This window comes from Cygnus olor, chromosome 1, assembly GCF_009769625.2.
Source record: "Cygnus olor isolate bCygOlo1 chromosome 1, bCygOlo1.pri.v2, whole genome shotgun sequence".
In the NCBI taxonomy this organism is placed as follows: domain Eukaryota; kingdom Metazoa; phylum Chordata; class Aves; order Anseriformes; family Anatidae; genus Cygnus; species Cygnus olor.
The window spans coordinates 59,417,999-59,490,087 of record NC_049169.1 but is presented as its reverse complement, the minus strand read 5'-3'; the positions used below and the strand labels follow the sequence as shown (position 1 = coordinate 59,490,087).

Below are 72,089 nucleotides of genomic sequence, written 5' to 3'. Positions count from 1 at the left end.
GGTTCTGTACCAAAAAAGAAAATGGTATCGTTTCAAGATTTAAGACTTAAAAAGGACCACTGAAAGACACACGAATGGATTAGAGGTGCATTAAACTCAGAAACTGTAAAAGAGGTACTCTGGGGCACACCCATCCATGAGGATTTTGGAAAGAGGAAAGATAAAACAAGGGTTAGATGGCTGAATATTCTGAATGTGCCTCCCAGTTTTTATAGAATGATATAACTGAACTGTGTTTAACTCAATTTAAATTTTTACTTTGTGGTTGACCTTTTCCAGATTAATGACACAGTTTCAGTGGTAGGACACAGAAAATTTGCCAGTTGCAATGATTAAGTAAAAACATTAAGAGAAACTATATATATTGTTGCCTAGCAGAGAACCAAAACATTTTTTTCATGAAAGCCACATGAACTTATTTTCCAGGTCTTAAAAATGGCTGTGCATGGGACATCAATAGAAAGGAACTGGCAGAGAGAAGTGATTTGTAGTAGTTGCGCTTTGGATGGTGATGATAATAATTACAATATCCCCAAATACTTCTCATATGAAAAAAATATATATATGTATTTGAAAAATAGTGCCAGAGTATTAGGGTCACACTCCAGCTAGATACTTTAAAACATGCTTCGCTACTGACTTTAATTACTGCCTCTTTCAGATCTTTCTACCAATTTCCAGATGTTACCTTAAATCTGATATAGATAAATGAAGGCTCTTAATCTTTTCCCTGTTAATCTCTTACCTTCTCTCTAGTCAGTACGAACAACACCAATCTGCTTGCTCAGTCCCAGACCCTTGGCATAACCTTTGGGTTGGGCTTTATTCCAGACCTTTACATCCAGGCTCCATCTGCATCTTTGCCCTCTGAGGCCTCCATTCTGGGCTGGGATGAATCTGTCTCTGAATGTGTCTGTCTGTGCACCCTAATTATATCTAGACAACAAAAGCATATAGTTTGGGTTAGATTAATTTTTAGTGGGCCATAGCTGAATAAAGCAAATGTCCATATGAGATAATGAAGGTGATGATAATCAAGGATTTAGCAACATGAAATAATAGAAAAGGTGGAATACAAAAGATGATCTGGAGAAGGAACTTTTAGGAACATTTTGAGAAGTCTAGGCAACAATATTTGTTTTTATTATCTGGAGTTGATAACTTTTTATCTCTTTTTTTGTAATTAAAAAAAAAAATTCTGAAGAAATACATATCCACAATTTTTGATCGCACCTCTGGATTCAGCTCCCAAACTCTGGAAGCACCATGCTGAGGAGGATTCACTCTTTAGAACAGAATGCATGTGTTGGAGGAATATGTGGAGAAAAGAAGTAAACTAAAGTGTGAGTATTCAAACAACACTGCAGCATTTACACTAGACAAGGAATAGGGGCAGTAAATAAAAACTAAGTTGGAGGATCTTGCTAACTTTTGCTAGTAGAGGGAATGAGCTGAATGTGGCGGTTCAGATTTTCTTCAGTTTTCAAAGACTTTGAACTGTGGGAGTAGGCCACCACCCCTGTAGAGTAGGATGTGTTAATGCCCTAGTAAGCAGATTTGGTATCCTATTGCTTCTGAATCAATAAATTTTGTAAAATACCAGGACAATTCCTTCCTTTAGGTGACACTGGAGGATAATAATCTTTCAATACAGACATTTTATTTTTGAAATATGAAATCATTTGGCATATGAACAGAGTAGGTGTTTGTTCATTTCATGTTTATGACATAGAAGGACTAAAATTATGTGTGAAAGAGAGAGGGGAAGAAAGGCCTCTAATTTGCTTGTGTATTGTATTTTAAATGCTCTATTATATTTCTGTGTGAAAAGAAAAGGGCTTATAATAATCATTTTTTTAATTTTTAATTCTATGTAAATGATAAAAACATAAACTTCTTTCTTAAGCAGGAATTACTCAGTTAACTTGTCCTCTCATTTCTTTGAAACTTGATTCCAAGACCATCTGTCCTTTCCTAAAGGTCTTCAAGTAACTCAAGTAGCTTCCTCTTTTTTTTTTTTTCCTTTTTTTTGTGTTTGTTTGTTTGTTTGTTTTGTTGGGTTATTTATATTTAAAAAATATTTTGATATTGGTGCATTTAGCAAACTGAAAATACAGTCGCTGTATCCCTCATAAAGGTAACTATAGAATATGTACATGCAAGGAATGTATTTAAGAAATATATTTAGTCTGCTCCAGGAATATATCTAGTGCACAATCATGTATCTTGTGAATGAGTGTTGTAATTCCTTCTCAAATGGAATTCTTCCTGCTTGAAAATTGCCACTTCAATGCAAGCCGAAGTAATTGTAGGCTGGTGGAGCCAGAGAATTCAATTTCTTCAACACCAGGGCTATAAATATGAGGTATCAGTTTGTATTTGCAGATTATTTTTTTGTTTTGCTTGTATGGATTACACTTAAAATCAAAAGGGATTTTTATTTATTTGAAAAAGGCTGTGAATGTTATTATGTAGATTACCTGAATGAATACAATTTCTTCAGGCAGACAAGTAACATACATTTATCTTGTGTTTCCAGATATTTTCCTATTCTCTGGCAATTTGAAAAATAAAGTTCTCATCTGCCTGTTTAAAATGTATTGGTCTACATCATGCTATGATAAACAAACAAATAACCTATATGAAGTCTGATTTTTATTTTTTTACTTTTTGAATAAATATTCTAACAAGCTGTGTTGTCTAGATATCCAAAATCTCCATGTGCTATTCACTGCAAAGGTTAACCCAATTTCAGAAAGACTGGAGTTGTTAGATTTCATGGGCATTACTTAAGTAAAATTACCATCTAAGTGAAATGGGAAAACATCACATGAAAAACAAACAAAACTGTCTTATAAAAAGATGTCTTAATACCAAATGAAACAAGAATATCATTGAGTCCAGTTAAAAATCGAGGTGAAAAATTGGAAGAAATTTGCAGGGAACTTTGCCATTTTGTTTTACAGAAAATGCATGGATGTGTTCCCATTTCTGTGGAAAATTTTGGAGGTACCTCACATAATTTATAATTGATTTTCCACTAAACTGTTGAAAAATCTTTTTTTACTTCTGCTGCTAAAGTGCAGCACCAGCAAAAATCCACAGAACATCTTGGCAAATTCTTCAGAAATTAACTCTACCTCAAAAACTTGAAAGTATGAAGTCTTTTTTCTTTTTCTTTTTCTTTTTTTTTTTTTTTTTCATTTGAAAAAGAGAATACCCTGAGTGTGTGGAATACATTAGCTCCATAATTCAGTAAAAGGCCATAGTACTATAGTTATAGCAATGCATTTTAGCAGAACTTTTCAAATTAGACTTTGAGGTAAATTTTATACTTTTTAGATTTGAAATATAATAGCACCTTTTTAGAGTTCTTGGACCTAATCTGTGGCTTAGATGCCATGTATCAACAAGTGTCAAACCTGCAGTTGGTTTGCTGTTTCCTAGATTTCTGAAAGTCTCGATATTAAAAATTCTTAAAGAATCATCTAATGGGTTTTATTATAATATAATGAGTCTTTTAGCTCGGAGTTGTTGGCAATTTTCTATAGCACCAAAAAATGTTTTATGATCTGGAGAGCAGTAAAGGAAATCACAGGTTTTGTTTACTGTATGAGAACTTTGCCTACAACTTGAACTTAGTACAAGGAGTCATTAGAATTAACTTTAATTAACAACTTCACCAGGAGGATTAAAATCAAGGAAAATGGCTTATCTTTTCCTCTAAAGTATAGTTCTAGCTGCCCTGTTTGAGGTCCCATATTTAACATAGAAGGGAGTGAGGGGTAGGCTTTTATTGCTCACATTGTAACTGTGCTTTGGAGGAAGCAGCCTTCAGCTAAAGCCAAAGGTCCTTTGGAAGTAAACAGACGTTGCTGCTGATGAAAGTGGGACCAGCATTTCCCCCTCAGGTTCCACAAAAACTAACCTGGAACCATTCCCAATGCAGTATTCTCATTTTTCAAAACTATCTCCACAGCATCTTTTGCAAAATGACTTAATCCATAGGCTTCAGAAACAGTTAAATGTAAGGGTTTCACTTGCTTTCACAAGGTACAGACAACAAGCTACTCCTTATCTCCTAAAGCCTTTAAGAGTATGTTTAGTTTAGCTGTAGTATTAGATCTGAGCATTGCTTTGATGTGAAAAACCTTCTATGGTGTACGATTACTTTCGCTGCTAATAGATTTATATGTTTCACTTGTCAGTGGTGAGATTTTCAGATACTCTTTAAAGAAATATCTCTATCTATTTTCTGTCACTTAATTCCATGGAATTAAACCTTGAAATGCACTGTTTAAGAGACATATATATGCTTATGTTTCTTATTTTCTAACAGCTAATATTAGATTATGTATATTATGGTGCTAAGACCTAGATTCATCCAAGTTTATTTTCAAAATGCCCATTTCTATCTCTGTCTTAATAGAGATCCGAGGATGGATATTGTCATGTTTTATGAATTGAAAACCTTCAAATACATGGTAGAATATTAACAGAAAATTCTCAACTGAAATGCTAATTCACTGACAATATCATATACACATGACATCCAAGGCAATATTGACTACCTTCTGTATGTAAATGTTGCTTAAAGCATATGAATTATAGCAAGTTTTGTACTTCAAACAGAATATATCTGGTTTAGAGATCATTTAGAATTAAGAAGTGGATTCCTGCCTTCAAGATTGATTATTTAGTGACTGATTTTGAAAAAGTCCTTCTTGATCTTTGATATAAAATTTGGGTATTTTTTTCCTTGTAGTGACTAATCTGCCTTCTATACCAGGTATATCTATTATTTATACCTTTGGTCCCAGGAATATACATTAGCTTGAATGAGGTCACTCACTTAAGCTTTAAACATTTGATTATATGATGCAGATCAACTGAGCTTCATCATATTCAAGATAACTCCTGTCTATTAGAGGCAAGGATGAAATCATGCCTCAGGTTAACAATTTGTTCTAGTATTATTTCAGGTTTCAAACTAGTTTACAGAGAATCTTCCATCCTCTACAATATGATTTAATGATTCAATCTTTCTATGCTCAGAAATTTCTGCTACAGTGTACTTTGGCTGTGAAGCTTCTCACGCTGGTATTTATAAATGTGACATGGTTCCATTTACTAAAACCACTGTGGAAGCTCATTTGATTTATATATCTTATTTACAATTATGTAGGCTGCTAATTCTACTTTAAATTTTCTGAGCTGCAAGCCTTGTTGGATACCATAAAAATGGTCTTTTGGGTTATTAACTGATTAATTCTATAATTATCTGATGCCACCATATAATTAAATTGTTCCGTACGTTCACAAAGACAGGGAAAATTAGCGGCAATAGAACTCTCATCCCTTCCTCCCTCTATTCAAAAAAAGAACATTATATCCATTTTCAAATTACCATATCCCAAGGGAAAGTTGCTGTGTAACTTCTATTTTCCCCTCCACAAAAAAAAAGTTAAGCAGACAGTTAAAAATGAAGGGCTAAAGATGAATTTTAGAGCTCCTGAAGATGACTTCGATACACAGGAAAATACACCAGTCTGAATTATCTTCCTTTTTTACCTCTTATATTTTCACCTGCTCTATTGTCCCTTAGGCATACAATGTCCTTCTAGTTCAACTGGCCCTTTTTTGTTTATACTTTAATTTCACCTTGCCTTCACCTTTATTATTCTTTTCTGCTACACACTTTACAAATACTATTCTATTCTTTTGGAGTCAGTTGTCCTCTTTGACCCAAATTTATACCCAATATTAAAATTCTGCAATGTGATTTGAGATACGGAAGGAAAATCATTTGTGTTTTGTACAGGGACAAATAAATTATTCTCACTTATTCATGTGCTATAGAAGTTGAAAGTAGAAATAGCTTAAGATCTTTTGACATGTTAGAGATACTGTAAGAAAATTCTGACATTTTCCATTATAGGTTACTTTTTATACTGTTTATAACCTTGCTAGGATTAATCTGCCTATGTTGGCATTTTGTTGTCTGACGGGCCAGATTTGGTCATTGTAACTTTCATTTTCTCGGAATATGTTTTATACATTCTTGTTTTATACTTGTTACCATGACAATGATCATGAGTCCACACTTTGAAGCAGGGACTTGTTATTTGCTAGAAGAACTGTCTGAGTTTTAGATATGGGCCTTTTACTGTACCTCAAAAATTTGTCCAGCTTTGGCCAACTTGCAGTTCTCTGAATAGTCTTAATTTACACATCCTCAGTACAGTTTTGCTAATGGATCTTCACACACATTTTATGAATATTCACTATGCCTTAGGCATGCCATGTCTGCTCAGAGAACCAACTGACCATTAAAACTGCTTGAAACATCTTCAGTCACATTGAGAAAATGATTCTAACATACTCCCCATGCAGTTGTTTCCAGGACACAGCACGATGAACAGTGTCTACACCATGCAACATTTTAGTGCTTTCTATGCTAGCTTGAGATGACTGTCTATATCCGCATTGGACAGTGAAATATGGCTATTCTTGCCTCTAGATAGGGCTGTACAGCACTTCTATCAATCCTGGGTTAAGTAGTAACGGTTTAGGTATCTGTATTTTTCTACCTTACCTGCTGTTTGTCCACAGCCTTTCTATATTCACCATACTCTTGCTCTTGCTCCTGAAACATCATGGGTAAGGCAGAGGGGAGGAAGCGTGTTCAAGAAGGAACAGAGGAGGCTAAGGCTGTACTGTCAGAATCTTGGAGGAGGAGGGAGAACAGCTTCACAGGGACAACATGTAGGTGAGCTGAGCAGGAAAGTCTCTAGAGACTGGGACAGAAAGGCCTGTAAACACAAGCAAATGTCTGAGAGATTCTAGTCCCTTCATTCCTGTGTTGTCCGTTAAGTAGGTATGGAAATCCTTAGAAGATGTCATGTCTCGGCATTCATTAGTGTCAAGCTCGGACAGAGGGTGAGAAGTTTCTGCTTTTGCCATTTACTGTGTTAGCTCAGGTCATAGATGACTGTGTTGTGATACTAAAAGTTGTGACTCAGTTGAGGACCAATAGACTACTTCAGGTTGGACCTCTAGGTTTTAAGGTAAATTTCAGGAAATTACAGTAAAAAATACTGCAGGCGTGTAAGAGTCACAAAGTCAAATACTTTGAAGTTGTGTTCACATTGAAGATGTTTGCTCTGTATTCAGTACACTTGTGTTTGTGTATTGCAATGATGCTTTTAACTGTGCTTTTGAATGCTAAACACTTTTTGTCATTCTACTGATGAGGCAAATGTATTAATAAATAGTAGGACAAAAGCTGAATATTTTGACTGTTAGAAAGCGTGGATCGGATGACATTGGATTCTGTATATCCAAATAAGATGTAATTTAGATTTTTGTAATGAGAACATTGCTTTACTATGTCTGAAAAATGACAGGGAAACATTTTTTTTATATTCCATTCAAATGATCACCTTCAAGTTTCTGTGTCAATTGTTTAAAATGAACAGGATAGCCCATACTTTTCAGAGCTATTGTTTCACAGTCCCATTATCCTCCAGAAGAAAAAGAATGACTTTGTACAATAAGCATGTTGTGTATTTGATATTTTGCTAACAATGAGAACTAGACAAAAACTGAGGTACTGGTTTATAAGTACAGAAAACACATACTGTAGCTACTAGACTGCAGACTGCATAAGGTCTCTGTTTTACCAGGTATGCATTGCTACACAAGTAGATGAGCAAGGTAAAACACTTGGTGCTGTGGACCCAACATATATATTATCCACATAGAAGTCATTGATGGCATGCACATTCCAAACTGGTGTCTAGCCCATGGCAGCTAAGATTATACAAAACCACAAAGGCTTTCATTCGGCTCTCCTATGGCCTTGCAGGACCACCAAGGCAAAATTTACAGTCATCTGGAAATGCTTCATAGAAAGGCTTGAGAATGCCTATGTTTTCTGCAACTCTGGCCTTGGACTGAAAATGGATGCTAAGACTTCTTTCTACAGCAGGGACAGGATCATTCCTGGCATTTGGGTACCTTCGCATTACTGGAGACACTGCGTATCCCTGCACTGCTGAAACCTGAGGGAGTATCTAGATAAACATGTAGCCCATCTGTGGTTTGTATTCTTACCCTATCTGCTTTGAAACAGAATGGCATTTTATGTGTGGCAGAGCAGACAAAAACATTTCCATCAACCTGCAGATAACTGGTACTTGCTGTGTCCTATACAACCTCTGTGAGAACAGGGTGAGTGTTTTCTTTTGGCAGCTGTATACATAGCTCTTCACAGCAACTGAGAGCTGCTGGCACTCGTGTCTGGGACACTATTTGTGCCTTCACTGATGATTGACATGACCACACAGTGTCCAGGAGCTAACTGTGTGAGATAAGAGGAATGAGATAGGCTGCTTGTTGATGCTTTTTCTACTGTGACAAATGACTGCATGAATGGAAAGTAATTGCATACAATATCTGTCCCTCTTTAGCTCTCCTCTTCCTTCTGTCGTTCTTTCCCTGGTGGCACTCCATCCACTATTCCTTTTGAGCAAGCATCCTCACTGATTCTGCATGCCCTGATAAACAGCAGTCAGTGCAGTCACTTATGATCCTTCCTGCAATTCAGTGCATGCCTGTGACTGCTCTCTAAGCAGTCCTCCGAAAACTTTACAGGCCTGGGCCTGAACATTTACTGGAGGAAAAAAAAAAAAAAAAAAGTAGTTGACAAGCTGCAGCACACCAAAAGGTGCTTCCTTAATAAGGAAGGGGAGGGGGGGGGGGGTGGCATTGATTGCCCTTATTTTCACTAGGATATATGGCAGAAGAGATGTGGATATGAGAACAGGGAAGCTATCATTTGGCTTTGCATGACTGAGTAAGACTTTAGAAAAAAGATGTCTGGACAGAGTCATCTGATTCCTCCCTATGGGGCAGAAAAGTGCCCTCAAAAAAATCCTTTCTGCCCTCACTGAAACAAGACCTTCTCTCCTGTCCCCCCTATTTTCAGTACCTCAGTGAAATGATTAATCTGTCCTGTATTTATGCTTTTGGCTGAAACACCTATTCCTAGAGCTGCTACACCCTTCCAGACACCCTGCTACACCCTTAACGATGGGCCATTAACACCCCATGGTTTGCATACACTGCCTTAAAGGTCCTCACAGTGGGACCTCCTCTGTCCCAGCACTACCTCCATCCTCCCACTCACAATGCATTCAGCAGCCAAGCTCTCTGCATGCCTATTCCCCTGCAAAGTCAGAGAGGGACCACTGTTCAACAGGCCATGGCCCAGGCATGTATCTTTAAGCAACAGCCAAAAATCTGAGTGGGAGGAACACCTGCAGCTCAATAGAAATGGGTTGGCAAATGTGTTCAAACAACAAAAAAATTATATTCCCTGAGAGGGCCAACATGACCCAAAACTTGTCAGAAGATGAAGAGGGAGGGAGATTTGCGGGTGGGGGAGTGGATAGGAAAAAGAGAGAGAGAAGGAAGTAGGGGATCCAATATGCCCACCACTCAGACATTCCGCTGACATACCTTGCTCTCCTTGGGTCAATTTGGATGCCTAAGGAATGTGTTTCTGAGGACTGAGGATATTCATGTCAGGGGGATGGGGATCCCTTGTCAGGGTTCAGCTAAGCTTTCTCCTCTGGTATCTCCTGCAGCTGGCTTGCCTGTTGCAACCTAGGAGCATGGAGACACACCTATCCTATGGGAGACCAGAGGTGTGCCACAGGAGACACTGCTCACATAATTTCTCCAGAGCTTCCTGCTCTCAAGCCTCTGGGCAAATGTGCAGCAATTTGGTCCCTAGGTGGTCCAAGAACTGCTGTGGGGTCTGCTGGTCCTATCTCTTCTTCCCATCACCTTCAGAACCCTCAGGCCTCACAGCAGGTCATTGAAGATACGCATCTGGGACTGCCTCCTGCCCGCGTCAGTGAAGGAGAAAGGGCTGCCACCAGGAGATCTTCACCAATGGACTATGAGGCACTAAGGAAAGCAAGTCCATTAGTCCTTGATACCCCGTGAAGATCCAACAAGGTTCTCTGTTGCCTATAGCCCTTCTTTCCACCAGCAAGAGGTGCTAAACCTCGTGTCCTGCCATGTTTACAAGGGGGAATGGTCTTTGGACCATGAAACCTTGGAGGACTGCATTGCCATGACATGCTTTGTGTGTGGCATTTTTTGGTCACTAAGACAGAAAGAGGCAGTCACACAGGGTGAGGAATAGATTCTGACAGAGCAAGTTGCTGAGAGCATGACTGAATTATGTGCAAAGATATTAAAGCCTCTACAGAGAAATCAAAAATCACGGGATCGTAGGATTGGAGGGCTAGAGGGGACCTCAGGAGGTCATCCAGTTCAATGTCTGCCAGAAAATTATATTGGTAATTTAGAGATTCCTCAGCCAATCTCTTTAGTACTCTTGAACCTAAAATATATAAGCTTGTGGGGCTGTAAATGATTAATTATCACACAGACTGCCTCATATCCTCCTTTGTTACACATGGTGAATTTTCTATCAGTGATATTTTAAGAAGTAGATCTACAACTTGATTCATACCAAATGCCACTGAAATACCTATTGAACATTTCTGCTTTTCCTTGATCACACTTCACCATCCTGCTGTCTGAATCTAGCTATTGATTTATAATTCATTCACTGAGTTCATTTCTTCTATAATGTTTTTTTAAATGCCTTACCATTTTAAGTTTTTTGCTTTATAACCCGTTCATTTGACTTACTGACTTAATTACTCACTTATTTCAAATTGTGGTTTGTAATCATTCTCATTTCACTGTTTTTTAATTCCATATTCATATATGCATGCACACACGTGTGCATATGAACATGTACTATATGTTTATGTAGGTATGTGGGTGTAAATACAAAACTTCTAGCATTGCTTACACAAAGAAAAATACCTTCTTGGCTCAAGTATCTTTTTTTTTTTTTGAATTTGAGAATCTTGGTTTCTTGGGCATCCAGCAAGATATTCCTGAACAATTCCCAGTTGTTTTAGCACTTCTTCTGTTAAATGCATGTTCCCAACTATAATCTCAGCTATTCCTCTAACTTTCAATAATTGCAGGTTTTAAAAGATCCAAGAGATATTTCAGGTTGGTGACATATCCTGTTTGCACTTAATAAATCAAACCTCATTTCATTAGGCAATTTTTCAATTTTTATAAAAGCCATTAACTGTTCCTTATTTATCATAATGAGGTCCATTATGGCGGGTAATTGATAATGGACTTTGATAATGGACTGGGGAGTCTGCACAGTCATCCATGAGTTTCTAATAATGAACAGGATATTGGATGCAAAATGTCACCACTGTCCAACCTGGTTTTCCACTGTACCTTCTAAGGAATACATTAGACGTGAAATGCAATCTTCCAAAACCCAAAGGACCTACCCCATCAAGTTTATCTATTACTAATCACATAATTTGTCTTGTCCTGCAGGACTGCTTCCAACTACTGTTATTGACTCTCCAGGCTCCAAACAATAGTATTCATAATACCTCTCAGCATACTAGTTTGTTTTTAGGTTTGTTTTAAAAAATGATGCTTTTAGTTGGTTTATGTGCTTGGATAGGTATGTCTTATTCTTTCAACATGATTCTCTTTTCATGTAGTTTGAGTAGATTAAGTCTTCTTGACTACTTTATCTGTCATCCAGAAGATTGGTATTATTTTGCTGAGACAAAGGCCATAAAATCATGTGTTCTACTCTTTTGTTAAAGGTTACCTTTAGAGGTTACTATGTTACAGAACCAAAATCTTCCCTTACTTCACCCAGTACCCCAACTATTGAATTCCATTATCATCTGTCTGTTTTCTAATCTTACTTGAAAAACAGATAAAATTTCTGTTTTATTTATTATTTATTTTATCAGCTGGCCTAGCTTTTTTCAGCTTTTCTCAGCTCCTTGGTTGATTAATGTTCTTAGTGGCTGAAAATCACCTGAAATAAATAATTATCCCTAACTTCAAAGCAATGCCTTCAGTGTTTCCTGTTGGACGGGAGAAATTATCCTGCTATCTGTGTTGTATTGTGGGATCCATCCAAGGCCCAGGCCCAGGATAGTGCTGGGGGCACTTCCGAGTACCCTGGTTTGAACTGAACATTCTCTCTCCAAGTTTTCTTCCATTAAACTAATGAATTATTTCACACAGGCTGTACTTTTCCAGTGTCTAACTTGGCACCAGGTTGTTATTTGACACTTACAGCTGGGACAACAGACTTCAGAGACTGTTAAAATTGGCGGTAACCTCTGACATTATTATTTGTCATTGGAAGACTGGACAATCTGCTGTGATATTGACCTAGCTGATCCATTGGGAAATCCCATATATATATACACAGTATATGAACTTCAGTATCATGGATTTCTCTTCCATTTTGGCTACTAGGTTGCACTTCATATAGATTAAATCATTTCTCTTTACAAGCAAGATACAGATTATGCTAGATTTGGCGTTGCTCATAGAAAATGATGACTGTTCAACTTTGTTGCTATAGCAAAACCACATGTATACAGCAAAGGTTATAAACACTATTTTGCAAATTCTGATGGAAACTCTGCTGCTTATACTTCAGTGTCTGCATTAGCTAGCTCTTTTTCACCATTTAGTCAGTCCCATCCTGTGTCAAGAACTGTCAGTGAAGTTCAAACTCCAGATAAAGTTCACACACTTCTGGTAATGTGTGTGAAAATCAATGATGCATCCTGGTAATTGTTTATAAAAGGTACAAAGAGGACAATTTTTCTGGACTATATACTCAGCTCTTTCCTCTCATGTTGGCAGACTGTTCAAACTCCATCTTTGGTCTGTCCCTGTTTGCTGCCCTGCCTGCTCTATAGCCTGGTTCTGCTCCTTGTTGTGGAAGCATTTTGAAATCCTTATTCCTTTGTTTTCTGTGAGGCAAGATTTATAGGGAAGGTAATATCCTTTATTAGACCATTTGATTCATTTGGAAAAAATGGACATTCTTGCGGGGTCAGAGTCCCTTCATTACACTTGTTTTCTGCCTGCTTGGTTTTTCCATTTCTGAAAGCTCTGCTTAGAGAAAGCAGGCCTGCGCATTTTGTCCTTTTGAGTTGCTACATTTTCTTCCAGTGTAATAGAGAGAACACATGTACTTGTGCTCTTTTGTGGAGACTTGTGTGCTTGGTTTTCCAAAATCCAAAATAAAAATAATAAAAAACAATTTTAGGCCAAACATCTGTATTTTGGCCCCAGTATATGGAAACCTCACTCCCTCCAGGTTTTTTGGAAAAAGTCCTGGACTGATATGATCAACTTCTTTTTCTTAAAGGAAAAATAAAAATCTGGTGTACGAGTTCGTTACAAGGCAGAGAAAGACTGTATGGAGAATAACAAAGTATATGTATTGTTTTAAAAATGAAAAATAGAAACATTCCAAATATTTGCAAATTATTTCTTCTGCTACTTACCCCCCAGGTAATGGAGAAATGATCTGTTTGGGGTAAGAGACTGTAGGTTGTGAATAATTTTAAGGTCCAACGCAGCCCTGAATTCCAGACCCATCCAACTTCTCAGATGTCTAACAGAGTTTATGTAAGTTTTGACTGAGTTAAATACCAATATATTTTTGTTTGACAGCATGACCTATACATTGTGGGCAAAGAGTTCTTGCACTCTTCTAGTAATCTCATTCTATGCTTTTCTCAGTCTGTTTACTTCTCCCTGAAATGATCACGACCTTCTGCCAGATTTTCTTGAAGGTTATGCTAATCTTTATTGGCAAGAGAAACAGTAGCTGGAACAAAAAAGTGAAAGAGAATGCCACATGAGAATGAACAGCATGCAGAGCGTGAGAAGTTTCTGCAATAGCTGGAACTGGAGCAGCTTTGTCAGCATGCAGTCCCTGGAGCAGTAAGTGGGGATGTACAGACTGAAATATCCTAGAATGAAATCTTAATTAATTTTCTGGTTCTCAGTAAGGTATTTGGGATAAGTCCTTTGCTAAGGCAGGTGGGGGCATCTCAGGTACTTTGTATGAAATTTTGCCCATTTCACACAGCCCCTCATTTGGCCCCCAAGCGTGTTTCTTTTTTAGTTTAAATCAAAATGAATGTGTATATCTGTCTGTCTGAAAAAATGTAGAAAGATCTCTATAGCCATGTCTCTCTTGCCTGAGTGTTTTGTGTTATACACACATAGAAATGGCAAATGTGTTTATGAGCAGGGTCAGAATAACTTCCCCATAAAACTTTCTGACCTGATCTCAAATAACCACAGCTTAAAATATTGCCAAAATTAAGCTACCTCATGTTAGATTCATGCTGCTCAGTGTGTGTAACAAGATGGGAGTAATCTAATGGAGTTGGGGGGAAGGGGTTAATGACACTATTTTTGAGGGGCTGGAACTGCTGCTGCTTCCTAGTAGATCCCCAGCATTGCAGTTTAAGCTACTTCAGGCTCTTCAACATTACAACATCTGTAGCATGGTTCAGGGCCAAAATGCAAACAGTTATGTCACATCTACTTTACAAGATGGAACGTGGTTTAACCAAGTTGAGGGACAAGCATGCTGTAATGAGGCCCCACAATATGTTTGTTTTTGTGGAGCAGATGAACCCTAAATTAGTACCAGATGTCAGTACTAGACCTGCTGTATAGGGAACACAGCAGGGAACTAGCAATTATGTAGGAGCCACTGTGAGGCCATATTTAAGGTTGCATTCTGTTTTTCGCTTATAGTGAGAACTCAGTCTTTTCCTCTGATAGTAAAGCACCATATTGCTCCTTCCAGTGTAGGTTCATGTGTGTATCTACTGTGGGATGCTGAAGTGTCTTGTGCTCTCAATCCAAGGTACTTTTTGCCTTTGCAGTGCTCAAACAGCCTATATATTCTCTATTTCTATTTGAGCTCTGCACTGAGGTCATGAAAAGTGGTGTGAGCTTCTTCCTTCTTGGTTTGCTTCTACTGCCTTTGGCTTCAGATGTAGCTCTGCTCACATCACAGGCTGCAATGTTTTTGGCCTTGCAATCATTTTTCTGTCATTTTGCTTGTTAGTTTGTTCATTAGTTACTTAGCAATTTTCTTTGTTTGCCTGGCCTTTTTTTGTTGCCAAGACCTTCCCTCTTGGCAAACAAGGAAAAAAGGAGATTTTCAGTTTGAGTTAAGCCACGTGTCTTCCAATGGCCTTTAGTTCTCTGTTTCAGAATACTTTAGTTCCCTACCCCCCATGCCTTTTATGTGACAAGTCTTCAGGCTTGCACCTTTCATCACTTGTGTTGAGGATGTGTCCTTACTGTTACGAAAAAATCTCTGTTCTGGAGATTCTGCTACCTCGAAGCCCTTCACTAGGAAAGATCTTGAGAGCAGTCACTTGATCTTACCTGTAAATCCCTGAGCACATCTTCAGACACCAGCAGGACAATTCCAAAGTCAAGGACTCCATACTCTTTTGTGTCCCATTAGTGTCTTAGTTTTTCTTTGGTGAAACAGAATGCATGTCTGGGAGTTCAAGGAAGGTAATTCACTACAATATCTTCAAATTAATGTCCCCTGTTTCTTCCTTGCTTTTTAACTTCCATAACTTGGTGGTCCCACAGATTACATCTATAGTAATATACAGTACGGGGACAGGATTTAGGATTTGACCATAGGTTTAGCTCTTGGAGCCCATTGTATTTAACTTATAGCACATACCTTTGCGCAGTTTTGACTCATGTCAAACAGTACTCTCCAAAGTAGTACTCACTTGAGATCCAGAGGATAGTAAGGGCCAGGGACTGCTCCTAAAACACAATACAGATGAGACCACCTTGTTTTGTGTAGGTATAGACTGTAGCTATGAAGGGCACAGGTTTGCTCTTGAGAACATGCCACTTCTAAAGGCTGGAGGATGGTCCCTGAGCTATTTTATTTATTAGTACAGCTGTAGCCACATCGCTCCTGAAGGGGCTAAGAAGTACACTTGTACCAATAATTCAACCCAGATATATGGCAATATATGTGATAATGCAAAATAATCAGGAACAGTAGAAAAGCATTTTATATTCACCCACTGCAAAATTGCACTCCTTGATTGCCCAGAGACCAAGCGTCATTCAGAAACTGGTCTCCTCCACTTTTATTTCATCTACTGGCAATTATTCTTCTAATGACACATACTCACACACAGCATCAGAAAAGCTTCTTATTTTGCCAGAATGAGATTTTACTCCTCTCTTCACTCTTCTAACCATACCCAAAGAGACTCTTAGGCTATTAACCTTAAAATCCTATGCTCTTAACACTAATGAAGTCTTTATTATAATGAAGTCATAATATTTTTTATTAGCGATGGGACTTCCATCAGTACCATTTACCATTTAGCTTCTGGTTTTCTGGCTTCTCCTTGGACTCACCTCTTGAGTGAGGAACAAGTCTCATGGCATTTACACCTACATGTCTAAAGCTGACTCCTTTTCATCCCCTCAGAATTGCAAAAGCCACTAATACTCTGTTCCCTGAGCTCAGGATTCACTCTTATGTGTGCCTACAGATCTTATTAGTCCTAGTCTTCTCTACAGGAAAGCAAGCTCAGTGGTAGATTGTACAGGTCAGAATTCTGGGATACGGTCACAGCATTGCAAGCTGTTACTCCTCTTCCTCAGGTCCAATGAAACTGCAGTGCAAAGACTTTTAAAGATAAGTGGCAATCTTATGAGCTACAGTGCTCTGAATTTTCTATATTTGCTGGGGATACAGATTTCTTTTCTTTTTCTTTTTTTTTTTTTTTTTGTTAATCAACAATATTGCGTTTTTAAGAAGCAATTTTATCTATGCTATAGTAAGCTTATGGTAAAAATGTTCTGCTCTGCTTCTGTCCTCTTGCTTAATTTCCAGAGACAAGAAGGGCAATTTGAAAAACAAAACAAACAAACAAAAAGCTATATATATATATATATACAATCTTAAAACAGTAATATGTTACTTTAGTTGCTCTTCCCTTTACCCCTGGGGATAAAAATGCAGATTTTTTCAGACTGGGGAAAAAAAGCACTGGAGTTGCACAAGGCCCACCATTTGTCAAAGAAGACACTGGTTATTGAACACCATAATGCCCATTGAACCTTTTATTTAGGTAGCAGACAATTCTAAATATGTGTCAACAGGAAAGCCACATGTCCTGCTTGTTGAGAGAGAGCATTGATGAATTTTGAAGAAGACTGCCCTGAACAAAGTTGATTGTACTACCAGGGAAATACACCTCTGTCTGGGGAACAAAGCTGTATGCTACTGATAGCTTTACCTTTCCATGTTTTTCTTTTCTAAGTTTTGGATTAAACGAGTTACAGAAGTAACTATAATACCCTTACAAGTTGTTATTGTTGCATATTAATATAGGGGAGCTATGGAAACAAATACTGCCTCAGAAGGGAAGAGGGTTCACCTTCAATGTAAGAGATGATAAATTTTAAGAATGCTCAGTAGAGTTTCAGTAAAAGAGGAATCTGAAAAGAAGACATCTCTACCAAGATTTGAAGGATCCTGTTCTGGATCCAAATTTTGATAATGGTTCTTTTAGCACGCAAAGGAGGTAGAGAAGTTCTTGTTTCCTCTTGCAGGTAATCATGCTTCCCTTGCTAGGGCCCAGCATGTCTTAATACAAGCTCCTTGCACAAGGGGCCTGCCAAATTCTAATTCCATGGAATACCGGTCATCAGTGTAGATTAATGGAAGGACTTTTCAGGGTTAGAGAAAAACAGGCATAACATTAATGCTGTTGAAACATATTGTGCAATTCACCCTGAGCAAATGCTTCCCAACCAAGGGATTAAAGAGCTGGATTTCTGATACTTCTGCTAATTAAATGAATGGGAGGGTATTCTGAATACTGGTCTCTTGGATGATCTTCCAGTCGATAACCATGCAGAGGAATGAGGCTGGGGAATAGGGGAGATATAGGCTTGTACAATGTTCTCTCTTTGAAAACCCATGGCACAATGACAATACACTGTAACATAAAATTAGTCCTGGAGCAGTTAAATGTTTTGAGCTCACGTAATACCTAACAGCTCACTTAAATTTTGAATTGTCTGTAAGAGAGAAAAGAGGAAACTCCCTAAATAGGTTGCTGTCAGTGTCTCAGATGTTTTTGCTTTGGTTATTGTAAGCTTCTCCTGTCTGGCCCCATGGTTCCTCTATTCTCTGCTTCGCATCTGTCCTGAATATTTCTGCTAAAGTCATATTTGTTTCCTCCCACACATTAGCACTCCATTGATTTCCTGTCACTTGCCATGTCAAATTCAAGCTGTTTATCTTTACCTACAACGCCTTTATTGTGTGCCCTCGCCTATACATCCAGTTTCATTTCCTCTGACTCCCCCTCCCACATCCCTTATCTGGAAATAATCTCAGTTCACAGGATTTGTAGCTCAAGAAATAAAAGGCTGGAGTAAAATTGCCTTTAATCAAAGCCCTAGTCTCTGTAGTAAGTCATACCTACTTAACTGAAGGTATGATTTTACACCTGGGCAATATATTCAAAACTGGACAGCTTTCTTTGAGGGTGTTCCTTTTATCATTGTTTAAGCTTGTCATACATACATTAGTTTGCATTGGCATGTGGAAGCTAGGCTAGTAAAACTAATTTGAGAGTTGGTATGACCACTGAAAAAAAAATAAGTTTCTTCCACTGTAAATTTTTGAGATTTCAAAAGAAAAAATACTAAATTTCTATTGAAGGAAAGCTCTCAAAGCATTGCTAGAAATGGGAAAGACCTGCATCAGGAACATAACAGTCAGTCATGTTAAGAAGCTTGATTCCTTGTAAATCAAGCAGAAGAAAGTCTTGATCCTGGCTGTTTTCTGATTTCTCACACTTTCCTTATTTACTAAGTCATTTATTGGGTCCAGAGTCTGGAGGGAAGCTGCCTCTTCCTCTCTCACTCAATTCCTCTTCCTAACTTCCTAGCATGTCCCTTCTACTCTTTGCCTTTTCTCTTACTGCATTTATAAGCATGGTATGGAAGAAATGCGTATGTAAGCAACATTAAGACACGACTGGTATAAAGAAGAGCCTTGCATGGTACCTCTTACTAATTGTAGCTCTGCATTTTGCCCAGGGATCTGTTCCAGTGTAGCAATCCAATTTCCTTATTACCATCTGTTCCTGCCTTTGTAGATAGGTAAACCTGTCTATCTTATGTCCTAATATGCAGTATTTCTTCTACCCAATTTGTGGTGTCATTGTATCTGGTCAATTCAGCATAACAGCTAACATGCAAAATAAATATTTACATTTCCCTACTGTTTTTCCCACAGTGAAATCTGATTGTGGGGGACGCTGGCCTTTTTCTCTGGTCTTCACTGAAACAGAAGGCTACACCTACATGTACACAGGTGGTACTTCAACTCCTAGTACCTCCCTGTTCATTTTTATGTACCTAGTCAAATCACCTAAATGTTTGTATGTAGGTTTTATTCCTGTTGATTCTTTTTCTCATTCACAAGAAGATACACATTTGGGCAGTCTTTTCTTGTTTAGAGAACAGTCAAACAAAGGCTGAATAAATTTAACACCGTTTTTCTTAAAAACCTGCAAAATGTGTCACAAGGTGTAGGGAAGAAGACTACTGTCGTGACACTGACTCTTGGTAGGGCTGGCTTTATGTCTACAGTTCTCCTGAAATAAAGCAGATGAATGGACAAGCCAAGAACATAGTGCAAACTGCACATATGTGTGCATGTTTCTTTTATGGTTATGGTGTTTTGTGTTTTTTGTTTGTTTGTTTGTTTTTCTGATTTTAGGTGTTTGTTTTGAGACTGAAGATGAAAACAAATGACCCTGTCTTATTAAAGACACAATAGGTCAAATTCATCCACAATGTTAATGTGCTTTAGATTCATTAGTTCTCCATACCTGAGCTTGCAGTGAGAGTTTTTCGAGCACATTTATCCCAGTATCAACAGAGATAAAGCAAGTTGAGGAAGAAGGGGTGGGGGCTAAAGCCGAGGCCAAGGGCAGGGAGATTTTCGTGCAGCCTCTCAAACACGTTGATTGTAGTTTGGGATTTTTCAAAGCTGCACATGTTGAATAATATCTGCCAATAAACACAGCTCAGTGGGTGAGAAATCTGTCTGCCTCTTGCTGAGGATTAGAAGAGAAAAGACACCAAATGAGCAGTTTCTTCACATGTGGGTCATGCCCCTCACTGGGGTACTTGCCCCTGACCTAATCCTGTTCCACTTTGTCTCTCTCACTCCCTCCTGTCTTCCTTTCCCCTTCTACTCCTCCACTGCTGCACTACTGGTGGTCTGGTGCATGCTGCACAGATGTTTTCCCCATGCTATTATAAGATTATTTTTCAAGTGGCTTCTTGGAACAGATGTTCCAGTGTGTGCACTCTCCTTCCCTTGGCTGAAAGTGCTCTGCGCAAAGAGCAGATTGCATTGCTGCTCTCCTTTTGATCTGAAGAGCAAGACCGAGAAAAAAAATCCCACACAAATGATGCTGGTTTTTGTTTCAGGCTGCTTGGCAATGGTGCACCTGGGTGTGTGTCTCCTGCTTCTTTTCTCCCCCATCACTAGTGCTGCTTGCAGATGTTTTTTTCGGAACCTTTCTTCTTCAGCCCATTTTTTTCCCTCTGTGACCCAATATTTTACTCCCACTGCTTTTAAATTTTCTTTCATCTAATACTCTGGTATTTGTGCTTCCAAAATCATTCTCTGACCCGTTGCCAGCACCTCATCTTCATCTTCTCCTTTCTTTGGCAACTCCAGGACTGTTAGGATGGATTACTCTCATGTGTTTGGGTACAAGGCCTGTCCCCTTTTTAGTCTTTTCATTTTGAGTTCAGATTCATTGCTGAGGTTCTCCTTCATTGCCCCAGCGAATTCACCTGAGTATTGCTGCTTCTACTTTTCATTTTATTTCTCCCATTGGGTCAAGAGCATTTTCAAGAGTAAGAGGTCTTGCAATGTCAAAGGACCATCTTTTTCAAGTGCCACTTAATTTATAGATTCAACAAAGGTATGACACAAGGAGATTGTGAAATACATGCTATATTATAGGATCCTGTAGCTAGGCTTAACTCTCTGAAACTCATCTTCTGGGATTAAAAGTAAATAAATAAATCTTTATTTGATCACATCCAGTCTTTTAAATAGGCAGTATATCAGCTTCAACTCCATGTGTTGGCCTTCCTGAAAAAGTTCAGCTTACATGAATTCAGTCTTTGGGGAGAAAAATAAATATTGCAAATCTTTTCTGAGCCAATGAGATAGAATTTGAGAGTGGGTTCCTAACCTAGTATTAATCAACTTCAGTTGATTCAGGATGATTTATATCTGATGAGAAATTGGTTTGGGTATGTGTTCAAAAGAAATAGGCCTATTTCTTGTTTTGATATAGCTAGCACTGTATGAACCCATTACTTCTTTTTCAAATGTCCTCTTATGGAAAAGTCCTGCAGATTTAATGGGGAATGATAACCTTGCATAAGAATGCATAGGATTCTCTAATAGGAAAATTATTCTTTGTGCATTCACGGACTATCCTACATTCCTCCAAAAATGTTAATATTCTTTGTTGATTTATGGCCTTGTAGAGAATTTTCTCTAAAACTGGGGTGGACTTGCTAGGCATCATACCTTCCCAGGGAAGATTTAAACAATACTTACAACCTTGTGAACCCTTCCCTTCTCTATCTTCCCTTGTTTGATTGTTCTACTGCATTGTACTGCAGTGCTAAATAAATGAGTAAACAAATAAATAAATAAATGGAGGGATATATGACCAGTTAAATAAGCCTCAGCTTTGGCAACATCTTCCATCAGCCAAACTACTCCCGCTTGTGACCTAAGTATTCAAGCACAGTTTATATTTGCGATGCACTGCTCTCAAACAGATACCTGCAAAGCTGATATACAGCTATAAATTCAACTGCAATCCAAATAATCCATTACAGGTAAATGAGACTGTTTTCATTCACATTTGGGACCAGTTTATCACACATCCTCCTTCTCTGAAAATTTTTAAAATTGGCCTTTCAGTACTATTGAGGGCAGCTTACCTCTTGTTAGCCTTGCATTCTGCACTGAGGTGTTAGAAAGCTGCGTGGCCTTCTCTGTACTGTTGGTGTCTAAAAGGGTTGCGTAAGAAAGTGGGTAAAGAAGGAAAACAACTGCTTTAAAGCTGATTTTCAACAGGTTTATGAAAAAAAAGTCATATGACACAAAGCATGTAATAGCAGGAAACAGGATTCTCATGCGAGAGGAAATCCAGTCCTATTTCCTCACCTTTCAATGTGTTTGGTGTAGCAAGTGACACTGTAAACATAGTTATATCTAACATGAACCCAAAGTCTGAAAAAAAAAAAAAACACACCCTAACTATCTATTATTTCAGTCAAAAAAAAATGTCAAAAATATGCTGAAAAACAACCACATAGCAACCACCTAGGCCATTTCTTCTGACCCAAGGCCAGATCTGTAATTCTGGACAAATATTTTTTTGCCTTCTTCTTAAAATTGTCTGTTAACAGAGATGCTATGGGTTGACCAGCCTATTCCAGGCAACTCAACCACTGCTACTGTTCACAAAGTGTTTCAAGTGCTGAATGACATCTGTGGTTGCCATTTTACAGGCACCTGCAGTAAATTTTCTTCATAAACTCAAGGAAGTAGTAGACGTATCTAGAGTACATCTGCTGGGCTTTTTTGAACCTCTGACTTATGTGTGAATCTATTACCTTAAACCTTGTATTAGGAGGCAGGGGTTGCTTTGGTTTGGTTTTGTTCATTTAGATTAAATGATAGAGAGAAAAGTTTAGATGTCTTTATTTTCTTTTAACAAATGAAAATGTATATAATTATGTAAAATGAACTTTTTTTTCTTCTTTTTCTTTGCCTTTCAGCAAATTTAAAAATAAAAACCTGTGGAATTAATATTTTTAAAATATGCTAAAATTTGCTGTCCCCGATAGTAATCTCTAGCTGACAAGGTTCTCTGTGAGTATGGCATTTTAGCTACCTTTCTCCTCATAATTATTCAAAAAATCTGGGGGACTAGACAGGGGTTTTAGGCAGATCCTGCTGTTTAAACTGTACCTTTCTGGAAGATGGAATCACAGAGGGCTCTGATGAAGAGACATACCTCTATAACAGATTTCATGCTTGCTTCGGGGCTCAAGGAGTAGTCCAGTTTAAACACTCTTGATGTTAACTGATCTGTAGTGAACAGAAAATGTGAAAAAACAAGATTCCTCTTGTGGCTGATCCATGCAGGGTAAACAACGATGAACAGCAGGAATCAAAACCAGCACATCCCCTAGAAGTGCTTAGAGGTTTGCTACTACTTTTTTATTAGAATTTAGACAGTCGTAATCTAACCTGAAGCAATTGGCAGTTGTCTAGATTTTAATAAATTACCAGCTATTTTATGACTTCATTCTGTCTGTTCAGTTGTTTTTAATACTTAGATTGTCCAAGTTTTATGATATGCTTCCATATATGTCAGTTTGAGAGTCCCTTTCAGGATAAACTGTGTTTCTCTGCCTCCATGTGTGACCAAGGCAAAATTTCCTGTGGAAGAGAGTGCTAACAGAGCAAGTGCAAAAGAAATCAAGAGAAGGCAAGGCCACACCTGGAGTACTGTGTCCAGCTCTGAGCCCCCCTGTACAATAGAGATATGGACATACTGGAAAAAGTCCAGCAGAGGGCCATGAAGATCATCAAGGGACTGAAGCACCTCTCCTATGAGGAGAGGCTGAGAGAGCTGGTACTGTTCAGCCGTGAGAAGAGAAGGCTGAGAGGGATTTCGTCCATGTGTACAAATAACCAAATGGAGGGTGCACAGAGGATGGAGCCAGGCTCTTCTCAGTAGTACCCAGTGCCAGGACAAGAGACAATGGGTGCAAGCTGGAACATAGGAAGCCCCCTCTGAACATCAAGAAGCACTGTGATGGTGACAGAGCACTGGTCTAGATTGCCTAGAGAGACTGTGGAGTCTCCCTGCTTGGAGAGCTTCAAAGCCACCTGGAAATGGTCCTGGGCAACCAGCTCTAGGTGTCTGCTTGAGCAGGGGTTTGGACCAGATGGCTTCCAGAGGTCCCTTCCAAAGTCAAACATTTTGTGATTCTGTGATTCTGTAAGGTGTCCTTCCAAAAGCACTCAGCTAATGAAGGGCAGGACAGAGTGCTGGCAGCTCTTAGTCACAAAAATGAAGAGCATAGATCCCAAGTGTATGAAGTGAACATTTCAAGGAAGCTTTTATGGGGTAAATTCTATCCTCTACCATCCTAATATTTAACAGTGTTGGAGAGCAACAACAAGGAAAAAAAGTCAAGAAAATATTAATAACAAAAGACTGTAGAGAGTATCTTGAAGTAACCCTGTGTATTGGTTAACAGTTATACTTGAGAGCACTTTGAAAGAAGATTGAAAGCCTTGTCTCATTTCACCTGGGAAGGGGAGAAGGGACAAAGTGATTGTAGTTAAAGTTAAGGAAAAAAGAAGTTTTGACCTAACTTGGAGTTTTGAACTCCAGTCCCTAAAGTGTATTGAATAGTCCTCTATGGCAGACTTTCATTTACTTCTGATAACTTTGCATCAGGGCTTCTGTCAGAGATACACCTAAAAATATATAGGCACCGTGGAACCCAGTTCAACAGTTTACAGTCTGTGGAGTCCCAAGGACCTAGATTTATCTTTCATGGTGACAGGTTTCTGTTTTTGAACTGAGATCTGTCCTATGCCTTTCTGAGGCATAATGAAAACTTTTGCTCAGACCAGCATTCTGACAAATATGATGTTCAGAATATAATGTTCCTGAAAGGTACAAGAAAGGATATTTGTTGCTACCATCACTGTTTGTCCTTTCTGTTTTGTTCTTTTGTTCTATAATTGCGTCTTTTAGTCTGTATGCATATTTTAACACCTACACCTTGTTATGGCTTCAAGGTTATGGCTTTAACAGAGGCCTAAAAGACTAACTCACACTAAGTCGGATTTGACATCCCTGTCTATCTTTTATTCTACATAAAGTGACTTCCATACTATCTATTCATAGCTTCCTGAGCCTCCCCAGGTAACCCATTCCTGCATTGTGGAATGGGCTTTGTTTGATGTGACTTGGCTTTGCTTAGAAGTAGGCTGCTAATTTTGCTTTGTAATTGCAACTACATGTCAAATAGGAACAAATATGTTTAAAAAAAATAAACCAAAAAAATGTACGGATTGCAATGATAAACCAAGATGAAGTTCTATATTCCAGAAAGTTTTCCTATTCCACCATTCTGGACACCCCCTTTCCTTCTTAGATAGTGCTGGATATTAGAGGCCTCTCTGTTTCCCACCTGCCTCTTCATACCACATCTTTGTCACACTCATCTCCAGACATTCCTCCTATTCCCATATTCTTTTCCTTAGTCCTGCATAGCTCTGGACATAACTTTTCTCTTTTCCAAGCAAGCTGATCTCGTGTCAGCACCAACACTAATCTTACTGGAACAGTGTCACCCCTACGTGAGAGTGGGATCTAAAAAATAATAGTATTAAAATGTATCATGGGGTACACAGGCAAGTATTCTGTGGGCAGGAATAAGGCACATCTAATCTACAGGAATTCTTGTGTCATTAGTATCATATATGTTGTCCTACAGGGTCAATTATAAATAGTTCTTTAGTCACTAGATGGGAAATATTTTTAATTACAAACCTTAGTCTCTAAGCTTCTGTGTCTCTTCTTCCTGGACAAACATATGACAAATGATTAATATTAAACCAAACATTGTTCATTTAACAGATAACTGAAAAACGCATTATTGGTTAAAGGCTCTGTTTGGGAGCAGTGTTTTAGAAGGGAACATGTAATAAAATGGGAGGAAACCCAAGTGGCATCATAGAGCATTAGGCTGAGGCTGAGGCTGGTAACAATTGCAGTCGGTCAGCTAGGCAAGGCTGTCAGAATTTACAAAGAGATGAGAACAGGTCTGTTTGATTTGGAAGTCAGGTTTTAAGCCATATTTTTCGATTGCACAATTGTTAGAATTTAACTCTTCTTTAACAAGTAGACTTCAGCATTTGAAGTTGCAAAGTCCATCTGTTCAGAGTCATCTCACAGGATCTTTTCCTCCTGGCTGGGAAGTCTTACAAATTAGCCTTTTTGTCACTGCTGTGCAGTTGATTTTGAAGAAGATGTGAATGGCATTGCAGAAGTCTCCCTTTCCAAGGGACAGCCAAAACTTCCTTGGCTCACCTGCCAGCTCTGTTCTGACTTGTGTGTCACATATCTGTCTGCTCACATCATGCTGTTGGACCACTACTGAGTTTATGGGAATATTTGTGACCACTCTTAATTGAGATGAAGGCTATGACTCCAGCAGCCAACAGCAGGCAAATATCATCTGTCTAAAAGATATACGCACTCTCTTTTATAAAAGTGCATTATTGTTTCTGGCACTTCCTAGGTGTCTGAGCTCAAGTGCTGGAGAATGTGAGGGTGGGACATTGTGACTCAGCTGTTTGCTGTATAGCATTCGTTAATTTGTTGTATATTTTTCTTGTAAGAACAGTTATAAATAGTTTTGTAGTGATCAGATGGGAAACAGTAAGCATAATCCTTACTCAGCATCACTGGGGAATAAGCTTCCCACCACTTTCTTTCTCTGACACCCTTGTGGTTCCCCAACTGCTTTTTCTACCGGGACAGTGCCTCCTGCCCGGTGCTGGCAGTGCAGACACTCCTCGCTTTACGGGGTGAACAGGAGGGCAAAGAACCAGGAGGAATGCAGGGAGCCTGACTCTGCCCCCACATCCACATGCCAGCTAGATCAAATGGCTATAGATCTGATTCAGGGTCCTCTGAAGTCCAGGCAAATATTTGTATTGATTTCAGTTGCTCTGGATCAGCACTTGTGTACACAGATGAAAGTAAGCTTTTTTTTTTTTCCCAAAAGGGGACAAAGTCATATTTTCCTTTCATAGAGAGAAGGGGAGTGCTGATGCCATCTTCCCTGCTCTGCCCCTGGGGCAGTCCATCTAGATATTGCTGTGCATCTTGGTCAGTCGTTAGAGTTCTAGCTGATCCCTAGACAGTCATTCTCATGTGTACCCCTCCCTTCTTATCATTGCAAGGCAAAAGGGAATGATGCATAAAGTTTTTTGCCCAGTAGTTTTGAATGTGGAAGGGGTAATCTAAGACCAGAAACATTTCATGGAATGTGCCAGTTCCAAATGAGGGAAAATTTAAACCTTCATTACCCAAGGTAGCTGTAAGTGAATGTGACAATGCCTTCATTCTTTAAAAGCGCATTCCACTTGTGCCACCATGCAATTTCTGTTTTTGTTTTGTTTTGTTTTTAAAGCCCTTGTACCTGAAAGTTTTGTTGTTTAATTGATTTTTTTTCTTGGAAGAATATAGATAAGGAACTCACAAGCAAATAAACACTGAGGCTACAGTCCAGGTAAGTTCGCTATTTCACAAGTCATTTAAGTTCACATTCTTGCATCTCTTTGTGTGCATCCTCCCTTGGCATGATGTAGAATGCAGTTTATTTTCAAGAGTTAACGTCTGTGGCATGTTGTAGGCATCAGCATCAGTGCAAAAATATGTAATAAGGCCAAACCCCAGGGACCTGCATGATTTAAAAAGAAGGGCTTTATAATCCATGATTTGTCAGTTTGATTGGCTGCTGTTGAGGTAATGGTCTGTGTTTAATCCAGCTTCTTGACTTTAATTCTGTGGTTTCAAAGTCTATCTCAAATGCTGGTCAAGCCTCTCACTATAAAACGCTGCTTTGAAATTTCAAATGGGACAACTTTCTTTTGCATGTTGTCAAGGTCATAATGAAATAGAAATTAAAAAGCTTATGTCAGTAATTATATGGATTAGAAAACTATTCCATATTGTCATTTTTCAGCAGGAAGGAAAAGGTGTGAAGAGTCACTTTCCTTTTACTTCTAAAATGCAAATGAGTTCAGTTATTCAACTCCTGGAGTATGTTTCTAATGATCACTTTTGGTTGGACTCTAGAATGAGTCTCTGGGTAAGGTCCTTCTAAATAAAAATAATATTGTTTGGGGGTAAAACATACAGTTACAACTTTTACAACTTCTGCAATGTCTTCGTAAGTGATGGTATTTTGACTAATGCTAATGCAATGTCTCTTGATTAATAAAATAAAATTTTCCAGGTATTTATGGAATGCCAATCCTATCTGGGGCAAAGACCTTCTAAGTGGTTATCCTCCTGAAAAAATACCCAGTCAGAGCTACTAGAAGAAGAAGGCAAAGGTCTTTGCACTGTCAAAGTAAGTTTTGTATGTTGCCCTCAGGAAGGTTTTGTAGGTATACCTGTCTTCTTCACAGAGTATAAGCATGAGCCTTGATGTCCAACTTACCTTATCCACTGGAGAGAGTTTACATCCATTTAAAGTTTCTTGATGTTTCTGAGGTGGGTCAAAATTTTGATATAGTGGAGTCAGAGGTTATAGCGGTGGTGAGGTGCAAATATATCTGGAAAAAAAAAAAGGCATTGTCAGTTGTATAGTAAAAGTTCGAGATTTTCTGCAATGCTACCTATCACTGAAAACATGTCCTAAATGGCTTCATTTAAAGTGCCCTATAGGCCTGTACTGTGAATACAGACAGGGCATTTCAGGCAAATGCCATAATGAGAGCAGTGCTTGGGAACACTCTATTTTAGCAGAGTGAATGTGACCAAAGAGTAATTCACTAAGACTGCCAGAATCCTAATGATTTCTAAAGAAGTGATTTTAGAGAGGGGAACGATATATTACTGTGGCAAAATACTTGTACTGCCTTATCCAACTGTCTTAGATCACAGTCTGTGTGAGTAAGAGGCAAAAATAGATGTTAAAAATAATATAAAAAATCTCTAGCATATCTCAAAAAAAGATTGTAATGATGATGGGAAATAAAAGTGAAATATAAATTTATTTGACTATGAGATTACACATTGGAAGGAGGGTGACAGTAGTAACCTATTGTGTCACTGAACACAGCTCACTGTGTGCTGTTAATAATGAACAATTACAGAGTCTTCTGGAAAAATTTAAGAGACATGGCCGTAAATCTGGTTCAAGAAGAACATAGAAGATGGCTAAATGTCACAGAGTTCTAATCTGTCTGGGGTGTCTGGAGATAAGTCAGAGGTGGACTGTACTCTGGTCTAATGTAGCTTTGCAGAGAAGTAGAAATGGCCACGTTGTCATTGTTTGGGTCTTGGTTCAGGGCACAGACAGGACCAAAATGTCACTCCTAACTCTTCCCCACAAGTGAATGGAAAAGGGAGGGCTTGAAGTTTTGGTTATCTCTCACTTCCATGCATTCAGATTTGCCTGAATATCCTTGCAAAATTATATTCCAGTAAGCCTATAGCAACCTTCTACTTTCCTAGTGCTATTCAGGTATACATTGGTCCTTGCCCTCTTTTCATCTAAGGGGAAGACATTAGTGCTGCATTTAAAATATATATTGTATAAAGTAACTGTACATTCAGAATAAGAAACCATGGCCTTTTTAATTAATGTACTTTAAGAAGACGAAATATCCATATCCATTTCATCAGCACATTTATTTAAAAATAATGTCTACCAGGGTGACTGTTGTCAGTTCCTGTTACGATGGGCTTATTATGAGCACAGAACTTTTCTCCCAGAAATGCAGAACTCTGGGTGATGTTTTTTTGTTTGTTTGGTTGGTTGGTTTTGGTGTGTATGTGTGTGTGTGAAAAAAGACCCAGGTATTCAACAGATACTCCCAAATGTTGAAGTCTTCTGAAGGTCTGAAGTGAGAGGGAAGGACATGGGCTTTTCTGAAATATAAGCTCTAAATCAGTATCGAGGAACGACAATTTCTATTCACGTTGAAGACATCCTTCCAGTACAGCCTTTCAGTAGGGTTTGAACAGGCTCATCCATGAGGAATCTTTCTGATTTACTCTAAACAGGAGAAGAGCTAAAATGAGGAACTCGTCCTGTAATGCAACAGGACATAGTTTGCAAGGCCAGCTACAATTGCATACATCCAAGGTAGGCCAGATAAATACCTGGAGTAATTACTCAGCAGGGACAAACTTGCATGGAATGGGGAGCAGATAATTCTGGCAGCACTTTTGGACAAGTAAGATATGGGCCACCAAGACATTAATAAGACTATTAATCAAGACTAATGGTTTGCAGAGTGTGCATAGTAAATCACCCCTCCCACAAATAAATATAATGATGCTAAGAATTGTAAAATTAATCTAATAATTAAAAGAGTAGCTCAGAATAAGGCTCCAACAGTACTCTAAATTGATTAACTGAGATAGATCAAAGTCTTAAGATTTTGAAAATGAGAATTAGAGGGGAGAACTGAGCTGAATGGTCTGGAGCCTCTAGAATGAAACCTTTGAAGAAAACTGAATTCAGGGTCTATTTCACACCTCAAGAATGTGTGAAATAGAAGCACATGACTAGACTTGGGTCTTTTGTAGGATATTATTATTTAGAATTATTTTCTCCCTTCCCTTAATATTATGTGGTTGAGTAAATTATTCCTGTCACTTATTGGGAACCTAAGGCCCAGAAGTTCTTCTTTACTAAACAGATTTTTTTTTCTTCTGAGACAAAACTTTGCTATATTGCTACATTAGTTTCATTGTAAAATGTTCTTCCTAACGTTGAAGTGTTTAAATTCTATCTGTGAATACAAAAATCAATGCAAGCATATTTAGATGACATGGAACTGGTGAATTCCAGTGGAAAATGCTGCATTTGTGTTAGCAAAAGTGTATTCAAAAAAAAAAACATAATATTTAAAGTGAAGATTCAAATAATGCATCTGTAATTGCACCATTTTGCATGTTGAAAAATCAAAACGTTTTAGACATTGGACAGATATGTAGGACAATACGGTCTTATTTTCATGCTACAAAATCTATGAGTGTTTTTTCTTATGTGAGTAACTACATTTCAATATATAAAACTGGTTCTGCAGACACTTCAGGATGCAACTTTGTTTAGGAGGGTCATTGTTTCAAATGAGTTGCATACTTGGGGTCAATTCCTACAAACAGGTACAAAAGTTATTAGTTCATCACATATATAATACATTCAGTGTAACTGCTCAGATATGGACAGACATTTATGAGTCTAAGAATTTGCAGGAGGGGATTGTAAGATCTGGGTTTTATTTTAGATCCCTGTCCTGTTTATTACTTTGTCTGTCCAGAACAGAATGTATGTTTTAGCTGTTAGGTCTGAATCTTGAAAGTACTTAATGCATGTTTAATTTCACTGTTTCTGAAAAAGTTTTAAGGTATGTTGACATAAGAAAGATAAGGTTCTCTGGGTGAGGATGAAAACCTGACTTTCTCATTGAATCCCCATTGGTATCAGCAGAGTCAGGATTTGCACCACTATCCCTGATATATAGGCTTCCATAAGCCACAAGGGGTACATATATACTCTCCAGTTTTGTATTTTGTTTCAGACCTTGTTTTGGACCTTGTTTTCTGGCACATTTCTACTTTAAAGCCAAGAGACAAAATGCTTATAGGAAGTAACAGCTATCTCATTTATTGCCTGGATGGTCATAATAATGGGTCAGTAATCAGAGGAAGAGCACTGAGTGGTTGTTGTTGTATAGAAAGGATATATCTGTGAATAACATTTCAGTTGGCACATCCTTAAAAGACATACAGATTGCTAATTGCCACAGCTGATTGCAATGCTCTGTTTGAATAAAGAAAATGAAGGCTGGCTGCCTCAAGGCATGCTAGGAACATGAAGCCATTTAGGAAGTCCGTAGGAGGATTGTCATGACCAAATCTTTGATTGTCTCTAACCTCAACAGTGAAGGAGTTAAGAATTTTTTGCATCTTGAAGCATATAATTGTGCAGTAATTCTAGGGGGAAGGGGCTTCTGAACCCAGATCAGGTTATTCTTTCAAGATCCAGTCAAGTCTTGAAAGTCTCCAACCTCCCTAGGCAGCTTGGCCCGCTGTTTGACTGTACTAATACAGAACGTTTCTTTGAGCATGTAGGAACTGCTGAGCAGCTTTTATATGCTTTCTTGGGGTACACAGGAAACAAGAAAAAGTCTTTCCTGGAAGTCAATGCTGAAAAGCAATGTGAGAAGCTCCCTGGGAGAGCACAGAGCAAAAAGATGCTTCAGTGCATCCTGTTCTTAAGGGTGGTGGGAGCTGGGGCGTGGAGCAGCTGTAGGGCGCAATGGGTATGATTATTCACCACTGTGGTATATCTGCTTTCTTCAGAATAGGTTTTTGTGATGCCACCAGTGCCTGGAGAGTCGTTTTCAAAATAGTGCAAGTGAAATATCAAATAGTTAACAGAAAGGTTAGTAGCTACTTAACTTAAAAACTGCAGAACTGTACATATGCAGCAAGGATAAAAGGAGCATATATAGCAAAAAATGTGGTACCGTAGCAGTGTTAAACAGACATCAGTCAGGTTTAAATCAGTGGAAAAGAAAGTTGAATGTAATTCTAACAACCCAAAGATGGTTAGCAGATCTACTGAATGGGTCTTAAGTTGTCTTAAAAATGTGTGAATAATTGAATGGTGTGAAATGTACTAAGAATGTAATACTGTGCAACAATACAGATCTTATTCCTCTGCTAAAACATATACGCATGCAAACAATCCCTTCAGTGCCTTGTGGAGGACAGTGAAAGCTTAGCAGAATTAGAATGCACTGAGTGAAGTTAGAGGCCAGCTGACTGAAGTGATGTTAGGGTTACCATATACAAATATTGGGGGCAAAGCTATCAGAAGTTCTCTCTTAACCTGTGAGAAAAGCTGAATAGGCAAACCTAGATTATTATTATTACTTAACTTTTATTCCTCCCCTCCCTCCCCTCCATCCCCAGACTATGTTTTTGCCATCTTAAGTTAGAAGCTTCTCCTTGGGCAGATAAGTTCAAGTGCTTTCTATGCAGGATTCTAATGACACGTATGATGTATTAAAATCTCTTTGGAAATAATGATTGACGATGTGCTTATCTGGGACAGAATTTATTGTGTTATAAAAATCTATGTAATGTGTGCCCAGAAAAAAATCCTTAAATTGAGTGAGAACTAATATTCAATTGGGATGAGTAAGATTGGTTATTTAGGACACACACAACTATTTGTGAATTGTGACAAAAGAATTCAACTGATCATAAGTAAGATAATTGGACAAGTGGAAAGACTTCAAAAGAAGAAGGCTACCCAGAGATTCACAAATACATTACTATTTCCAAGCAAACATATTCCCTGATTTATCATAAATATTCAACTGAGCTTACTGCTGATGGATAATACAGAATGCTGCTGTGATTACAGGAGGATAGGGTTGAGGAGCTGAAACTAATTTTTCTCAGTTTAACGAAGAATCCAAGTTGATACAAGTTTATGCGGATCAGAGACTGCCCTTCTGAAAGAAGACAGTCCGAGGGCGTATCATTTCAACACAGACTTAACTGCAGCAGAACTATATACCCAGACTGGGAAATACAACTGCTGGTTATTGGTTTGGCTTATGGGTGGCTTCATGAGCATGTTTATAAATCACTTGAGGTAAAAACAGACCATATAACACAGGAATTTTTATGAACAAAAACTGCTATACAAATAGCCTTTTTAACCTCAGAAAGTGTCCATGAAATTGAAAAAAATCCTTCCCTTTGAGATCCTGGCTTGAAAAGGGCATGATTAGAATATCCATGATTAGGAGAGGAAACATGAAGTGGTCTATGAGGACTCTTTTCAGGAAGGTCCTTGCCTAAGCACAGCTTTATGCAAAGGTGTTAGAAGTGTAATAGAATATGCTGAGATGAGGACATCACTAGGTAATGTCAACATGTCCCTGTTGGAGAAGTGCTAATGGAATTTTAAATCATCTTTTCTGCTCCTTAGGCCTCATAATGTGTGGTTTTCTTCACCCCGAGGACCCAAGTACATTATCTGATTTTTAAGCATTAACATATTTCTAGGAAACAGAATACCGAAAAACAAACAAGAAGTGGAAATCATGGGAAGACCTCACTCGCTTTTGTCTAAACCTGATTCATAATTTGTTTGAATTATATATATATATATATTTAAATGAAAGAGCTCTTGTTCAAAGGCTTTAAATTGTTGTATGTCACATCTCATCAAGAAACCATTTATAAATTTGTAGTATAATCCCTCCCCTCTCCCATCCTGGAACCCCCTGTCCCTCCAGGACCCCCCACCCCCCCCCCCCCCCCCCCCGGATATGCACACTGGATTCCAGATGAGTTAATAACTGATCATGTTCAACACTCCATAAATTTCTTCTTTTTTCAGCCAACCACTTTTGAATATTTGCATGGGTTAGCAGAAATAGTTTGGTTATGAGAATATATTCTGGAGAGTTTAACAAATTTATTCACATGAAACATTATTGCAAAACATATCATACATCTCGCTGATGTTAGAGACTTAGGGGAAGAAGAACAAAAGTTTCAGTGCCAGAATGTAATGGGTTCCTTGAACCGAAGGTGGTTAACTGTGCTTAGCCAAAAGAACTATACATCAAGAATGACAAATAGAGCAGAAAACTTACTCCAAGAATGTACAATAATTACAGTTAGCATGTCTGAGAATATTTCAAGGAAAGCAATGGGACTTCTGCTAAGGGAATAGGTTGATGATCTGAACAATGTCCTTTCTTATAAGCACTCATGATGGTTAGTACTCTCAGAAGAGAGAACACCAGGAGACACTGGCTTTGTGTTTCTTGAGTACAAATGTAAAGAAACCAATGTAGCCATTAGAAATGGAAAGCTACAGGAACAGTAAGTATGAACCCCAATGGGTGCTTCTGCTTTTAGAGTTGGATAGGAATCCATGAGCTTCTGAGTGTATGGCAGCACTATGATGATAAAAAACGCAAGATCAAAAGTGATCATTGATAACAGAGAGCCAAAAGGCATCAGTACAACCTGTTTATGGGGGTGGGAAATTGAGATTTTTTTTTTGCCCTGTCTTCTATAGATATTGATTTCTGCTTAACTAAGTGGTTGAATTCATCTGTGGTACTTGTTGGTTTTGGTTTTTACACTTGCTTTTTTTATCTGAGTCTTCCAAAATTCAAAAACATCTGGAGGGGAAGGGGATATAATTTAGCTACTAAATCCAGTGACCCAGCCCATACCCTATGTCTAATGCCAGGAAATGCCAGCACTCCTTTGTGTTACATTACAATGTCTAATATGCTGAAAGAATATTGTCTTTCATTAAATGAAACAATCTTTCAGCAGCTCCTCAAATAAGTCATATAACCAATAATTTTTTATTGCACAAACAGGGCTGAGATGTTCACTTTGCAGTTCAGAATCCTAGTCCTGCTTAGTGGCTAATCTGCATGTTGTTGCCTTCATATTATATATGCTGCCTGGAAGAAGACTACCAGTGCCATGCAATCAAAGATATTCATGTGACTGAATTCTAAGTTGTTAGTAGTTCCTCTGATATGTCACATCCCTTTGAACACAGCAGTGCACTTATTTGAAAACAAAACCCCAAACAAAAACCAACTTGTTTCAAGCCTTCAGTGGTATTATGACTGTGCCACTTCCCAGGTTAAAATAACTTTGCCTAAAAAATCTCAATTATTTTTCAAAATATGTTATATCCATACACAAGTACACATTGGCTGGACACAAATACAAACTGAGAGTCAAATGGCTGCAGAGGAGGCCTGCAGAAAGGGACTGGGGGGCTCTGGTTGGCAGTGGGCTCAACATGAGCCAGTAGTGTGCCCTGGCAGCCAAGAGGGCAAACTACGTTTTGGGGTGTGTTAAACACAGCATAGCCAGCTAGTCAAAAAGAGGTTGTTTTCCTGCTATATTTAGTACTGATGCAGCTTCACCTTGAATATTGCAAGCAGTTCTGGACCCCACAATATAAAAAGGGTATTAGTGTGCTTGAATGTGTCCAGAGGAGGGCAACAAAGTTGGTAAAGGGCTGGAAGGCAAGTTCTGTGAGGAGAGGCTGGGGACACTTGGGTCGTCCACTCTGGAGAATAGAAGGATCAGAGGTGACCTCATTGCTCTTTACAACTTCCCAAGGAGGCGAAGTACTGGCCTCTTCTCCCTGATAACTGATGGTAGGATGCATAGGAATAACACAAAGCAGCACCAGGGCATGTTCAAACTGGATATTAGGGAAAGATTTATTTACCATGGGGTTAGTCAAACACTGGAATAGACTTCCTAGTGAGGTCATTGATATCCCATGTCTGTCAGTGTTCAAGAGGCATTTGGATAATGCCCTTAATAATGCTTTAACAGTTAGCCCTGAACTGGTCAGACAGTTGGGCATGATAGTATTTGTAGGTCCCTTCCAAATGAACTATTCTGTAGTAGCAAGTAATTATGCTCTTATTGCAAATTTCTGCGTTATAATTAGCATTTTTGATGTTGCAATAGGAGTTTATTGGAAAAGACTACTTCAAAGCGTACCTATATGGTCTGCTGCAGAGCACTGAACTTTCTTCTCATGTGTACATTGATGTTTGCTGAAAACCTCTAATATTAAATAACGTCAAAACTTGACGTTCTATTAAAAAAATGTAGTCATTCTATTCCTAGAAAATAAGAGCATTCAGAAGATATTTTCTGCTCACAAATGAAAATGGAAGAAACATTTTCTCCCTTACAGATATGAGTATGTAATTTGAAATTATGGTCATGATGGATTCAGAAAGTTTGGTGTAGTAATTTGTCCTTACCAAAAAGGTAGCAATATAAGTAACAACTCTAATGCAGAAAACAGTGTCTTTAACAGGGACAATAAACTTTGAGGAAGGGTGAAATTAGATTTCAGATAAATGTATTAACAATTGATTCTATATATCTAAATTGCTGTGTGCTACAGCAATGCAGATCTCAGCCTTCAGTCACCAATGGCAGAATTTGTCTTATACCAGTTAAAAAGTGTTTTGATATATCTTGATTAGATATCTGTCTGCCAATTCTGAAATTTTAGCAAAGCAGTGAAAATTTGGCCTGCAGTCTAGGAGATGTAGGTTACTTTGGGAGCCAGTGAGGTAACCTGGATAGTATTTTTTAAGGATTGGATTGGATTTTGTATTGGATTAGACAAGATAAATCTGCCCAAGTCTTCTCTCTCTGGCAGTGTCTGATGGCAGATACTTAGGGAAGAACATAAAAAGTTAGCATATGGACAGATGCTTCTGCTGCTATAACTCCGATATAGAAACTTGCAGACCCAGAGACTGTATCTTTGTATTTAATGCAGCTTGAATTATTTGCCTTTCTGTAAGTCTATCATAACACTTCATGAACACACTTTCGCACTTCTTTGCAAATACTTCAATGAGTTCCACGCTTTAATTACACATTAATAAAATACTTCTTAGTTCAATGGGTAGTTAACACTGTAGTTTGGCCCCTGTCAATGAACAATGACTAATTGTGACTTACAGAAGTTCTGTGCCTTTAACTGTCATTTGTCTCTTTTTCAAGGCCAAAGAGTTTTAGGTCAATTTACCCTCAGACCTAGGCTGCCCCATGTTGTTGATCCTTCTCGTCTTTTTGTTTTGTTTTGTACTGTTTCTAGTTCTGGCATATTCTTTTTGAGGAGAGATGACCAGAACCATTCACATGGTGGCTTTATAATATTTTCTGTTTTGATATTGACAGCAGATGCTTAAGTAAATTAGAGTAGGATATCATACAGAATGACTGCAGTTAGCTAGTGGCACAATAGTCTTTTTGTTGGTTAGAAATTTCTACAGCAAAGACTAACCCTAATTCTCTTATCCACTTTATTGTGTGGGCCTGCATTTTTCAGTTTAGGGGGGAAAATGTTTGAATAAAGAAATGAACTCCTAAAACTAGAGGAGGGAAGAAGCAATGTGAAACTGTGGCCTAAGAAATAATCTGCGTTAGAATTGCAGAAATAGTTACTTTTTTGAAACTTCGGGGAGGAGGTGAGGGGGTGAGTGGGGGGAGTAGAAATTCAGTGGTTGAACCCAAAATAAATAAGTACTTGTGGTCAGCCCCAAATCAAATTTTTGTGTGAATTAAAACATCGAAACAAATAGTCATTATCAGTAGGAATGCTCAACACTGTATGGAGAAAATAGTTTCAGGGTTTTTAGGGTCTGATCTCAACAGCAGAGGTTCTCAACAAATATTCACTCTTTGCACCATATGCTTTCATGACCCATTGTAACCCTGCATCCTGTTGCTGTGAATAGGAATAAAGGCCTTCCTATACATGTTTTCATTTTTCCTGTTTCTGAAAGAAATGAGACGTTGTTTAACAGCAAATCTAATTTGGATGTGATTATTACTGTTGAGAGAATAAGTGGCTGGCTGGCTGGGTAGGGAGCCAAAAAAGGTTTCTAACCACAAGCAAAGAGAACAAGATGGGACTCAGCAACTCCATGCCCTTGCCAAAAGGGCAACACTGGGCTTAAAGGAAGGTCCTTCTTGCAGGCATAAAGAAAACATCATCACATAACTAATCTGCGGCATTCCCCAATACACGATATGGTCCCAAAAGACCTGTAAGCATGTGAAGCATGTGTGAAGAGATCATAATCATGTTGTGCTAACAAAGAGAAGGTCTAAAGGAAAGACACAGAATTATTCTATTTTTTTCTTTTTTTTTAAATTTATTTATTTTTGTATCTCTACAAAAGAAACAGGTTTGTGGATTGTTTTTGTTTGTTTGTTTGTTTTGTTTTGTTTTGTTTTGTTTTTTCCTGAGGGCGAAGACTTGGATGCTCTGCTCTGTTCACAAGTGTCCTCTTGACTGTGAATGGTTTGAAGTAACTGGGGAAAAGGGATGAGTCACTGTGTGAGAACCCCTTCATCTTCCCTATCTTCTTACTGAGAAGTCAATAACCATACAAGAACTGCATGATTATGAGGTGGGAGGTGGTGGGGAAGAGAGTGAGGAAAGCAGGATGTAGGAATTATATTTTTTTTGTACTGCCCCACCCTATCCTTGTAAAGAACCACATCGACAAGAACAGCCAGCGAACTATAAGATCTTAGGCTCAGATAGGGAAGATATTTAACTCCACCCTGAAATTCCTGAGTTTGTGCAGTCCCCAGATTCCTAGGTTCCTTGGAAATTTTCTTTGGCAAAGGTTTTAATGACAATGTAGAACAAGTGGAAGTTAATATAACAGAAGATTGCCAAGAAGTGGCCAGTGTATTGCGGTCAATAGGTTGTATAACCTCCATTATTCCAAAAGAGATGTTTCACTTTAGGCACAGTGGGCTTGTTCTGGGTCAATTACAGTCTTTCTTCGATGCTTACATCTCCACTGCATGCTTGCATCACTACACTTGCAAAGAATCTGCAATTTTCAAATTGTACCACAGTTTGTACAGAGCCAGTAGCTATTGTACGTGCCTAGAGTACAACTGTGAACGCTATCCCCCAGTTAGCTTGAAAGGGAGAGTGTTCAGGAGTAACTCTGTCAGGAGTAACTGGATGGGTAAGTGTTACTTATAAAAATAGAAAGCATTACTTGCAAGAAGAACTGCAATTTCCTACATGCATCTGTTAATTTATAAGAATTACAAAGAAGTCATTTAAATTATGTAAACAGTCTGGGAATACTTTATCTTTAGAAAATTCAATCAGAAATCAAAAATGGGTGTACTTTTTAATATTCTTAAAACTAAACAAAACAAAACAAAAACACTAAAACCCCCCTACAGAAAGAAAATATTCTTGTAAAAAGTAGTTTTGCCAGATCCCCAATTTTCTATCACAGAATTTCAACAACAATGAAAAAGTAAAAATCAAAAAGCCCAAAGAATAAGAAAGATCAAATGAAATCTATGAAGTGAATCTCTTAAAATGGAAGGGGGAGCTGAAAATCTATGAAGAAAAAAATATTAAGCTGTGTGGCCCATAATGGAATATTTGGGGAGTGTACCGAGACTTGTCTATGTCTTGTTGATTTGCTCTGAAACTGCTAAACAGCTAATGAAGCAAAAGTTCAACTCAAAACGTTTAATCTAGAGCTGACTGAAAAAAACATTTGGAGCAAAACACTTCAATATAAAATGGCTTTTTTCCAAAACCAGAACTTTCAGGAAAAGTTTTCATTTTTTTTTATTGGAAGCAAATATTTTGGTCTTCTGTTCCCCTTCTCTTTTTTCTTCCTGCTTTCTCCTGCCACTGAATATAATGTAAAGACTAATGTGTAGGGATTACTCACTCCCAAAATTTTCATTTTTTACTCTTTTTCATTTGTGACCTTCCAAAACATTCTCAACTATGGAAATGTTATAGAGTAACAACAACAACAACAAAAAGGCTTGTAACCATGCAACTTTTCCACAATAGAGAAGGCTTTGAAGATTGTAGGATAGCAAATATGCTTTCTTCTGAATAACCTTAGTGATGTTCACTGAAAATGAATGGGCTCAAAAATAGAAGATTCATTTAAAATCTTATAAAACCATACTTCAAGCCATATATGTAATAGCAATATCAATATCTTTTGTAAAACTTTTTCCATTTTTTTTCCCAGCATCATACATTTTAATGTTAGGAAGTACCACCATATTATCTGGTTTTCCTGTACATGCCATAGCATGTCACCAATTAGTCCTGTTTGAGCTTATAACTGAGCCCCATTAATGTGGGACCTTCTGGGATTGCTAGTGAACCTCTATTTTGTTCATAACCTCTACAAGGATGCTCTTGACCAGATCTTGAAACTTTAATAGCAATAGATTTTAATAGCAAGGTCATGCTGACAGAAGCATCTGATGCAGACCCCCAGAGAAGGACAAACTAATTGCTGCTGGAGCTTCTTGAGTGACAGTCAGGTGTTAGGGCATGAATGTGCCAAGCCAGCCTCTCACTACATCACTACAAATCTCAAAGTTTGCCAGGCTTTCTAACCTGCTGATTGGCAAATAACTACTGCACAGCACCATTGTCGTGGTCCCACCAAAGTAAAATCTACTGACACTGATGGAAGAATTATTTGGCTTCCCTTGGCTGTGAACAACTTGTGTGTTCACCACCATTTGAGGATGGCTAGTGGCAGGTCTGGGAGAAGAGTCGAGGGGCACAAACACAACAGACAGTGGCGCGGAGCTCTGGTTTTGAAACAGGAAAGACTTTTGCAGCATCCTAGATTTTATAGAATGGGTGCAAGAAAAGTATGTCAAGAGAAGGCAACAAGTAGCTGTGAGACTAGGAAGAAGTCCAAGAGTGATTCTAGATTTTAAACAATATATGATCAAGATTAAAGGCTAAAGGAAGAAAACAATCTCAAAGGAGTAAAAGAATCATACAAGCGCTTTTTGTAGTTGTGAGGAAGGAGAGGGAAAATATGTAGGAGAAGAGCATTTAAAGTAAAGAAACATAACATAGGAAAGAAAAGTAATGATTTGAGAAATGTGTGTCAAAGTTGATTCAGAAATAATAGCTTTGAGTAGGTGTGAAGGGAAGAAAAAAGATCGCAAAGGAAGTGGCAGGGAATACAGAAAACACATGGGGATGAAAAAAGTCAGAAGCTCAGAGAAATATAACAAGGAATTGTAAGGAGGAATGTTTTGGGGTAAAAGGCAGGCTGATGTAGGCATGCAAAGAAGCCATTATCTTTTTTTTTTTCCTTTTTTCTTTGTCTCTGCTATTGTTTATATTCCACTGAGGACAGTGGGATCTTTCTATCCCTGTCAATGCTGCTGATACTACCTCTGGCTTGGTTGGTGCGATAGTCATATGTGGTGGTTTTACTGTGCTAGGCAGCTGAACTCCACCACAACCGTGTCATTGGAGGGTTTACACAGAAACTAGAAGAATATGATTGTATGTACTGTCAACGATGCATGTGTAGCTAACAGGACAGGAATCAAGCCTACACTGACTCTAGAAAATTCACCAATGCCAGGGAATGTTCCTGAGAACTGAAGACCACTTTTCTCTATTAAATTGTTAGCACGGATGCTGGCAATACTCTGACCCAGGTCAGATAGCACTGTCCTTAACAATTCCCAAGGATGGTTCGGGAATTAGTGCATACCAAAGGTAGTTCCCAGTAGGCAGTTTGGATGCATGATGCCCAGTTTGGCCAGTGAGGGATATGAATGGGATTGAGGCAGCTTGCTCTCTGCCAGATGTCCTTTGGGCCAGGGAACATTTCTTAGCACAGTTTATAGCATGGATGCAGCCAAAGAGTGCATTTCTTTAAACAAGAGGATGCAGTTACTTCTTAGCTTAGAGCAAGGTTGGCTTCCTTTAGATAGGAAAAGGTAAAAAAGTTTAAAGCTACTGGAAGAGCAGCCCCAAGTCTGAGTACAAGAGGCAAGATACACCAAGCAGCAGAAGCACGTCCAGGCAATGGAAGAATGGTGAGTTGTGGAATTAGAAGTGCCAGTAGAAATCTTGAGGTGAGGGGCAGATGTAACTAAGTAGAAGATGGAGCTGTGTCTGGATGCATTGAAACCATTGACTTCCATGCTCAAGAGTATTTGTGCTGTGTTTGAACAGATGATATAACACATGGAGTTCTGTCCATGGTCGCACTCATAGGCAATAAGGCATAACATTGTGTATGAAAGTGGGCGGTGTTTCTTGCTTAGTGTCTCCTCTAGTTGCTATGTTCATGAAAATACATGTGGTGAATTGTGGTGCTGTATGCAGGACACTCAGTTATGAATGACTTGGATCTAGTATGAAACATGCAAAAGCCTAACTTGCAAATTGGCAGATGATATCATGGAGAGACCTGGAGGTTAGGTACAACTAGACCCGAAAGTACACAGTTTTCAGGTTTCTTTTCACCTACTGTTAGCATTAGTCAATGCCCATGACATGTTGAAGATGGAAGATGCTTTATAAACTTAACACATTTACAATTTATTTAATTTTATTGGCTCATATCATTGGTTCTTTTGTATCTAGAAGCAACCAGTCAGATGAAATAAAATGTTTAATTAAAAAAAAAATAAGTTTGTTAAAGCAAATAGCACATCAGTGAAGACAGTATTTTATTGGGCCAGAAGTGTTGCTCTTCTCTGTAAGCAAGCAGAACCTACAGGAAGATTCTGAACTTTTGCAGGATGTTGGAGTGTTGGAGCAATTGGAGCAATGGAGCAATGTGCTGTGATTTTTGTCAAAATCCTCTGGACTTGTGTTCTCCATCTGTTTCCATTCAGGTCAAGTGCACATGCTTCTCATTTATTACTGTCTGTCATCTGCATGACAGGAACACCTAGAGGCCCCACCTGAGATCAGCTCCTGCCAGTCCTAGATACTGTACAGAGACTGACTCAAACAGTTTACAGTCCAAATGGCTATGACAAAAAAAGGATGAAGTAAAATGAATTCAGGTGAAAGATCGAGAGCTGCAATGCAAGCACATTATGATGAAATCCTGTCCTTGTGTCAGTAAAAGCTTCATTTCCATGTAACCTGGATTTGTACCCCAGCTGACTTGTCCAAATTGTCCAAAACTACAGAGGAAGTCTGCATCAGAGACAGGAATTGAACTCTGAGTCCCTGTCCAGTGACACCATCCTTCCTGCCAAAGGGGTAAAATGATTTAGACATGCCCCATGTGTGGCCCTCTGAATGAAATTAATGGAAGCTATATTCATGGAAGGCCTACAGGCTTGGGCCATTTGTTTCTGCTCCATGCTTTTCCTTCACATCTTCGTTCTGATCACAAGAGAGATGAATAAACTCAGCAGGTTCACAAAGAAGGCATATATGAATCTTTTACAGCCAGAGTGTAAGCTTAGGGTTGGAATAAGTCCAAAGCCTCAAAAGGAAATTCAGTTGAAATGACCAAGTTTTGCCTGGTTTGGGGTCAAAACCTAGCGAAAACAACACTTCATATGGTTTCTGTATAAAAACATGAAGCCACACAGATTTATAGAAAACCACCTCAAATTTTCTTACTGTGAAGCCAGGTTCAGAAAGAAGGCATGGGAAATTGAGTAATACTGCCCAAGTTCCAGGTTAATGGCAAAGGTTCAAAATATTTTAAACCTGCTCCATTCTAGATTCATTTCACTTCTAAAACTTGGCATAAATCCAACAGCTACCTGAAATGGTACCAAGACACTTCCCAATTATTTGTAGTCTCTTCAACCAAAGTTTAGTATTTGCTAAACTTTTTGTTCTGTTTCGTGACATCTACATTTACAACTCCTTCCTCAGGGACTCACATTGATACTGTCAGAAAGCTCGTGACTTCCAGTGTCCATTGGAGTTTTAGTTTCAAGAATTTAAATTCTAGATAGGTCCAAGCAAAGGAGATAAAACTCTGAGGTCTAAATTAAATACAGTCTGAGAGTTCTCCTCAATGACATACCACCAGCATGTGTCAGTGAAAATACACTGTTATAAAAATATAGCAAACCAGTTATTTTGGTGAAGCTATAGCTCATGAAGTCTTGTTCTTGCAACAGTTGATAGTGGTCAGATTTAGCTTGGGTATTCTAAAAGGCCTTTATGTTCTCTGTGTAATGTGAGATAATAATCCTTCCTGTGGACTGAAACTTTATGGTATTAGATAGTGAATTAAAGATATGCAAACAATGATGTACTAGCCAATTTTGTATTGCAAGAACCTTAGAAAATAACACTTACCTCTCAAGACAGAAGGGCCCTGGTTCAAATCACACTGAAAATACATGCACTTCAGTTCTTCATCAAATGTGAGCATGTGTACACTGCTTTAGTCTGGAGTAGACAGTCACTAGCTTTTAATCAAGTCAAGTGAAAAAATTGCTATGTTTTCTATAAAGTCTTTCTCTGTAGGAAACTGAATGATGAAACTATAATGAGGCATTCAAAAAAGAAAGAATTGGAGCTCACTAAATGTGTTTAAAAGCTCTTTGATAAAAGAGAAGTTGTGTTCACAGACATACTTGAGTTCTGGTATCCCATGCTGCCTGTTATCTGTGATAAGCTAAGAAAAACTACTCATCATGCTGTTCCTGCAATGTTCTCCTTTAAATCATTTCCATCACAAATCTAAATCAGGATAGTAATGTTATTCTAGGAATAAAATACAAAAAAATAACTACTACTGCATAAGGCAACACACCAGTAATTGTGTGTGTGAATTTTTAGTAGTTGCCTAGTTGTCTTTAGCCTTTTCTGAATGGAGAAGAGTTTTCATTCAAAAATAAACACTGTTTCAGTTTTATTTAAAGCCTGCTAAAGTTAGAAGTGGTTATCACATTATATGAGTACCATTCCTCTTTTATAATACTGGGAAACGAAGATGCAAGAGAAAGTAAAAAGGAGGATATATAAGTTTCAAGTCAACTATCTGACACCTAGCCTTGAAAGGAGAGGCCCATTTTAGAATCAGTTTACTTACATTTGTATTATGTTTGCTGTCAGATGTACAATAGCTGGTGGGACACAGGTGACCTAGGGAATTGCCTGGAGTTAGATCCTACAAAAATTACAAAGGAGGAATCGTGTCCAATCTATGAGAGATTAATAAATGTTTTGATAAGAAAACTTTGATTTCATTTCAGTGCTACCACCTGGTGGGCAAAATGCAGACAGCAAAAATCACATTGTTATTACACTGGAACATTCTGATACAGCGAGTTTTTGTTTTACTTTGTGAAGGAAACATAAGATATTATTAAAACAACTTGAACATCTGGTTTGGGGATAAAGTCATTTTGCAGTGCTGCTGCCAAGCCTCAGGGCCAAGCACAAAGAACAACCTTCCCTTCCAGCCTCTCCATAATGCTTAACACCAAACTGTAAAATTTCATGTCCAACACAAATGAAGAACAAACTATACTGAAGCTATGGCTGTACATGTCTAGAGAAATTCACCTGATAGTTGGAATGTCAAAGAACTATAAGAGATTAAAACTGCAGAATTACAAAAGCCAACAGCAGGGAAAGAGAATCTAGTTTATTTTACTATGGGTAAGTTAAAGACAAAGTTACATCAGGCATTCTGAGAAAAAGAAGAGGAAAGGAAAGTCACTAGGAAATCTTTGTGATTATGTATTGAAAGGCTCTGCTAAGATGCCTTAATGAAGACCAGTGCTGTTTTCTTTGGTACACTTAGAACTTGCAATGAGAAGGTGGAAACATGGGGCAGATCTGACCTTCTCCAACTACTGCCTGAACTTTGAGGATCTGGAAGAGAAGTGATTAATCATTCCAATTTTGTATCACTTACTCTCAAATGAATCTGACCCCAAAACTCCAATATTTATATAAACTCCCCCCACGCCCCCTCCCCCCCCCCCCCAATAAAATGTACTGTCATACATCAGATGACTTGAAATTTACAAAACCTTCAGGGAGATTTTCCTGAAAACTTCTCTTCAGATTTGAAGTCCTGGTGTCATTAACCTTAGTGTGGCTGACATTTCACACATGATATTCTTATTCTTTCCTATACTGTAATTTTCTCAGATGTAAATAAGAATTAGTCATTGATGTTTCTAATGCTACAAGTCCCTACTCCAATGCTCTGTTCAGCCATCTGTACACACCCAATGTGGAACTGTTGTTTAAAATGTGATTGAAGTTGTATCATACCATCTAGGATCACTGTAACCTTTAATCTGGCATAAATTTATGAAAATATAATCCAGTTTAGCAAAATTTAATCAATAATGCTTTTGTTGGTGGTGGTTGGTGGGTTTTTTTGTTTGTTTGTTGTTTTGTTTTGAGCAGGTGTGAATATGCCATCGCTGCTTCCAGCGTTTGATACATGAAATTCTTTGGTTTGACTCAGCAGACTTTATATAGTAATCTTCTGTGTTTAACTGCTGATAGTGTTATTTTTTTGAGTTTTAGGTAATGTAAATCTGCTACTCCAGAAGGTCAGCCAGTAGGTGACTTAATGTCTCTAAGAACTTCCACTAATGAGTACAACAATAATTCATGATAACTTCAACCTTGGTAATAAGGTTCACAGAGATCTGGTCAAGCATTCCAAAGCTTCAGCTTCATCAGGAAATTTGTACTGTAGTTGAATGGGAATAAATAACCATTTTCTTAGATTTGTCTCATATATTCCTCTTCTGAGTTCCTGCCAGCTTGTCTGCTAGAATAAATATCCATTCTTTCAGTATAGATTAAAGTGAATTGTATTTCTCCTACTACAATCTTGGCTCTTGACTTACAAATGATAATGATCAAATGCAAGAAAGACTGAGATGAGTTACTACATTATATGTAAAGAAATGAAAACCATTTTTTTTGACTCTTCATAAAATATGTTTCTGAGCTTTGAGCGCCTCTACACATTTTATGTTGAAAAGGCAAAAAAAAAAAAAATTATAAATTCTCAGATTTTAATGCCAGAAGGGCAGAACAGAACAGCTGCTGTCCATTTAATCTGATTCCCTATAGCAGATATTTGAAGAGAAAATGGAAGTTCAGTGTGGCTTTGGGGTGTTTTGTTTTGCTTTGCTTGTTAGCTTTTTTTTTTTTTTTTTTTTTTTTTTTTTTTTTTAATGCAAGCTTATTACCATTATTTGTGGAAAGTTCTTTTGCAGTATCCTAGAAACTGCTCCTATTGAGACCTCCTATACATAGGAAATGACACAATTCTGCTTCTCTCAGTGCCCTGTAATTTTTGTGGGCCAGTGCTTTTTGGAACAACTTTTGCAAAATGCTGAACTTGAAAGGACCTTGGGGGCAACCTGGGGGATTGCTACTGTGCACTTTCCCTGGGCTTAACTGTCCACTAGGCATCTGCTCTTCATACTTCATCATACTCTTGTCTGGGCTAGGCAAAACTTACCTGAGCCTGTTCAGACATTCGGGGCACTGTACAGACCCAGTTAACCTAGGAGGCAATGTTTTGTTTTCCCTTATAGCAAAGTCACCTCAAAACTGTTGAGCACAGAAGAGGAGCTGCTGCAATCTAGTATGACATTATCTTCCCACTGTGGGAAGCATGGCTGCATGTCTCCCAGGACTGGGACCTCAGAGGGATCTGGGAATCTGGAGCAGCTGCCTTACACCAGAGTCAGCATCCTGATTCCCTGATACCGGCCTTCATCTCCAGCTGAATTCAAAGCTTAGCATATGCTTTAACTCCCATAGAGATGGGGTCTTTGTCAGAGATGCAACTGATTTTAGCTCTCCTTAAACTGAATTATACTGGATTCTTATCTTTCCCCCTTTATTTCAAGCCTTTCTTGTATAACACCAGCCATAAATTATTCCCTAGGAATTCCTTTATTTAACATATTTCTTCTTTTTGATTGCCATGGTATCTTTTAGAAGGAGATCCAGTTCTAATTTGAAGACTTGATCTCATAAGTTTTTCTTCCCCTCCTCAACATTCAGTGACCCTGATACATATGTGTGTAAGCATTTATTTATTTCTTGGCTTAGAGATAGAACAGTATATTGCTAGGGAAAAGACATAAATAGCATGCCCAAAAGAAAAGAATGAAAAGAAAACTGTAAGGATTCCTTACTCATATTTTAGTGCCTCTTCAAGAAAAATTGTTTTTGACACTTCTCACAATTTTTGGCATGCTCTTGTGGCAGTTTACAATAACCATTTTGAGGTAACTGTTCTTTACAGAAAAGGACTGGATAAAGCAACTCTATCAGGATAGGATACTTGCAGTACTGTAGGATCAACATTCCTTTGAAATGATTCAGGAAACCTGCTAGGTTTTCCCTTTCAGTATGCATTTTTTTCTGATGACCCACACAGATGAGTACATGAAGGTTGTCCTGGGCTCTGCTCTTCCATACGTGATCTGTTTGCCACCACTGGAATGACCTGCTCCTTCACAAAGCTATTCTGACCTTCATATTTTCTTTTTCACAGACCACAGTAGTATCAGTGTTAAGAATGCTCAGAGATATTCCCAAAAGAGGCATATGGGGCTGCTTACTTCCTCCACAGGAGGTCCAAGTTAATTTTTAAACTGAAATGAGAACAACAAAGATGGAGTCCAGTAAAGACATATCAATATGTCTAGCAATACTAGATTTGAGAGGAGCAATTTCCTGTATTTAATGTTTTAGCATGCTGAGTGGTGAAGTAATGACTATTTTCAATAACAGCCTTTTTTTTTTTTTTTTTTTTTTTTTTCTAGTGGAAGTTCATTCCCTTTTCATACAGCAGCTGTTTCCTACATGATGACTTTAAGGCTGCACACATTACAGAGAGTTATTTAAAGCGACAATGGCTGGATGTGCTTCAAATATGTCAGAAGAGAACCCTACTGGCCCTCAAAGTGCCTCGAGTGGGTAGCATGGGATCAGAAGGTGTAGAATTGTATTCCTATCAGTTAGAAATCACAAAAGTCCATGTACCCTGGCCTTTTGTTATTAATCCGTGCATTAGCAATAATTTCACATGCATTCTGCCAACTCCCTAGGCTTGCCTGGTTGCTGGGTTCCTTCTGCCAGATTTTTCAGCATGTTTTCTAGAGCCCCTCTCTGGGGGATCACTCCCACCTCTGGTATGTCAGAATGGATAACCAGGCACTTACCTCAGTAAGTTATCAGAGCTTATACAATATTTCCCAGCAGGCTTCACCGTGGATAATAGGGCAGGCTGTCTCTGGAAAACACTAAGGATTTGTGTTAAAGTCCTTTTAGAAGCTATGGCAATATAAGGTTTAGAGTGATAGTGGCTATTGAGAATTTGATTTCTCCAGTGTTGTTGAGGTATATATATCAACATATATACATATATATATATATATACTAACACATATATATATTAGTTTATTCCTCATTCATCTTTTTGTTTGTTAGTGATAGTATCCATTCATGTTATGAACTCTGAATGCTCTTATGATCCTTTTGTAGCCAGCAATGATGTCTGGCACTAGAATATTTGATTATGGACAGCAGAAGAGAAAGTGAAAATATAACCTTCCTATAGAAATAATAGAAATTTCACAGGAGAAGACTGAATATACAGATTACAGGACAACTCTCCCATGTAACTGGCTGGCTTCCTAGGCCTTTGCAATTTACAATTAATGGCACTAGGTCACCATTTACCTTCTTTTGCTGATTTTTTTTGAATAGTACCACATGAGTGGTACTACCACATCATGAGTGAAATTCTTGAATTCCTGCACTCACTTTTCCAAGACCCAGTAGACTCTAGTGAAATCATCAACCTAGTAGAATCATAGAAAGGTTTGGGTTGGAAAAAACTTAAAGATCATCTAGTTCCAAACCTTCCACCATGGGTAGTGGACACCTTCCGCTAGACCAGGTTGCCCAAGGCCCTAACCAACCTGGCTTTAAACACTTCCAGGAATGGGCATCCACAATGTTTCTGGGCAACCTGTTCCAGTGCCTCATCACCCTCTGAGTAAATAATTTCTTCCTTATATCTAATCTAAATCTATCTTTTTTTTTTTTTTTTTTTTTTTTCAGTCTAAAGCCATTACTCCTTGTCCTATCACTACACTCCCTGACAAAGAGTTCCTCTCATGCTTTCTTGTAGGCCCCCTCTAGGTACTGGACGGCTGCAATGAGCAGCACATTCTCCCCAGAGCCTTCTCTTCTCCAGGCTGAACAACCCCAATTCCCTCAGCCTGGCATTTCACCATACCTACGGAACATGTTCTAAAGATTTTCATTAGTTTACCATTACAATTCATCTCTACAGATGGAAAAAGAAAAGGCATTTTTGAAAGTTCTGTGGCCACTAATCCCTGCCTTGGGGCGGAACTGGTTATGACTTGACATTTTCAAATGTGAGGTTCCCCAGTGTCTGAGAGCTGCTCCCTGCACTGCTGTGATGGGACAAGGCAAAGCTGAGAGTTTCACTTTCTTTTCATTAGAACACCATTCCCATGAGTCCAAACTGTCAGTGGTAAAATACAGGCTGAGTATATTCCTATTGAAGTAGATTATTATGTTTGCATGTTGTCAGTAAGAACTAAACCATGGCATTTTATACACTTCTATTGAGAAGCTGGGTCCCGTTTTACAGTAACAGAAAAACCTTGTTTTTTTCATGGGAATTATAATGAATGGTTAGGGCCAAATCTTAAATGAGAGGTAATTCTGTTTTTGGAGAGACAGTTAAAAGCTGATCTTCACTGGTCAAGTCTTCTGTTCTTAAGGGGTGTTATGCTACCTGATTTAGCCTCTACCATGTCATGATTCTCATCAAGCTGGGAGAAACCAACCTTTTCTTACTTATTTAGAAGATGCAGACAATCCCAGTGAAATCAGAGCATCTCTCTTTGCATTCTTAACCATGTTTACTGGAGCAGGGCCTTGTGCATTAAAATCCAGTTGAAACACGGAAGGTTACATTAAAGGACTAAAGAAAAACAAAGGATATGTCAAAAAAAAAAAAGTTATTTTCATGGACCTCTCACAACAGGTTTAAGTCAACTCTTGGCACTCAAAACTCCTGAGAGTGAACATTTGCATAAGTTATGTATATATGAGCTTCTATTAAGACTAAAACACACAAGCCTTCTGACACTGTACTTGCAATTCTACATACCTTTCCCTGTCCCTCTTTGCACTGAAATCATTTAAAACCTGAATCCAGGACAGAAACATTGCCTTTCTTTAAATATTAAACGTAAGCCTGATTATTTATTTCTTACTACTAATTCATTCAAAACACTGAAGAACTCATTTTTTTCTTTGGAAGTTCCTAATCCAGAGTAAAAAGAAAGAGTTATGTTGTGTTGCATACAATCTGGTATATTTGGCAGATTTTTTCCTTGGTTTCAGCATCATTCTTTGCTCCCTAGGTAGTGTGTGGTCTAAATGAAGCCTTCAAAATAGAGCCTGTACACAAGCTGAACTTCTGATCTACACTTCATGCTTCAGGCCAGTTTCTTTTGGAAGGTTTAATTCAAAAGATTTAATTCAAAAAGAGTGGATAAAAACTACTACTGACTTCACTGAACTTGGGACCAGGATAATGAGTATATAATACTTCCAGTATATATACCCACATTTGTAGATAGAGGGTTTTTGTTTGTAATACAGGAAAACTTAGCAAGTCCCAGACATCTGTAATGCAGACAGTAGACAAAACTGCAAGCAAGCAACTAAACTTAATAAATAAATAAATAAATAAATAAATAGAAATTATAGACAATACATTTCCATAAAGGCAAGATAAAGTTCAAAGAGAAAGCTAGACTCAGACATTCAGTCATGAGAGATTTATGACTGTACCGGAGAAATATTTAAATATGACAGTTCCCATGCAGATAAATAAAATGCATTTCAATATCCTTATGTTAGTCTCTCTTTATGTGAGTTTATGCCGGAAGTCAGTCTAATGATAAGGATTTGCTACTGCAAATAACTAAAAATTAATCCAGATGTTGGTGTTGGTTCTTAAGGGAGTAGAAAGTAGATACATTGAAGGCAATGAAGCTGCTGTTGATGGTTTCTTATCTTTAGTATTACATTTTATAATGTGTGGTAGGGATGAAAGCAGTGTACAGAATGGATGAATTATATTTAAATACTTGGTACAGGGCAGTAAGAAGGAAACAGCCTAGATGCTTTAAGATTATCCACCATCCAATACAAAATCTATCTTCAGTTCTTATGCCGAATTTGGGTCCAGTCTTGTTTAACGTCTTCATTGATGATCTGGATGAAGGGGTAGAGTACACTCCCTCAGTAAATTCACAGATGACACAAAACTGGGGGAGCGGTTGATTAACCAGAGGGCTGTGCAGCCATCCGGTGGGACCTTGGCAAGCTGTAGAGGTGGGCTAACCAGAATCTCATGAAGTTCAACAAGGAAATGTGCAGAGTCCTGTGCCTGGGGAGGAACAACCCTAGGCACCAGAAGGAAAAACCCTAGGCACCAGGACATGCTGGAGGCCACCCAGCTGGAGAAAAGGACTGAGGAGTCCTGGTATACACCAAGTTGAACATGTGTCAGCAATATGCCCTTGCTACTAAGAAGGCTAACACCATTCTTAGTTGAATTGCCAGCAGGTCAAGAGATGTGATCCTTCTGCTCTACTCGGGATTGGTGAGGCCACACTTAGAATACTGTGCCCAGTTCTGCTCCCCTCCCCCCCAGTACAAAAGAGTCCTAGATACACTGAAGAGAGAGTCCAACAGAGGGCCACCAAGATGGTCAAAGGACTGGAGCACCTCTCCTCTGAGGAGAGGCTGAGAGAGTTGGGACTGTTCAGCCTGGAGAAGAGGAGGCTCAGGGGCAACCTTACCAACGCTATAAATACCTGAAGGATGGGTGCAAAGAATACGGAGCTAGGCTCTTTTTCAGTGGTGCTCAGTGCCAGGACAAGTGGCAGTGGGCACAAACAAGCGGCTCCATCTGAATATCAGGAATCTCTTCTTTACTGTGCAGGAGATGGAGCACTGGCCCTGGCTGCTGAGAGAAGTTGTGGAGTCTCCCTCATTGGAGATCTTCAAAATCTATCTGGACATAGTCCTGGGCAACCAGCTGTAGGTGGCCCTGCTTGAGCAAGGGGGTCGAACCAGATGACTTCCAGAGGTTCCTTCCATCTTAGATCATTCTGTAATCTTTGATTATTCTGTGATTTCACATCTTTATTTAAAAAATATGATTCTGTTTAGGCCTTTTTAAGGAAAACTGAAGTGGTTCTGCTGCTAAGGCTTACTTTTTGGCCGTATCTGGAAAAAAAAAAAAAAGTATTGCTTTTCTTTGTCAGCCTAAATACCATGTTGTAATATGAGATGAGATGTGATCCACATGACTCTACTATAGATTATGGGATAGTGTAGGGCCAAAACAACTGCTCCTTCCTAGTGCACAGGAGGAAGGCTACTACTCATGGAGCATAATTTCCTGGGAACAATGCAAGCTGGGGGTACCATTCAGTCAGATAAAAGCACCAGTTAGTGCTTTTGAATTAAATTTGCTGAAGTAGAAATAGCAATATCAGCTAAAAGAGGCCACAAGGGGCAGAGAGTAGAGAAAGCAGGGAGATGAACACCAAAGCTCCATTCATTCTTCCAAAAGTTTGAAACCTAATTCCAGCCTAAATCTAGTCCTAGCCAATCAAAAATCATTGACACAGTTACTGTGTTTAGGTTTTTGAATTTCTTCTCTGTATCTAGTTTTGCAGCTTCTCTTATGTCTGATGAACTTAGAGAATCATTGGGTTGTCTGACAGCCTTTGTTTTGCTAGGTTGAACATGCTGCTGTTTTAGGTCCTCTCCTGTGAAGAAGGCTCTGATCAGCTGGGAGACCGTTCGCTGTACCTGCTTCATTTTTAATATGCCTTTTTTACAGATGGGTGGTCAGAATTGTATTGTGTTCATAACGGAGGTTTGCCAAAGCCTTTCGCAATGGCATTAATACTTCCCTTTCTTTAGTAAGACATGCTAGATTCATAGCTGTCATCTTCTTTGTGGCAGCATCTTGTTAATGACTTGTCGTCAAACCTTTCCCTCTTCTCCTATCCTAATAAAAGTTGTAGCTGTAAACTGTAAGAAAGATTTCGTTGTAAGGTTATGCTTGAATATTGCTGTAAAAATTTCCAATGAGAAGTTCCTTCTGTTTGTATTTTTCATGCAAACTCCAACCTCAGTAGCCGAAAGATTTTAATAGGCACGATATTTATGGGTAAAGAGTCAAACAAGTAAAGTTGGTAGGGTTTTTTGTTGTTGTTTGTTTGTTTTGTTTTGTTTTGTTTTGTTTTCCTTCCCCTTTTTCATCCTGTGAGTATCACAAAAGATGCAGGCAGTAAGAAGAGTAGAGTCAAACTATGATAGATGGTCCCACTTCCTCCTTTTTGGAGGGTGCAAAGGAGTCACCAGCTGACTAGCAGGAGCACATTATTTAGGTGATCCACATCTTCCTTACAACCACTTGACTCAGTGACTGGGATGACACCACCAAACTACAGAATGCTCTGATGGAAGGTCCTTACGTAGTGCCAACAACTATGGACAAGATTGCAAGTGGTGCCTGCTCAACCCTGTGTGCCTTCCCTCTCCCAGCTACCTGCAGGAGCTAACTGGGTCAGCAGAGTTATTTCTGAACAGGCATCAGTGCCTGTTCTGAAGGAATACACAAAAACTCTGGCATGACAGTACAGAAAAACTGAACTGCAGTGGGGGTTTCCCCATTCTCTCACTAGCATAAACCTTGATGTTCCTTGCTATCCCAAATCACCATTTCCTCCCTAATGGGCCCCAAACCCCATCTCTCGAATTTGTGATTCCAGGATGCCTATGCAACTACAGAATTGTGGGCCATATGATGATTAGTCTTATGTCTCAGAAAAACGTTTAAATTGGGTGGTGTCCCTGCCTGTCCAGGGGGGTTGGAACTAGATGGTCTTTACAGGTCCCTTCCAACACAATCTGTTCTGTTTCTATGCTTCTGTGGAACTGGTCTGTGTTGTTCTGCACATCACAGACATGATCATTACCATAAGCCTGAGTTTGGGACATTTGGGTAATTACTACCAACACTAGCTGATAGTTCCATCAGAATGCTGCCAGGAATACCTGGTTCCTGGTTGATGTAAGGCCTGAGATGGTTTACCTGTATTTGTAGGGGATAAATGTCCATATTGCTAGCAAGGAATCTAGAGACAGTCTTCCACTAACAGGAAAGGTGAGTTGCTGGAGAGACAGGCTGGATTTTTTCTTAGTCTCTAAAGACACTTTCCTCTCTCCCTTAACCACAGAATGACAGGCATTTCCCAGTCTACTTCTGTGTATCCCTCTCCAATGCAAGTGCAGGAAACCAGAAGGAAACAGCTACTAAGTCAGCCCTGAGGATGGCACAGGACTGGCAGTGACAGCACCTACTCCTCTCTACATTTGCCTAACTCTTCACGGATTAAGAAACCCACATAATCCTCTGCACCTAAATTCCAGTGTTCAGGACTTAAAATCTAGACAAAATAAGCCCTAATTAAGATCCTAGGAATGGATTAGGTGGAACCATTAGTATTCACAAGAAATCCATTAGAAATTCATTAGGAATAGAGTTTATCTCCTCAAAGCCTATTGGTATATTAATGCAGTTATTACTACTACTATAGACACCAGTAATAATAAACACCACAGCTTATACAGTATCTGAAGGACACCTATGGCTAATATAAAATATCACATATATTTTGGATAATTCTTCATTCAGTAATTAACCTACTGCCTGTCTGCCTCCTTTGGGCATTTGTTGTTGATGCTGGTTATCTTGCCACTGTAGCCAAAGTTCTTCTTCGAGGCATGATTCTTTGCCTTCCTCTCATGATTCATGTGGTTTGTTTTCCATCTTTTTTTCCTGTGGGTAGAAAATTCAGCCATCAGCAACAACTTACTATTTTTTATTTAAGACATTATTTAAGACATTATTTATTTAATTTTATTTAAGACATTATTTATTTTATTTAAGACACACACTTTTGTGGTAAGACCACTGTGTGTGTGCAAAAGTAGCTTTACTGTTATGCTCATGCTCCCATGATCCTAGAATATTTATTCAAGTCCCTCAGTAGTTTCTTTGCCACCTCAGGGTCCCTGCATTACCCTGTTTAAAGCTCCCAGAGGACTGTTCCTACAGCTGAGGAGCAGTAAGAGTATAAGGGTCTGTCCAGTTACAGTATAGTTATCTTGTTACCCTACCCAAGGCAGGCAGAGGATCACAGTGCTACTATATCCCCATTTCCCATCCTCTATATTAGAGGAATCTTTCCGAAGGCTGTGAAGCCAGGTGTGAGATGTGTTTATGTCACTGGCCTGCAGTACAGTAGTCTTGCTGGAGCTGGCAGCCTGGCCTGGGCTGTGAGTGTATTCTGAGAGGCAGACAATTCAGAAACTCAGGAGCCACTTCTCTGTGTGCTGGCCACAATTCCTGCTTCCCCTGCCAATATGCTTATGGTTTGGCATTTGTAGACACATCACAGCTGTCCAGTTGATAAACTGACACACTCTGGGTGGCCCTCGTCTCCTGAGATTTTACAACTGCTGTTTGCTCCACCAGACATGAATTGAAGTCTTCCAAACTCTCCCACAGAGACTTTCCTGGTACTCTGGTGTCAAGTTCAGAACAAGAATCTGGAGCAGACATTTCATTCCTAATACCACTTGTTTTCCTACACTGCTGCTCTCCTTCAGCTAGCTGGTGCCTGTGATGACCCCACACTTTTATTCACTGATTTGGCTTGTTCAGCAGTAGTCAGGAGTTGTATACAGTGTCCCTGCCACCCAGGAGCCCTCTACCCCTGAAGGAAAAAGGACTGTGTATGTTCTACAGTCAAATCCAGGATTACAGATCAAATATGTTCCTGCACGTGCATATTTGTAAAATTCTTGGGTCAGTTTCTTGTGTTTCCTGAATGCTTATTGTCCAGGTGAAAGAAATAGGTACCATCTACCTGTGTACAGTAAAACACCATTGAAAAACTCAATGTGCCTAGCAGAGATATGGAGAAATACAACTCTTGTCAGCATTGTTCTTTTCTAGCTCTCACATAATGAAATTCAGGTAACAGTGAAAATAGATTTACAGATAAATGTAATTGCATGCCAAGTTGACACCACAGTAGAGCAACTGTTGGATTGCCGACAGAAGGAGAGGTATTCATTTCCGTTTGCTTCTGCAGTAGATTCATTGAAATGTGTTAGCTCAGCTGTGTGCATATATGCTGATGTAATCAAGCCAGGTGCATGCACAGGATTTTCTAATAGGAGGTGGAGATGAGTCTGGATCATGTATAGAGGAGATGGAGAGCTGTGCAGGATGTTTAAAGGTCACAAAGATGCTTAACATTTTGTACCAGACACGTGAGGAGGGAAAATAGCGTATGAGGGCACAGCCATCAATGCCCTGAATGGCAAGAGGGGTATGGGTTAGGCATTTAAAGGCATGGAGTTCCAGATCATGTTTGGTGCAAGGGATAGGAGAGGGAACACTCAGCCGTTTTGTGAGTTTAGGAAGGAAAGGTTAGAGGGACTTGTTCTACTTATAGTAAAGACAGGGAATAGAGTAAGGATTAACTAGGGAACATTTTACTGTGCTACTTGGACCTGACCAGACTTTTTAGTAGGCAAATGTGTTTACTGGGTCATGTTGCTTCCAGCAGAACAGACCCAGAAAGAGCTCTCATAAAATGTATAATTTTTTATTTTTATTTTTATCATACAAATACTGTATTGTCTGCTGTTTTTCAAGGGAGTGTGGTTTCCCTTTGCCTTCAAAGCAAAGAGAGACAGACAGAACAAGGGTGTACAAGAGGACATGCAAATAAACAAGGCTGAGCTTGTAGAGAAATCTTTCCAGCTTGATTCTTGCCACCAGAGACTTGTATACAGTTAAACTTCCTTGATATCCTATTAGATTGTATAAGTGAAAAAGGCATTACATAAAGTGCCAGCATTTTTCTCTTTTTCACTTTAAGAACCACCCTTGTGGGACAGTTGTAAAGAATTTAGTAGGGTTGGCTCTAATAAGTTTCTGTAGATAGTACTCTGAAAATACAGACAAGGAGGAAACAATGCTCTTTTTTTCTGTTTTTGTTTTTAAACAATTATAGAATTCTACAAAAGGGATAAAATTCTTTTAAAAAGTTTTATGGGGTACTGTGGAAAATCTTTCAGTTTTCATTACATTCTATTAAACTTTCAGTATAGAGGAGATCCTGTCAGATATTTTCAGTGGAAGTGGGTATGTGTTCTTAGGTCTTACCAAAAACTAGCTGGATTATGTGCTTAATCCCCAACCTTCCTGTGATCTGGTAGCTACAGGCTGCTTCACTTTTGCATTCTTAATAACAGCCCACCACTTTGACAGAGACTGTGACTCCATCCCTCAAAGAAATGTCATTTTGCTGTGTGGCCCTGGGGAGCCTGTTTGTCTGAGTACATGCTCATTGACAGAAGAGTTGAATGAGACAATAAGTCATGTGCCTTCAGGCTGGTCATCAAAGACACCACTATTCCTCTCCCATCACAAATGTCCTTTGACCACCTCAAGCAGTAATTCCATATGTTCACCTTTACTTCTAGATCACAACTTTAGTCTCTTGATATTATCAGGTCCTGAATGGCTTCAGTTAGGGATCCCAATGGAAGTGGTATGTAGGAAAGAAGAAAAATAACTTCTGAGTTTTAGTAAGTTTTATGACCTATGAATATTTGCAAGAAATACAAATCCAGTCAATTAACTTCCATCTGATATGGAGGTCTGAGATCATGTTCTCCCAAAGAAACAAATTTTGACATACCGTGTCATGGACATTTATTTATTTATTTATTTATTTATTTTAACCTAGAAGCCACCACTCTAGTGCTTGCCACTGATCTCCATGGAAGATGTGAGGCAGTGCATGGCCTCCTACAGAGGACCTCTGCCCGTAGGTCACATAGGCAAGCCCTGTCTCTTACCTGCCCTACATCAGCTCGCACTTTTACTCCCATGGGATTACTCAAAATGAACTGAATTATGCAACAAAAGCTGACCAAGGTTTTTATTGGAAAATCCAATATTACAGGCCTTTGCATAATAATTTCAGGACTAGCCTTTCCCTCCATCTTCCAAGAAATTCAATAGCTAAAGATTATGACACTTCTACACTCTGTAGACACTCTGACTTTTCCAGATCAGTGACCATTCCCTTGGAAGTTTTCATCTCCCACTGAATGTTTACAGTGACTTTGGAAACAGTTTATTCTATTGTTTTTTACCTATACCAATTTGGTATTACCAATGTTGCTCTCAAGATCAAATCTATACCAGCATTTATCTTCATGAGTATCACCGATAACCTCTTAAGCAAATATCTTCATAAATGACAATCTTTGTCGCAGTCGCTTGGAGGAGAGCAGTACCACAGACACATGCATACACACTCTGCAACTGGGAAAAAAAAAGAAAAAAAAAAAAAAAAAGGGCTCTTCTCAGAGCTCTTCTTCATGTATTTTTTTGTAGCCAAAAACTAGAGTGGAAAAGGAAAAGATAACATCTGAGTTGGGATGACCAAAGTACATAGAGAGAACAATTTAGTCTCTTAAAACAATACAAGAAGTTAGATTCCAGTAGTAATCCAAGTGAAGGCAGGGGGTTGAGCCACATCCAAATGTCTATGCAGTCCAAGTGACCCAAGCTATCACATGTGATATACCTCACTTCGTTATTTTCTTGTTTATTCTGAATGACTACAAGGGCACTTGATGTGATAAAACATGGACAATGTCCTGAGTTCAGCTGGAGAGAACTTTCTTTCTGGAGCTTCTCCCTGCAGTAATGATGATACCCATTTTGGGGTTAATTTTCTGTGGAATAAGCACATCAGGTTTTAAGGCACTGGTCCAGACTGTAAACAAGTCAGTCTCTTTGGAGCCTGCTTTGGCAGCTCTGCTGAGGTTACTATTTGTATTAAAATATTTGCTAACCTATTCTTCATAAAGCCAGGTATGTTTCTGTGAAAAGGAGAGGCAATGTTGACATCTGTCCTCTTGCCAGCAGCAGCAATCAGGTTACCTTGTTATCTCAGCTAACCCTCCCCCATGCTGATGTACTAAATAAGGGACTGTCAAAGCTCTGTCCCAGGGCAGATTGCATTTCAGCTCCATGGTCACAGCTCTGAGTATCTGTGCAAAAGGCAGGAGCAGCTTGGTCCCATCCTTCCAGTGGGACCTTACTGCAGAGAGATATCAGTGACAGAAAGCTCTGGAATGTAAGTTTTACACGAGGTAGAGGTTTTCATCTGTGGCTGACAAGCGATTTAAAGCACTAAGGAGGCCTCAAGACAGAGATAAGTGGTGCACATGGATACATGGATACTAGAATAATTTGGATGCATTTAGAATTTGGGATAGACAAGGAATTCGTCTCATCCCCAAGCTTTTTGGATCTGTGGCTACATTTTGGTTCTCTGCTTGTACAGAGCTTTCTATAGCAAGACTGTAACCCAACTATAATAAATCATTGTAATAGCTCTGTTCATATTACTAAGTTGGGGAGTGGAAAGCAAACAATCTAAACAACGTAAGACCACCACAATTACTTCAATTGTTTTTATAGGTTACCCATAAAACTGTGGGCACTTTTCAGGCATAGAAAAAACATAGGCTTGGATTTAGATCTTATAGCCCAAGGCTCCAGCTCCTCGCACTTTCAAAACTCCCATTGATTGCAGTAATAGACCTAGGATAAAGTGCAGGAAATCCAGGATTATTTATGCTCTTGGATTAAATGAGGTGTTTATAAGAAGAAAAAGGATTAGCTTCTGGGGGACAGTTGCTGTGTCTTCTGTATAGATGTGTAGTCTGAAGACATGGGAGGTTCTCCCATTTGCCATTGGGTAATTAGTGATATCTTTATTCTGCTTAGCTTTCCTGTTCTCCATTTCTTTTCATTTGAAATACAGTCCGAGTTATGATGAAGAAATATTAGAAATAAACAAGGTTTATTCCTATTATTATTATTATTATTATTATTAATAATAATAATAATAAAATAGTTAAATCAGACACGGACTCTATTGTCTGATTTTTTAAATTATGGGAGAATTACACCCACAAGGCAGGTTACTTTTACTTTGAAATAGGTAAGGTTTTCAGAGCACCTGGGGCTGGCCTCATCATGGTTCCACCAAAGTGAAAGGTTAAAGCTTCCACTCACTTCAGTAGGAACAAAAGCAGATAAATGATGAGTATGTTTGGGACCATTCCCTGTCAAACAATTACGATTCAGCATTCTGCTGGCCAGATTCTCAAGTGATTTATCAACTAATGAAAGCTGATATGAATTCATTTTACTCAGTGTAGCTGGATCAATTTATATCTGACCTTCTCTTCCGGGAATTCCTAATTACAATATTGATGTAACAATGATGGGCTAAGTATACAGGCAAAACTAGCTCTGTGGGAAGAGGTGATATGTTTGTTGCTCCATCTTCTATTGCTGGCCAAATAGACAATCTTCAGAGTATTTAAAAAACCCTTTTTCCATTTCAGACCTGAAGTTTGACCCATATTTCTGAATGTATGCTTGTTTTTATCTAATGGTATTAGTTAGACTGATGGAAGATATCATCCTTCTCCACAAACCTAGATATGGAAATTTCTGCAAGACATGACTGTCTGTTGCAGAACTGTCTCGAGTATCTGTCTAACACAGGATAGCCTCTTTTTTTCTTTTTTTCTTTTTTTTTTTCTTCACTCACTATACACTGCTGTTAATTTCTGCCCTTCTTCTAATCTTCCCACTTCTGCCCATTCCCATCCATTATGGTTCCCTTCCTGTAATCATCATGCTGAACTCTTATTTAACTTTTTCCCTTATTTGGTGGTATGGATGGGCTTGCACTACAAAAGACAAAGTACTCTACAATATCTTTATTATTGTGTTTTGACATTTTTTGATTCTCATGTAATTATAGGCTGAGTTACTTTGATATGGACCTGATCCAACATCTTAGTATTTTATTGGTTTGTATACTGTCAGTGTTAAAAGTGGCTTTTTTCTTTTAAAGTGACAAACTTCCCTTGTTTTTCCCATCTTGTTTTCATTATCTTTTCTTGACAGTAGGTCAGGTTAGGTGCTTTGCCATCTCTGCTGCTTCTGTCATCTCCTAATGTTGAAACTGACTTTTACAGAGGCAGTTGTTCTTATCTTTCAGCTTTCAGAGCAATGTTTGTATGTGGGGTAGATTTTTTTTTTCTCTCACTGTCTTTTTTCTGTCTCTGCTTCTTGTCTTTTTGGTTTGTCTTTGGCTTTTGTCTTTCTGTTTTTTTGGCTCAGCCGTTCAGTAGCAGAGGCAAAGTTATTGTTAGTTCTGGCTGAGAGAAAATACAAGATGGAGAGATGTTTCTTTCCTCCACAGTTTAGTTTACTGCAAGATCTTCCTGATTTTGAATCCTACCCTGACTTTTTCAGCTGAAATTAATCCACCTGAAACTGCACAGGCAAACTTCCATGTCAGACTACTTTTTTTTTTTTCTTTTCTTTCATGAAAACTTGCCTGATACTAGGCAAAACATTTGGGAGATACAGAGACATTTTTAAAAGTGGGGTGATCTCACTTTTTGGATAATTTCCTAATGTTTAGTTTAAATAAATGTCATGACTCAAAACTGTCTTGACCAAGAAACTCCAAATTTGGTTTACTTTGTTGTCCCTGGCAAGAATAGGTATTTTGGACTCTTTTGGGAAGGTGGGGGTGTGGGGCAGTTATAATTTAGATATTAGTTACAACAATGTCTACATACACTAGAAACACAGTATTTTTCTTAATACCACATTCTAACTTGTGTATTGTATATAAACCACATACCAAAAGCCTTTGTGCTCTTTAAGCAGTATGCAGTATACACTCTTTAGGAAGCATATAGCCAAAGGCTACCAGATGCCTGAACAGTTGCTATTCTATCCATCAAGTGGGATTTAAGAAATACTCAGTTTGAAGCTTCTTCTGATCTCCACAGGAGTTTCTACAGAGTCTGTCAACTCCGTGGCCATCCTCAGGATTTGTCTCACTGTGAAGACCGCTCTGTGCCTCTCTGGGCATATCCGAAAAGTGAGGTCTCAACACACCCTGTTCCTAGCCTACCATTTGCATGTGAGTATGCAGTATGCATTAACCATGGCTATTAGAGAAGCACTTTGACGTTTCTCTTAAACCCCATAATGCTGAAATATGAAATTTTCCTACTCTAGAAGCAAGGCCAATGAAAGACCAATAGTTAAAAGGACAGGTGGGGAGGTAGATGTGCTCATGGAAAAAAGGGTAATCTTGAAAGAATGTCATAGTTTGAACTCCTCAGTTACTGGCAAATTAGCATACACAAAGTACAAAATAAGGGTAAACAGGCCTTAAACATTTTTATAAAGATGATTATTTCATTATGCCTGAATCTTAGTATATTCAAAGGCAAATGAGCCTGCCATGTAAGCTCTGCACAGCCTCTAAATATTCTGGTCCATAATTCCTGGAGTCCCAAGTCTGACTGGGTGTTCTGGTGTGTTCTGCTCTTAATCAGAACTGATGTGGGTCAGGCAAGTACTTCATTAACTGGTATTACTATGGCATACACTGGAAGAGCTGAAGGGCAAGCTTTGATTCTACTGACTTCAAGGCAGCAGACTTGGCCTCAAGCTGCAGACAAGTGCCAGAAGGGAGAAAGAGTCTGGTCATGGCAGCAGGAAAAGCAACAGAAGCTGCAAAACCCGCCCAGGACGGGCAAATTCTCTCTTAACTAAGCTCCTTACTGTCACAGAGAGACACCTACTGGTGCTCAAGTGAGGTTAGGTAAGGTAAGTCTACATTACAAAACCATTCTGCCCACCATGTAGAGAAATGCTGAAGCATTTTAAAATTCTTCTAATAGCAGTACCTTTATTCACAATGAGGCTGGAAGGCCGTACCACTTAGTAAAGCCAGACTCCAGACCAGTAAACCAGTAAAACCATAATCCACACTGATTCAGAGTTTACATAGTCACAGCAATGAGATCAAACTCACAAAATAAAATCCACTCCCCAAACAAGGAGACTAACAAACCTCCAAGACATCACGCTGAAAGCTTTTCTTTTGAACACCACAATTGCCATAGGAAAAGTAGTGAAACTGATTCAGCACTTGGGATGGGGCAATTCTGGATGTATGCACGAAGAAGGGGACAAGAAACTGGAGAGCAGCTCCATGGAAAGTTATCTGGGGGTTCTGGTCAATGACAAATTAAGGATGAGTCAAGTGTGTGCCCTGGCCAAAAGGGCCAAATGTTTCTTGGGCTGCATCAAACACAGCATTTTTGGGGGCTGCATCAAACACAGCATTCCCTATTGAGGGAAGTAACTGTCCCGCTCTACTCTGTACAGGTGTGACCCCACCTTAAGTACTGTGTGCAGTTTTGGGCACCACAATATAAAAATAACATGAAACTGTTAGAGAGTGTTCCAAAGGAGGGCAACAAAGGTGGTTAAGAATCTAGAGGGCAAGACGTATGAGGAGCAGCTGAAGTCCCTTGGTTTGTTCAGCCCAGAGCAGAGCAGGCCGACAGGAGGCCTCATGGAGGCCTGCAGCTCCCTCACAAGGGGAGCGGAGGGGCAGGTGCTGAGCTCTGCTCTCTGGGGACAGTGACAGGACCTGAGGGAACAGCATGGAGCTGGGACAGGGGAGGGTCAGGCTGGATGTTAGGAAAAGGTTTTTCACCCAGAGGATGGTCGGGCACTGGGACAGACTCCCCAGGGCAGTGGTCAAGGCACCGAGCTACTGGAGTTCATGAAGCATTTAGACAAAGCATTAGACACTCTCAGACTTATGGTTTAATTTTTAGACTGTCTTTCATGGAGCCAGGAGTTGGACTTGATAATCCTTGTGGGTCCCTTCTAACTCAGGATATTCTGTGATTCTATGGATATGAAATGCTGTTTCTGAAATCCCTTGTAGAGCAGTGAATTGATGAGGAAGATAAGTCTTCTTGTTGTGAAATGAATGTACTTCTATATTTCAGGCCCAATATCAGTGTTCCACTCTGAAAGAATGAGAAACATTTAATTAACTAATGAAGTGGGTAATGGGTACCTCAGCAGTAGAGACTTTCTGCACTCCAGTGATTAGTTTTGGGGTAAGTTTTTCCAGATGAAAGCTAAACAAAGCTAATAAATCTAAGTTCATCTTCTGAGAAACATTTTACCTTTGGGAAGGTGAATTTTTTAATGTGTTAGGATTTTCTAAAACACAGACTATATCCCTCCTCAAAAAACAGTGTTTGCTGTCTCTTTCAAACACCATCAGGAAGCAACATCTCTTTGGGGAGAAAGGATCATTGTCTAGAGAAAAGAATACTTTGGTAATACAAGAGGTCTCTAGCCAAATATGACAATAGTCAACATGCTTCCTTGTGTACTTCACAGTTAAGAAATCTCATTGAAAGTTTGAAAGATTGGATTAAATTCCTCTTGGATTTCCTGTGATAATCTCAGTTGGATCATCTGCTCTTATGTGTTAGAGATCAACAATGTCTGACGCTGTTAAGGAAAATTGACATTCATTAGACACAACTTTCCTTTACAGACCTTCCTCATCTGGCTGTGAAAACACATGCTATTAAAAGGGCTGCCTTACATCTAAGAAGAATTTTGTATAGAGAACCAAAAAATAATATCAGACAGGAAAGAACAATCTTCATTAGCCTTTTACCTCAAGAAAAAAGAAAAAAAAAGTGTTTTTTTTGAGTTGGCTTCTCTGTTCATACATTAGGGTCCATTTAGCCTATACTGCAATTTCAGTTCTTATTAGCAAAGGTTAAATTCATCCTGCCTTGCATTACTGCAGGATGTGGTTTGAAACATTCTTACGTTATCCAAATTCTTTACCAAAACTCTCAGGAGTGTTTGTGCAGAATTGTCTTTTTCAGCAGGTGTGTGCCAGTCTGAAGGTCCACATGGAGGTTCATGACAAATAATTTGATGAACTTAAGGGCCAGACTCCTTGGATATAGGCTTTTATTTCAGGAGTTTTGCTTTTGGTATTGAGGGATAGAACATCAGTCAAATGGACTAGTACTTCTTTTGGACAGAAGGGTTATTCTTTGCATTTGTTGTTCGTATTTTTATTGAGTTTCCCCATCAGCTGTTTTTAAGATCATCTATAGTTTGAGAAGGGAGCTTATATGTTTCCTGTGTTAGAAGCTAAGTAGGCAAGTACTAAATCTTCAGGTAATAGAGATCATCCTACCTTCACTGATATTCAGTTCACTCACCTAAGGATCTGTTCTGGTCTATGTGAAGTCAGTGGAAGTTCTGCTGTTGACTTTAGAGGACCAGATTTCACTCTCTATTTTAAATATTTAAACAACTATATTTAGAAATTGTGACCTTGGTGAGAGCTTTGAAAACACCTGATAAAGGAAATGAGTTTGTGATATGTTGTTCCATGTAGTGCAAATGCATACATTGTCCTTTTGTTTGGTTTAGTCTGTTTTTATAAAGTACTTGGGGATCTTGAAGATAAATACATAAATTTGAGAAGTTTAGTCTGCTACCTAAGCAAGTGTAGTGATCTCTTTTGGGCTAGAGCTTTTTGTTTTCTGTATCTCTAATCCAGAAGCCCTCTTGTGAAGATTTACCTTTATGACAGAGGCAAGGCTTGCTAATTCCGTCTATTAGCAGATGTGGATTTTGCTTGGGCTAGGTTAAGTGACTGATAGTGATCTGTCGTGACTCAAACACAAGTATGGAAGAAAGTTTGTGCTGGCTCCCCTGAAAGAATGTCTTTGTTGATTTTTATAGGTTTCATCCAAAACCCAATAAGAGAACTCTTCAGTGCCGTTAGAGAAAGACAAGCATTTCCAAGAAAAAGGAAAAATTGAATATCTGCATTTTCAGCAGTGACTAGTATTGGTTATTCCTCAGTTTTGAAGTTCACAAGCAGAGAATTCAAAGGAAACATTGGAAGGAAGTCCAAATGAAAAGGGGCCCCAATTTCAGGTTGATGGTATTTTCTGCTATTTAAACTCCTCTTTTGATGTATCTCCAGTCAGGCATCTGAATCACTAGTCATTTTAGAACTCTCCGGCTCATTCTTTTCTTTATTCCTCATCTTTTTCTCTTTTCCTCTTCTCTTTTGTATTAAGGTCAAATCCTGCTTCTCCTGATGCCAATAATAAAACTCCCATTGATTTCAACATGAGCAGGAAATATGCAGTTTGCTATTTACCACAACCACCACAATGAATCTCTGGGAAGAATTCATTTACATTCATTCCAACGATACCATGAAAAATGGGCTCTTGCTATTTTATCACATCCAAACTGTTGCTCTAACTCTAACGTCCTAGCTGTTGCTAACAAGTCAGTGATGATTTGTAAACCAACAATTTATGGTAACCACATTCCATCCCCATTATGATGTGTGGTTTGGAAATGGAAAAGTAATCAAGACCTCCTGTTAAGAGACTTTATTTCAGTTGAATGTTTCTGTAAATAAAAGCATTTTGAAAGGATCATTGCTATATATTTCTAACTCCAAATTGTTCATTTGGTCTAGGCCCCATCTACACTCCAAATTCCTGCCAGGCTCTGTCTGTCAGGAGTGTGAGATCCCCAACAGTGGCATGAGCATGCTGGCAAAATTGTTTCCATCAGTATAAGTATTTTCACTCAATTGGATAGTTTCACTAGACTGGAACAGCAGTTCCATTTCTTGGAGACAGCTATGTCCATTCTTTGGAATACTTTATAATATTTTATCAGCAGACTGTAAGGGTACACTGACATAAATATATGCCTCCTACTACTGTTACAGTAATAGATGAAAAATTATAGTCAGACCCATGGTATGTAGTAATGCCCTTGGGAACTAAGAGCCTGCGTAGTTTTCTGCAACACTTTGTCTTGGTCATAAGGATTGTGGGCAATCACTGTGACACTAAGGAGCACTTTCCAGCACTTTGATGGGAGACCACCTAGAATTACTGGTAAATAGGCTCAAATAAGGGAATTTTGTTCAAGTACAAGGTTCTGGTACCAAATACATTGAAAAACTTCTTTTGATCTCTTTGACACTAATATACACTATCTTTCAACCCTGCGTAAGAACCCTGCAGGTTCTCATTTGAGGTGAGAGTCAATATTTGTGGTAACCTGCTAAAGGAGTTATCAAATTAAGGAGTTCACAGACTGCCCTAGTTAATCAGCAGTAACTATGATGCGATATGAAGATAGAGACCATGCTAATTAGGAGTTAAAGCTCTCGTCCTACCTCTTCTTTGGCAAAAAACCACTACTCGGTTAGCTTACACATCCCACTGGGGGAAATCTGTCACTTCAGAGGGTTTATATGAATGCTCTGATTTTTTTGTTGAATAAAAACCTGTCTACTAAAAATTATTCACAAAATGACTTTTATTTTATGACCTCAGAAGAGTTTTTGAACAGGTATGAATCTTCACGAGGTGTCTTTTTAGCTTGTCCATATTGTAATAATGGTATAATGAAATTAGGACATACTTTGTTATTAAATAACTTTCTACATAGTGATTACCATAACATCAATGTGAAATACATGCTTTAAAGGACGTTTTACCATTTTGTATGACAGACTGAACAATAAGACATAAATCCTGGCAAGAGAGCTCACTCACCATGGGGAACTACAGCCACAGATCCATGATACAAAGTGTTCATGGGCTAAACTCCAGTTTAATGTGTTCTTTCCCACACCTGACCCTCTGCTGCAAGCACAATGCCTTCTCGTTTGTGGCAGCTCAACTGTTCATGAGTCTGTGTTGTGAACCAGACCTCTGAAATTTGGCTGAAAAAAGCAGTATGTGTGAGAGAAAGAAGAATAATATTGAAGTAGTTTTTTGATCTTTCACAGTTGTGCTGCAAGATGTGGTGGGCAACAATGAGCAGTGGAAAGTGCAGAGAAGTTGTAGATGGGACTGTCTGAAGCCAACAGTATCATTGCCAAAGGCAAAACTATAACGTAAAGTAGCTTTAGAAAAGAGCCTATATATTTCCTTAAATAGGTTACCAAGAGATGGTCCTACAAGCTGCTAGGTATGAATTCTGCTGGGTCTTGAAAAGACAAGTTCTGCAATACATTGCTCTGCAGCCAGAAAGCCACTCAAGAGTGATGTTAGGGCCAACTGCAGCCCAACTGGTTTCTTCCCTCTTGAGCATCATTTGATAATATCTGTACTCATCAGTTCTGGAAACAAGGCAAAATCTCAAATCTGAGTTGCATGATTTCATCCCTACAACTCATTCTTTCCACTTAGCCCTATTAGGCATGGAGTAGATTTCTGTAAAGCTTCTTTATTTGTACAAATATTTACTATCTCCATGTATATGTCTTTGACCTAATATATCATGCTCTTCTTTAGTTAGAAAGTTAACAAAATGAAGAACATTGTCAACATTTGTCCCGTAGTAGGAGTCTGTCAGATAACTGGTCGAAAATTGAGCCAGCCACCATCTTTATATTAATGTTAATGCTACGCTACCACCTTGTGGACAAAAGGTAAATAGCACAGAGCTGCTCTACCCCCGGTACACTGTCCCTATGAAACATGGCACGCGTTGGGAAGGTGGCTGTAAGGCAGCCTAGCTGGCAAGGGCAGTAGAGTCTAAATCCTTCAGACTGAGCTAGTTTAGGATCTGAGAAATCAATAGCAGCCAAACTGATCGTGCAAATCTGCTGGAGCTCTGAAGTGTGGTAGCAGGTGAACGGTACCCCTCAATGGGATATGACAGTCTGATCCTCCCCTAGGGTATAGAGAGAAGCACGTAGGTATGCAATCATGTTCCTGAGATACTAGTGTACCAATATCTTTATATAGCAGCTCCTCTGACTGCTCTCAAACATGACCCTCAGAGCTGCCTGCAGCTTCCTTGACTGTCTTCTACATGCTAGCTCAGATGACAAGTCATTTGGCAGTGTATCACCTTACAGTCCCAGATCCTCCATAGTTTTCTCTCCACATGCAGGGATTGCAGCAGCTCTCTTGAATTTCAATGCTGTGCTTCAGTAAAGAGCAGGAATCAGAACACCAACTCAAAATTCAGTTACTGAGCATGTTATTAATAATAGTATTATTGGTAGCCTCTTCATCCCATCAGGATAAACCTATGGCACTTAACAGATTCCAAGAGAAGTACATTCAAAACTGTCACCTTCACTTTTCCCTAAAACTGAAGAAATCTCCTTGTAGGTCTGAACCTGCACAATCAGGAGATGTGCCATCTGATGTCCTTCCTCACACATGAACTACAGATAGATCTGAAAAACAAACGTCACTCAGACACCTCAAATACATGCCAGAGATGATTGGCATGGGTCTTATGTGGCTGAAGGCAAAGCCTCTTGGGGAGCGGAGGGGGTCTGGGTCACTTGATAGTCAATCTGCTAGAGATTCAGATTTACACTAATGCCAAATTCTCTCTGCAGTCTAATGTGGTACATGAATGCAAACTGAGGCTTTTTATATCTAGCATACATGTCCAAAAAGAAAAAAACATTTATTTGATACTACAGAGCAAGCCTTCCTCAATTGTTCTTCTACTAGAGCAATTGTCTCAGCATGAAAAATTAGTTGTCCACTGGATTAAGCACATGAACTTGTGTCTTGAACATGGCAAGAAATTGCTTTAACAGACAGCAGAATTCTTTCTGATTTCCTTCTGTCTCATTTCCCCCATCCTCTAAATCTTCATAAGACAATTTGAGTGTTTTTTTAAGGATCACCTTTTTCAAGATCAAGAATTGCACATCTTGACGTGTAGGAATGATAGCATGAGGTACCCTGCATGGATGAAACAAGGAGTTTCAGACAAAACTAAAACATAAAAAAAAGGAACATGTAAAAGGTGGAATTAGCATCAGGAAACCACATCTGGAGTGCTGCATCTAGTTCTGGGATCCCCAGTAAGAGGACAAGGACATATTGAAGCAAGTCTACTGAAGTGATTTAGGGAGTATCTTATATACAGGAAAACATTGAGGGAGCTGGGACTGTTCAGCCTGGGAAAAAGAAGGCTCAGTGACATCTTATCGGTGTGTGCAAATATCTGATGTGGAGGGTAAAGAAGACAGAGACAGGCTTTTTTGTTGGTGTCCTGTGAAAGGACAAGAGGCAAATGGGCACAGACTGAAGTACAGGAAACTCCATTTAAACATAAAAGGCTTTTTTATCGTGAGAGTGTTTGAATACTAGAACAAGCTGCCCAGAAAGGTTGTGGAGTATCTGCTCTTGGAGATATTCAAAACCTGACTGGACACATTATTGAGCATCCTGTTCTAGCTGACCCTGCTCTCGCAAGGGGGTTGGACTGTACAAACTCAGAGGTGCCTTCCAAACTCAGTGTGAGTCTGTTCAGCAATATCTTCTTATAACAGACACTATTCTCACATGAGCAATGCTCCTGTGTTCATCTTGTTCCCTTTTTGGCAGAGATGGGAAAAAAAAATCAACCTTTTCATTCTGCTTTCAGGATAACATCCAGCCCACAGGTACTGTGGCACACGAATGAGTCCTTATGCTCTCTTCAGCTGTTTTCCTTGTCCTACATCTCATTTTCCCAAAGAAGCTTATTGAAGCATCACAGCTTCCTTTTGGCCCCAGCTTTCATCTTATGGGGAGATTAGAAAGAGAATCTTTCTTTCAGTATGGCAGAAGCACAGAGTAAGCTTAGCTGTCTTTCGCAA

At 38.9% G+C, this 72,089-nt stretch overlaps 1 long non-coding RNA gene across 3 annotated transcripts; it reads left to right on the top strand.

Annotated features, from left to right (window-relative positions):
* The first annotated feature begins 27,291 nt into the window (after window positions 1-27,291).
* On the top strand, window positions 27,292-67,882 carry LOC121071826. 3 transcript variants are annotated; one of them, XR_005820813.1, is made up of 6 exons: window positions 27,874-28,002; window positions 28,150-28,266; window positions 63,364-63,497; window positions 65,392-65,505; window positions 67,172-67,369; window positions 67,516-67,882. It is a non-coding gene; the product is annotated as an uncharacterized LOC121071826 (long non-coding RNA). The 3 variants fall into 3 exon arrangements; XR_005820812.1 differs by lacking the exon at window positions 27,874-28,002 and adding an exon at window positions 27,292-27,420 and having other exon boundaries at window positions 67,172-67,882; XR_005820809.1 differs by having other exon boundaries at window positions 67,172-67,882.
* The last annotated feature ends 4,207 nt before the right edge of the window (window positions 67,883-72,089 follow it).